The 72,089-nt window shown below is 42.2% G+C and overlaps 1 protein-coding gene and 1 long non-coding RNA gene across 2 annotated transcripts; one reads left to right on the forward strand and one right to left on the reverse strand.

Annotated features, from left to right (window-relative positions):
* Positions 1 to 6,874: 6,874 nt before the first annotated feature.
* On the reverse strand, positions 6,875 to 20,707 carry LOC124254821. The gene is made up of 2 exons (XR_006892565.1): positions 20,392 to 20,707; positions 6,875 to 9,705 (listed from the first exon to the last, which is right to left on the reverse strand). It is a non-coding gene; the product is annotated as an uncharacterized LOC124254821 (long non-coding RNA).
* Positions 20,708 to 55,035: 34,328 nt separating this feature from the next.
* On the forward strand, positions 55,036 to 56,334 carry LOC124254832. The gene is made up of 2 exons (XM_046688681.1): positions 55,036 to 55,231; positions 55,609 to 56,334. Exons 1-2 carry the CDS (start codon positions 55,127 to 55,129, stop codon positions 55,948 to 55,950), a joined length of 447 nt encoding a protein of 148 aa, XP_046544637.1. The 5' UTR covers positions 55,036 to 55,126; the 3' UTR covers positions 55,951 to 56,334.
* The last annotated feature ends 15,755 nt before the right edge of the window (positions 56,335 to 72,089 follow it).

A 72,089-nucleotide genomic window follows, 5' to 3' on the forward strand; every position in this document is an offset into this window, starting at 1 on the left:
TAGACCACCCAATATCTGTCTCCCTGACCACGATGAGACCTCCCAATACCAGTCTCCCTGACCACACTGAGACCTCCCAATATCTGTCTCCCATATAACGCTGTAACCTCCCAATACCAGTCTCCCAGACCACACTGAGACCACCCAATATCAGTCTTCCAGACCACACTGTGACGTCCCAATACCAGTCTCCCTGACCTAACTGAGACCTCCCAATACCAGTTTTTCAGACCACACTGTGACCTCCCAATACCAGTCTCCCAGACCACACTGAGACCACCCAATACCAGTCTTCCAGACCACACTGTGACGTCCCAATACCAGTCTCCCAGACCACACTGAGACCACCCAATGCCAGACCACACTGTGACCTCCCAATACCAGTCTTCCAGACCACACTGTGACGTCCCAATAGCAGTCTTCCAGACCACACTGAGACCACCCAATACCAGTCTCCCAGACCACACTGAGACCACCCAATGCCAGACCACACTGTGACCTCCCAATACCAGTCTTCCAGACCACACTGTAACCTCGCAATACCAGTCTCCAAGACCACACTGAGACCACCAAATAGCAGACCTCACTGTGACCTCCCAATACCAGTCTCCCAGACCACACTGAGACCACCAAATACCAGACCACACTGTGACCTCCCAATACCAGTCTCTCAGTCCACACTGTGACCACCCAATACTAGTATCCCAATCCAGGAGGTGACTGCCCAAACCTAATTCTGGAGCGGTCGACATGGAACAGATGCAGTATTACTGCCAGAGTCATAATGAATCACTCTTTGCCGTAACGAACGATCACTCTCAATCTTCGGGGAAAAAAACGGCTTCAAAACATTACAACATGTCGGACGTGGTTTCGCTTTGATCTTTATTCTTCTTGATCTTGTGAAACAGTTTATGATGCTTTTAACTTTCTGGGACTGTTGCTGAGTGCGAGATGGGAGAGGGAGGGGGTGACTGGAGTTTGATTCTATGCTGATCGATATGCGAGCCTCATTCACACCAGTACAGACCATGACAAGAAACGTCTCAGAACTGCTGAAGGGAGTATTGAAACCCTGTTCCCAGGCAGCCATTGACTCTGACAGTCAGGCCATTATCACCGTGTTTCGAGGTGAGGTGAGGTGAAATTGGGTTTAGCGTCGTGCTTGAGAATATTTCGCTCATATGACGACGTGCATGCGTGTGTATGTGTATGTGTGGCTGCTTGTACTAGCCCAGACTGAAGTAGGTTTTATAGTGCTAGCCCACTGAGATACCATGCCGCAGTGAAGCATGAATACCCCACTCAGACACGTTATACTGACTCCGAGCCGACCAGTCCTTGTTGTACCCATTAATGCCGAGCGACAGGCAGGGGACCAACAAGTACCATATTGTAACGTCTTTTGGTGTGACGTGGTCGGGGATCGAACCCGCGACCTTCCGCTCTCCGGGCGGACGCTCTAACCACTACACCACGGAGACGGTCTCCGTAGTCTGTGATCTGTCTCCGTAGTCTGTGATCTGACCCAATCAGGGACCCCTGCAGGATTTAACACCAGCATGCGATGGTTAGAAAAAAGAACAAAAACACTTGAATATTAATTTGTTTTTGAAAACGTAAGGCAAGGATGCCAATTTTATTTTTCGTTTGTTTCAGAATCTCCCCTTCAGCATCAAGAACCGCTACAAGCTCACTTTGTACTTTGTCCTGTTTTTCGGCTCGGCCTTCAATCTGCCCTTCATCCTCGTTAGACACCAGATACTCAAGAAGTAGCTGGACACCGGGTGTTCGGGATGTAGACGTGGTGTCTTTAGATGAGGTAAGATATCACGCATGACTGTTCAGTTCAATGTTAAGTGACACGTTGTACCATCGATAAAGAAGATATAGACGTCTGGTCACATGTTAAGTTACAGATAAAACGTTAAGTTCAGATTCATGACCGTACACCATGCGTCTTATGTTAGACTTTGTCCTCTGGTGGGTTCATCCTCGATAATCTCCAGGGTATACGTTACGATCACTCTCCACTATACCCTGGATGCATCCACGGCTTGGCCCGATAATTATATTACCTCCCTTTGCTGGCTCCGCATTCTCACAGAAGCCAATCAGCTAATTAAGCCACCGTTACATCCGAGCTTGCCAGTGTCAACAAAGATAGCGGTCGCAGCTGCAAAGGTTTGTTCGCAGTACCACTCAGATTTTTGAGAAATAAAACAGACCAATTGACAGATCAGGAAACTTTCAAAAAATATATAAAAGAACTCCTTCCACATCTTTCAGAGTACCCTCTGTATCATTTGTGTTGCCAAGTTTAAACGGTTAGATAATTTAAGAAGCGAAAGTGAGTTCCCAGCGTAGACACCTGATTGGATAACAAATTAGCCAAGGGAGGTAATAAAATAATCGGGCCAAGCCGTGGATGCATCCAGGGTATAGTGGAGAGTGATCGTAACGTATTCCCTGGAGATTATCGAAGATGTGCTGGGTTAGGAACCAGATCATCCTTTACGATGGAATCGTATCATGGCCGCCAAACCATAGACAAAGAAGAAAGTGGATATATCGTCACATTTAATTAAAGCGATGTGTTCATGTTCTGAAGGGAATTAGGAAGTGTTAGTGCTGTTGTCAACTTACACAGTCGACTATATGTGTACCCTTAGTTGTCTAGTCTCAAACTGCACTTCTGTTTCACTGGGGAATCTCGATTAAGTTCACCAATGATAATATTTTGTCCTCGAAACAGTACGCCTAGGTTCTTAAGTCAGCACATTTCCTTCGGTGGATTAGAAACGAGATGACACTCTACGCTGGGTTTTAAGCATGGCCGCCGGGAGGACATATTTGATTTGAAACAAGATAAAATATAACAATCTTCTCAGATTTAGACTGACCAGTGACCTGACGCCTGGCCACGTGGTCAAGCACCAAACGTTGTCAAGTCATCTTATCGAAAACCATACACGACTACCGTGTGTTTCTTCAAATACTTACATTTGGACATGCTGATGATTTTGACAAACTTTGAGAGACTATCCTTTTCTTTGGTAAAATTGAATTGATTCAAAATCCGAAGGATCCACAATGATATCTGCTATCATTAGGACTTGGAGAATTATAACTCATGACACGCATTTAGAGGAGGCTGTTGATAGTAATTGAAGGAATTTTCTGTTGTGAAACCATATTGCGGAAGATAGATCCACTATGTACTTCCATGTCCAACCTAGGATGTTCTGGGACGAATATCGTTGATAATATATTACTGTAAAACATGCCCTTCCTATCCAACTCCATTCCTTAAATACAACGACTTTACCCTACAATTACAGATATTATAATAATAATAACAAGTTCAACGTTTAACTCTTGTGTTATTAAACTGTATTTTTATTTCTCAGTACTATATGTATATACTGTTAATGGGTCTGTGGCCTATATACTGAAATAACTCCCACTGACCTAGGTAATATTGATCGACAGGAGGGGCGGTTGTTAGCGTAACGCTGCAGTTGCTGTGTAGTTTCGAAAACATAACATAACATAACGAAAACAGGTGACAGAATTCACACGCGTTATTCTCCGTCGCAGTTCGGGATAGGGAATGGTTGTTGTCCATGTCCGTCCGCCCGTCCGTCCGCCCGTCTGTCTGTCTGTCTGTCTGTCTGTCTGTCCACCTGACCCGACACTTCTATAAGCATGAATACACATTTCGAGGAGATAATGACGTCACAGGACACATGGTGTGTTTATGTTGTGCAGCTGAAAACTTTTCAGACCTTTGCATTCTTCCCAGGTGTTGATCATTTTTGTGATAAGATCATATAAGCGGAACAAAACGTGAAAATATATCCGTAATTTTTATATACCGACATAACTTTCTCAAGCGACGTAAAATCTCAACTCCCTCTTGGAATTGCTCCACGATGGTGACAATTTGTGTCGTTTTGTTAAATAATATATGGTGAGTGAGCGAGTGAGTTAATTTTTAACGTCACATCGGCAATATTTCAGCAATATCGTGACTAATAATACATATACGTGTACTATTGGAAACGAAGAAAAGTAGACATGAAAACAAGTGTTAATATATTCTTTTCCATGTACATTCGCTTACTCTGCGCTCTGTTGTGGGTAGAAAGCTGCAATAGTAAAAGAAGCACTTGTATCCCGTTATTTATCTCCGTCGGTATATCACCCGTAACTGACGCTGATAATGTTAATAATGTTAATTTAACTACAAATGTCTCATTATGACAGTGAGATTGATCCCTGTGTGACGCACTTATATTTGTGTAGTCATAGCTTTAGGTGCCCACTTCCACTCGTCAGGGGGTTATACAGAGTACGTGATCTCCATGCCATGTTTGCGGAAGTTGCGATGGCTGAGTGGGTTAGATCGCTAACTTTGTGTGCTGGCGATCAAGTGCTTGACACTGAGAATGTGGGTTCGCCTCCCGGATGGGATTCAACCACAGCTGTATCATCTTACTGGTTCTTTTTCAAGCAATCCAAGTCAAAGACATTCTGAAGTACCATTCTTCATGTTTCTGTTTCAGTGTATGCGTGCTGTATGAGTGTAGACATCTGATACTCTGAACTCCACACAGCCGCCCGACAACGAATGCGACACCTATAGCTGCATCTACGTTTCTGTCCGAAGTTTACGTTACTGGACGGGATTGCGTCGGGAATAAACTGTGCTGGAACCGAATCTTAGAGTTGTGTTTCTGTTTTGTCCTCACCAGGTAAAGGATACATACCACAAATCAAAATATCTTTTCGCCTCAGTTTTCCTGTGTTATCTATGTCATCTGACAATAGTGGCAGGAGCCCAAAGTGTACTATAAGTGGCACTGGTTTTGGAAAAATTAAACCGAAAAATCGAAAGATTGCACTTGGAAATCGGATTTGACCAAAACTCTGGAAAGTAAATAAGCTGAAAACAGTCATCAAAACACTGAAAAATCAGGTCAACAGCACACCCGTCTATCACTCTCTGGAATTACCACATCATTCCTATTTCGTTTTTAGCCAGCAAGAGTATATTTTACATTGACCCGGCACTAAATCAAGTACTTTTTTTCAATTCATATGTAAGAGCAATATGACGAATAAATGTAAAAATAATTTTTAAAAGTCGCATATTAATGACATTTGAATAACTTGAGAGTGATGAGAACAGAACATCAGACTTGACACACTGTTGACAGTGGACGACATATTATTACTCCCGTCAACATATCAGCCATAAAATCCTAGAGCGGGCTCCAAAATGGTAAATGTGCTAATTGTAAAGTAACGAAATTGTTACTTGTCAGCATATGCATAGGGACGCCATTTAAACGCCTATAGTCTGGACCGTCATGGTTTAAGGAACCGTCATGGTTTAAAGCTATGTGAGGGTTCTCTCCCTTGAAGTGCCATCCATGGCACGAACTCTGATTGCGATGAGCTGTGTGATCAATAGCGTATTCAATGAGAGTGAACGCACTACGACATAAGCAGCCGCGCTGTCGAAGGGAGACAACTGCACTTTACCCAGTTAAGACATGGAACAAACCATTGAAGTGCTGGCAATGATAAAAGCCTTCTGTGCCACCCGACCCTGAAAACCTGCCGTTTACCCCGTTTCAGACCATGGTCCCCTGAGCAGACTTAACTCTTTTAGTTTTCTCAGGGAATATCTTATGACTAGACTGGAATAAGACATAAAGGGAGACAACTGAGACGAGCCTAACTGAATAACGTTTGTATTGCTCGCCAACATGACACTTTTATCGCCATGGGTGGGCACGGAAGCCAGTCGTCTAAGGCACGGTAATTCACATCACAGAGTTGCGTCCCTTTGACACGCCAGAAACCTGTGATCATGGGTTCGAATCCCCGATTGTGTGTCTTAGTTTGTAATACCCGTGCTCTTGGTCTTCTCCCAAGACCCATGTCACTTGGGCTTTGCTACTATGAATCTGCACCGCCTCCGTGTTGTAGTGGTTAGTGGTTAGAGCGTCCGCCCGGAGAGCGGAAGGTCGCGGGTTCCATCCCCGGCCGCGTCATACCAAAATACGCTAAAATATGGTACTTGTCGTTAATACGTTAAAATATGGTACTTGTTGGTCCCTGCCTGACGCTCGGCATTACAGGGAACAACGAGGACTGGTCGGCTCGGAGTCAGTATAATGTGTCTGAGTGGGGTATTCATGCTTCACTGCGGCATGGTATCTCGGTGAGCTACCACTATAAAACCTACTTAAGTCTGGTCTAGTACAAGCAGCCACACATACACATGCATGCAGGTCGTCATATGAGCGAAATATTCTGAAGTCCGACGTTAAACGCTATTTCACCTCACCTCACCTCACCTCACCTCACCTCACCAATGAAGCTGACTGGCTGTGATATAAACTGGGAAGGGCTCACTCACTCATCATACAGAGTCAATGACAGGTCATGCCAAATTCAATAGATTTGAAAGTGAAAAACCAGGTCAGATAGAGATTTAAATAACTTAAATATAAGCATACCAATGAACTCACTCACTAACTCGCCCAACAGCGTTAATGGCACGTTATGCCAAATAGACAAGATTGACATCCCGACAAATCTGACCAGCCATTGAACATTGTTATGTCTGAAAGTAGTGTTGCACAAGTTAGATCAAGTCTGTGTACTCAAATACACACGGTGGTGTATTGATCACAACAGCTTGTATATACGAAACGTGATTCACATTATCGATCACATGTTAAATTGGTCCATGCTCCGTTAGCTGAGTCAGGTGTTTTTTTAGTAGAAACTTGAATTACAAATTTTCAAGCTCTAGTCAAATCAGCTGAAGACCTTTTAACCATTGACAAGAAAAAAATCTAAGGAAATATTTATTTATTACCGTATACAAGAATAATAACATAACGTATACAATAGTTTATATTTTGAGAAATACAAAACCATATCTGTAATGTATTTTACGTTGAATATATTAACCATTTCTTATGTATGATTAGAATGGGGTATATGTTAACGGCTGTATGATACATAATGGCAGTAGAGAATGATGCAGGTAGCACCGTCTACGTTGACGGGGATACACACAGGAGGGTAAGTGGTCAGACACCTTCAACACAATCACACTGACCATTTAGGGCTGACCACTTAATATTAATAGATGGTTGTTAAGACTATAATTGGGACTGAAAGTTTAAACAAATCTTCAGAACATCGGTGAGGCACATAATGTTTCAACCCACTTCGATATACCCCCAGATCATCCAGGGTGTTTTTTCTGGCAATCCCGAGTATTTTCATCCACTTATAAACAACTTCGTCCTTATACCCTCACCAGAGTATTTCTACGTTTATACATATTTTTAAAAAAGGCATCGCCCACATAAACCACCTTTCCCCTATCCCGACACCTATAGTAATCAATCGTTACTCCTGCAACTATTGTGTTTAACTGCAGCTGGGGAGATCCTGCATCCTATTTCGCTTTGTCCTTGGATAGCATGATAACATACCTTTACCCAGTCGTATCACATTGCACTAGAACAGCTTGGCACGTTGACTCAGCGTTCAGCGAGTTCGCTGGCGAACGCTGCACTCGGCAAAATTGTAAGTATATCACAGCGGTCTGTCATTGACAATCCCGTGATCAATATTATGAGCGCACGTTACAAAGTGCGCGCGCACGCTACAAACCGAGTCATCGACCAAGGCTACCCAGTCCTTTTGGTCGCAACGTACGACCAGCAAGGAAGCTGGGAAACTGTTCTAAACTGGGTTCCCCATAAGGGATTCTGTGCTCTAACATAATGCAAGAAACACACTTAGTCAAGCTGTGAATGAAAGACCATGGTGGCAGATTGGTCAGGGAAAAAAGTCGCTTAGATCATACAATTCTCATCCAACTGCTCTTCGACATCAGCACCTCGTTTGACGAAGGTTTTGTCTACAATCTATCGTCATTATTTATTAGGATACATCAACTGTCATAATGTTGATTCAGCTCAAAACACACTGGTGTGCGAGAGAATTTGTGTGGGACGTATCTGATGGGTAATGGGTGGCATATCTTAAATGGAAGACATGGAAACCAATGGAGTCGTTTAGCACCATGGAACGGTTATCTAACGAACTGGACACCAGAGGGTGATACATCAGTTACTGACCATTGAATGCCTTACGCATCATATGCCTGTATATCCGCTTAAAGAAATATAGTTACCGATAAACCGAGGCTGTTCCGACAACAGGTGAGCAATATACTCATCAGCAAAAGAAAGCACACTGTTTCGATAATGATAATGATAGTGATAGAGAGTGAGTTTGGTTTTACGCCGCTTTTAGCAATATTCCAGCAACATCACGGCTGGGGACACCAGAAGTGGGCTTCACACATTGTACCCATGTGGGGAATCGAACCCGGGTCTTCGGCGTGACGAGCCAACGCTTTACTCAATAGGGTACCCCACCGCCCCTGTTTCGATAATGGTTAAACTGATACAGACGGGAAACGATTACTCGACTGTCACATGGTATATTTGATACGGTCTTCAGTTGTGATCAGGAACATAAGTGTGCAGTCCTTTCGACGTTTTCCAGTAACGTTTTGATAAGTTTTGTATTGTTTTGGTGAAATCATTTTTCCAAGTGGATACTTTCTTTTGCCAGGCACTTTACATCTGGAGGTAACGGGAACATGTCTGGTGGAAATATCATTGAGATCAAAATATTTTTCAAAATAAGGCATTAATAGGTAATACACGTAGAGTAGCAAGGCTGCCCTTAGTCTGTCTCACAGTCCCTGAACCATATTAATTTCCCTACAGCCTAGCCCTCTCTGCAGTGCTAAAGCCCTAAATGAAGCAAGTCTATTTTTCTCCAGGTTCTGAATCTCTGGTCTCCCTGGAACTCCCTTTCAATTCATTTGGGACTATATTTGTTACAATCAAAATTGTATATATTTAGAGACTACGCGTTAGTCCAGGCTGTCCTCAAACTGGACTGACATGCAGCAATGAGTTGCACAAATCGTGATCTTTTCGATCTCACATTATTATAATACAGGGCTTATAGTATAGTACCTTAGACGTTCAACGACGCATCGCTACCAACAGCTGATGGCACTTTGGAATCACCTCGACCAGGAGGATTGATCTGTGACCCTTTACGAAAGTTTAACCTTACTGGAATAAATACGTTTCTTTTAAATATATCAACACGTGAATAAGACAAGGCAAATATACAGATGTTCTCATGGGAGATTAGATATGATTAAACATGTCCCCCCAAGGAACATTTGGCGTCGGCTGTAAAATCCTTTCCCTGGGAAAACACTAAAGATGTTGAGAGGCACATAATACACAGGGCGATGTTTATCTGGAAGACGAAGTTGATGATGCTGACGATGTTGCTGATGTTGATCTAGGAACACATGGGTTTCATGTTGATCATGTTCTCGGCGCAGGTGAGGGGAAGTTGCACGAGACGTAGTATGGCGTCACAGGCGTCCTTGATGGGGCTGATGCACGCGCCGAACGGGAGGAGAAGCACGTAGAGCCAGGCGATGAAGAAGCCGATTGGCCAGCCTAGGAATATCAGGACGAGAAACCACAGTATTGCCCAGATGATTCCAGCTCCTCCGCGACCTTGACCGTCACCTTGACCGTCACCTTGACCTTCACCGAGACCCATTTTCTGTGGATAGAAAAAATGGTTCCGAGTGAATTACATCACAAAGCACTTGTGTTATACTGGGATACATACATAACTTCTTTGAGTGTCATTTAGAAGTTGGTGAGATGAACGCGGAGAGATCTGTGCATATACAACTTCTTTATTATTAATACGAGCAACGTTTCGGTGTAGCTACTAACTTGATAGATAACGATGTTTACACCAACCGTCATATTTATAATATAGAAGTTGTATATCCATGGAACTCTCCCCGTTGTTTATACAGATACACACGCCTACATACACACGTAAACATACGTGCATACAAGCGGGAATAAAGTCGGGGGGAATTGTTCCCGGATTGAACAAGTCAAGGAAACACTGTAAATACGTTGACACCCGTACCATGACCCAACGAATAACCATTTCTCGTACGTTTGTTTCATCTATCATCATGCTATTTAGCAGGGGAATTTAGCACACATACATACAAGCATACAAGGGTACTAGAATGGCGTGACCCGTGAAGGTCCGGGTTAGGCTTGTCGTAAGAGGCGACTAAGCTCCGGTGGTCAGACTCGCTGACTTGGTTGACACATGTCATCGGTTCCCAATTGCGCAGATCGATGCCCATGCTGTTGATCACTGGATTGTCTGGTCCAGACTCGATTATTTACAGACCGCCGCCATATAGCTGGAATATTGCTGAGTTAAATTAAACTCACTCACTCACTAGAATGGCGTTGCACACTATCATACACGCGCGCACACGCACACGCCTATCTAGTTTATACCGTACAACAATACCGAATTGAAAAGACGAGTAACTGATAGATTAATTATAAGATGAAAATGAAAAATATTCTCAATGCAACAATACGCACAATTGTACTTAATGCTTAATACATAATATTTATCCTATTTGTCATTATTAAATGTGTCACACATACTCACACCGTTTGTGACAAGATGTGTGACTTGTGCAACGCTGAAGGCCTGTTTACACTGTTTGCTGGATCAGCGGTATGGAGGTAAATCGTGCACAGTAATTCTGGTCACATGTGTACGTGATCGAGCATAGCCACGGCGCGTCTCAAACGATGTCACAGTACACACTCGGTCAGTGCATGAATGTAGATTACACTGACATACATTCTCACGTGAAACATGAAACCAACGTGCTGACGCATTTCAAATGTACCTCTTCATGAGAGTGTGGGATTCGAACCCCGTTGCAAAAATCCTCACAAGGAGAACGAACTCAATACTGTATCGACTGCAGTCACTTTTAAAAACGTGTTGGGTGGTCACTCACTCACGATCACACACTCACCCGCTCGCTCGCTCACTCACTCACTCACTCAAGCACCCACCCACCAACTCAGTCACTCACTCTCTCACACTCACTCACTCAAGCACCCACCCACCAACTCACTCACTCTCACTCTCACTCTCACTCTCACTCTCACACTCACTCACTCACTCACTCACCCACCTACCCACTCACTCACTCACTCACACACTCACCCACCCATCCACCCACTCATTCATTCACTCACTCATAGCATAACAAACACAACCCTGATATGTCCTTGAACGCTTTGCAAATTAAGGTAACGTGACGCCACGTCTCCACCCACGTCGGTCGTTCTGCATCTTCAGATTCTTTTACAAATTTCAACCTATATATCTCACAATAGACAACCTTTGAACACGACAGCTCAGCAGTCGTCATTGTCGAGGTTTAGACGGGCCCATTTGCTAACAGTGGGGCATCCCAGCAGACATGCCTGAGTACCCAAGTATCCCCATCCACACTGTACGCTCACAGTGTGACCAGGCGTTGGTATGACAGGTATGTGGCGATACGTCAAGTATAGAGGCACTTACATGTAGACTTTAGGTACGGGATAGGTATATGATCTGTTTCTTGTGAGGGTAAGATTGGGTACTGATTCTGTAAATCAAGCAAGCTTCTATTGGAATGTTTAAATATTTACTTAGGTTAGGAATTCCGGAGTAAAATGGAATATATTTCTGATATGTGTGACATCATCAGTAAATCAGGTATGACACCCGCTAGTCCTGACTCTAACACAATTAAAACAGATCAAAACTATTCCTGTGAATGACGGGAGAGTATTTTGTGTCACGACTAGCCCTGACGCTGTGTTAGCATAGGGTATAGAGGATACTAAACGACCTACCGTGTAGTACCATTTTTAATAAACGACTTAATGATTTGGTATCAAACGAGTGAAAGCGAGTTTGATACTAAATCCTTCACGAGTTTAATAAAAAAGGTGTTTCACAGAAGCGAGTTTAGTATTTTGTTATTACCCTCCAACATTAATTGATAGAAACTGCCTACAGTGTGGTGATGACTCTCAGCTTTCCTTGAGTCAAGCAAGGCCTAATACCATTGTGAGTAGTAGTAGTAGTAGTAGTAGCATTGTAAACAATTATGACGTCAAACGCCTAGCGGTATTACACTAGTGTAATATTGCTGTAAAATATTACACTGCGGTATCTTCCACGGGCGAGTATAAAAGTTCAATATACTGCTACAGGACAAGCATGGACACCCCGCTAGTACAGCATTGTTAGGTATACTGCAACACGACCAGCCAAGACACCCTGGCCCCGGTTGTTCAAAAAAAGTGACAGCTCAGTATACTGCAGGACGACTAGCCAAGCTCAGTATACTGCAGGAGGCTACTAGACACCCCGCTACTACAAGTGACAGCTCAGTATACTGCAGGACGACTAGCCTAGACACCCCGCTACTACAAGTGACAGCTCAGTATACTGCAGGACGGCTAGCCTAGACACCCCGCTACTACAAGTGACAGCTCAGTATACTGCAGGACGACTAGCCTAGACACCCCGCTACAAGTGACAGCTCGGACGACTAGCCTAGACACCCCGCTACTACAAGTGACAGCTCAGTATACTACAAGTGCAGGACGGGACGGCTAGCCTAGACACCCCGCTACTACAAGTGACAGCTCAGTATACTGCAGGACGGCTAGCCTAGACACCCCGCTACTACAAGTGACAGCTCAGTATACTGCAGGACGACTAGCTAGACACCCCGCTATACAAGTGACAGCTCAGACTGCGGACTAGCCTAGACACCCCGCTACTACAAGTGACAGCTCAGTATACTGCAGGACGGCTAGCCTAGACACCCCGCTACTACAAGTGACAGCTCAGTATACTGCAGGACGGCTAGCCTAGACACCCCGCTACTACAAGTGACAGCTCAGTATACTGCAGGACGGCTAGCCTAGACACCCCGCTACTACAAGTGACAGTTCAGTATACTGCAGGACGGCTAGCCTAGACACCCCGCTACTACAAGTGACAGTTCAGTATACTGCAGGACGGCTAGCCTAGACACCCCGCTACTACAAGTGACAGTTCAGTATACTGCAGGACGGCTAGCCTAGACACCTGCTACTCTAGTGACAAGTCGCTTCTGCAATTATGGGACAGTCCCCCAGGACAACTAGTGACAGTCCCCCGCTCCCGTTTGTCGCCTCTACAATTATGGGTTGCTGGAGACCAGTACATGTGACAACACCCATTTATCTCTGTATGTAAGCCAAGGCCAGTTCAACAATGCAGTGAGTGTAATCACAGGACGACAACACACCTTCATGACGGACCTAGGTCAACCGACTGCCTCTCTGATAGCGGCCGTAACGCCAGGATAGATAGCCATTGCATTCCTGAGTATGGCAAAACTGTCATCCCACCCAGTTTTCTCCAACATGAAGAATTCACTTTACCCTTTAGATACAGGAGTTTACATTCAATCGAGTAAATAGTCATTGTAAAATTGTCAGTATAACACCTCGCTAGTCTTGACACTTCCCTGGTCTTAACACTACTCTAATCTTGACATCACGTTAGTCTTGATACCTCCCTAGTCTTAGTATTGACACCTTGCTAGTCTTGACACCTCCCTAGACTTAACACTACGCTAGTAATGACATCTTGCTTGTCTTGACACCTCCCAAGTCTTGACACCTCCCTAGTCTTAACACTACGCTAGTATTGACACCTCGCTAGTCTTGACACCTCACTCGCTAGTCTTGACACCTCGCTAGTAATGTCACGTCGCTAGTCTGGACCCCTTGCTTGTCTTAACACTAAGCTAGTCCTGACACCGCGCTAGTTTCATTATTCTAATAACAAAAACATTCCTTTCATTTCAAGTATCAGTTTCCGGCATGTTCGCTTAAGCGAATATAAAAGGAATACATTGTCTCCATTTTCGGCACAAGATATATGATATGCACGGTCGTTACGTTTAAGAGAAAACCTTCATGGTGCTTGAACTCTACAGCAAGCTGTCCTGTGTATATAGGCGATGACAATCAACCTCTGTATATAGAATCTTACCTGCTGAGGTTGTCTCTGATTATATCCAAAAAACTATCCAAAAGCTAACACAGATGGTCTTCCCAAGATACAACCGGGTATACTACCTGCGCTACCGTGCGGTAACAGGGTGGTAGATGATGTGTTGGGACAACGCTCGTGACATCAGTTTGTCACGTGAGCATGTCAGTCATACGCCCTCGCTTATATAATATTACCCACACGGTGTGCCGCGGAGCGTTGGGGTGATCTATTTATAGATCACAGCGTTGCCTCATGTGATATATATATGTGTGTGTGTATGCGGAAGTGCAGTTCAGGACAGACAACCTCGTGCTTTCAAGTCATCTGTGAGTGAGTGAGTGAGTGAATGGGTGGGCTGTGAATGAGTGAGTGAGTGAGTCTGGCGTTTGCTCCCCTTTTGCAATATGCCAGCAATGTCACGGTGGGGGGACACAGAAATGGGCTTCCCACATTGCATCATCATCATCATCATCTTTGGCAGCATCATGTTCCAGGTGGTCAAGAGATAATGACTGACTGACTGACTGACTGAGTTTGGTTTTACGCCGCTTTTGGCAATATTCCAGCAACGGACACCACAAATGGGCTTCACACAATGTACCCATGTGGGGATTCGAACCCGGGTCTACGGCGTGACGAGCCAACGCTTTAACCACTAGGCTACCCCACCGCCCCTCAAGAGATAATGATGAATTTGAATTAATCTCCCGTTGATTCAACTCTTCTGTGTCGATATATCATATTATAATACGAGTAGACACTAGCGCTATGGTCGGGACAACTCCCTTACAGTTGCAGGTCATTAGGTTCAACACTTTGGGAGAACTACCAACACGTGATCAATGGTTATACATTCCAGGAAAATTAAATACGGAAGGCGGAAACGTGTTCAGATATCCGAACAAAGAATGTACATCACTGGATGTCAAGAGTGAATCATATCGAATGATAGGATCTACGAGGTTTATATACATGTATTGCAGTTTGTGATTTGTGTGAGTAACTATGGTTTTGTGCCATTGTCATGACCACCTCGATTATATGACACTGGGCTAGTATTGACAACCCTCGATTATATGACACCGGGCTATTATTGACAACTCTCGATTATATGACACCGGGCTAGTATTGACAACTCTCGATTATATGACACCGGGCTAGTATTGACAACTCTCGATTATATGACACCGGGCTAGTATTGACAACTCTCGATTATATGACACCGGGCTAGTATTGACAACGCTCGATTATATGACACCGGGCTAGTAGAGACAACTCTCGATTATGTGACACGGTGTACAACGTACCCCACTCGCAATCAGCTGAACGGGAACAACTACATACGGTTTCGGTTTTGGGTTGCAGAATATGGACTCGTCCGTCGTTTAGGGTACCGGGTACGTTTCTGTAGTTTGTCTTTGTTTAGGGTACATGTCTGTATACAGAAGCGTACCTGGGGTACATATCTGTAGTACCTGTGCCGACAACGACCCCTTCCGCTCTAATTCTAGTTTTTGGTGGAGGTGCTGGTCCGCCTTTCTCGTCTTGAAGAACAGAGGCCGACCATATATCAAGGAAGTAAACAGTTCCTCTGATATTATTTGAGAATGACTGCCGAAGAATGTCATAGACGATCGTGTATTAGGAACAGATTTCGCTGACAGCTGTTTGTGGAAGGCCACCAGCTGAGGTCAAGGTGCCTGTGTTGTATTACCGGTCAAAGGTCATCACTATGGTGACGGCGAAGCTTACAATAGCACGTGTTTGTATGTATGGTTCTCGACAATTATCAGTCTTTAGCATAAGGGTTGTGAAACTAGCGACTGTGCTGTACGCTTCTTTGGAAAGTTTGAACTGGCAACTGAGCTGTAATTTCAGGGGCACTGGACCTAAGAACTGTGAATATTGTAAGTTCTTGTTTTGTTATGTGAATTCAGATCACCTTCGTGGTACCGTCGTTTTGTGCAACGGTACCCAGGGACAGCGTTCTAGAGGGGAGTTTGAGGGGGGTTAAGAGGAGGTTGGGAGGGGTTAGAGGCGAAGTGGGAGTACAGCCTTCTGAGGAGTTCTGTGCTGTTAAGATTCGTAGCGGGGTTGACGCCCCTCATGCCTGTAGCCGTTCCTTAGGATTTATGAGTTATCCCTAGAACAGATATATGTTCGTTTGTTCAGAAATACCTAATGATATTTAAGTCTAGCGTAACATAGACGGGCTATAACATTAAACGGACAATTATAATTATTATGAAATAATAAGCGCTCAATGTTTCTAGTAATATGCGTAGAATATGAACTCTAGCTTGACATCCCCGAAATCCCAGCTTTAGTACACAACGAACAAAGAACTATTTTCGAAATATAAAGTGCGGATGCGTGGAAGCAAAAACAAAATGAAGAACCGTTTATTTCTGTTCCATGCGTTAGTGAACGGGACATCAAATTACGCTCTCATTGAAATCATATTCGTAGTCATATAGCGAATGAAAATATGGGAAATATATGCGACATTTACCGTGTGAGTGAATATGATTTCATTCCGTTTTGTCCAGCGATGTCATGGCGACGGACACAAGAATCGACCCTGGTATCAGAATGGCTTATCGAATGCAATACCTGCTACGCTACCCCGTCCTCGGGTATTACACACTAGCTTCCCAGACTAAACTTTAAAAAAAGTAACAGCTTGATATCGATATTGATATGTGGGGGCGATACCATTTTCTCAGGAAACAAGCAATTGGAACTCAGTGTAACCATAGTTGTTTGTGGTGTCTCTTTTCGCTTTCACACGAGCAATTTCGGATCGGCTGAAAAGTAGGTCATTGTCTGAATAGGTTAATGAGACTCATGTTTCGGTTTGATTGTTGGAATATTGTTACAAAGGGGGTAAAACTAAAGGCGCTCACGATGTTGATAGGTCACGTGTGTATGAGTCAGTCATTTGTTGCAGCGTGTGAGATTGATATCTTCACATTGTACAGGTGTATGTCACAAACACCTCCTGAATCAATAATTTTCATATGATTGTGATGGAGTGGAGAGCAGTCTAACACAGAACTTATACCATTGGATTCATGGTATCCTCGGTTGTTTACCGTTCAGGTGTATTGCAGAGGGAAAGAGAAGGTGGCGTTAGATGTACACAGGGTTGATGAAGACGGTGGAGGGGATTACTTGAGTGATGAAGGGAAAGGGGATAGGCTGTAGGGACCCATGGTTGATGCAAACAGGTATGACATGTATGAAGTAGTAGAAGCTATTGACTTGAAGGGGAGGAGGGAATCAAAGGGAAGGTGAGAGCTGTAAGACGGACGCAGGATTTAAACACATATTCTGCAGATACACACAGCATGCCTGAATGGAGGGTGTTGTAAGATGGCCGCATGGTTGATGCATTAGATCAGTACACGATGCGCGTCGTGGATTGGGAGAGTAAGGGGGAAAACTGTGGATATGCATGCAGATGTAACGCCGGGAACGGGAGGGGGCGGTGACCTTCGATTGACCTGACACAGTTTATAGAGTCTGTAGCGACACCGCTGTTGACACAGCACCGGGGACAGGTACACACACAGCGGCTTGCTGCGTGGTGAGGATCAACACAGGCTTCCGTTATCCCTCCTTACAACCTGCAGCTAAACACATTACACACTAGCTGGAACGCTACACACATACATCCACACTGCACCTGAACACAGTACACACTAGCTGGAACACTACATACTGACATCCACACTGCACCTGAACACAGGCGCACTAGCTGGAACACTACACACTGACATCCACACTGCACCTCAACACAGAACACACTAGCTGGAACTGGAACACTCCACTGCACCAGACATACACACTAGCTGGAACACTACACACTGCATCCACACTAGCTGGAACACTACACACAGAACATCCACACACATCCAAGAACACAGCACACACTAGCTGGAACACTACACACTGACATCCACACTGCATCTGAACACTGCACACACTAGCTGGAACACGACACACTGAACACATCCACACTGGAACACCTGAACATCGACACACACCTGAACACACACTAGCTGGAACACACACACATCCACACTCCATCGAACACTACACCTGGACACAGAACACACTAGCTGGAACACTACACACAGACATCGACACTACACCCTGACACTGAACACAGTACACACTAGCTGGAACACTACACACAGACATCCACACTTCATCTGAACACAGTACACACTAGCTGGAACACTACACACTGACACCCACACTCCACCTGAACACAGGCGCACTAGCTGGAACACTACACGCTGACATCCACACTACATCTCAACACTGCACACACTAGCTGGAACACTACACACTGACATCCACGCTCCACCTGGACACAGAACACACTAGCTGGAACACTACACACTGACATCGACACTACATCTGAACACAGTACACACTAGCTGGAACACTACACACAGACATCGACACTACACCTGAACACAGTACACACTAGCTGGAACACTACACACAGACATCCACACTTCATCTGAACACAGTACACACTAGCTGGAACACTACACACTGACACCCACACTCCACCTGAACACAGGCGCACTAGCTGGAACACTACACGCTGACATCCACACTACATCTCAACACTGCACACACTAGCTGGAACACTACACACTGACACCCACGCTCCACCTGGACTGCACACACTAGCTGGAACACTACACACTGACATCCACACTACATCTGAACACAGTACACACTAGCTGGAACACTACACACTGACATCGACACTACATCTGAACACTGCACACACTAGCTGGAACACTACACACTGACATCGACACTACACCTGAACACAGTACACACTAGTACGAACACTACACACAGACATCCACACTACACCTGAACACAGTACACACTAGCTGGGACACTACACACAGACACCGACACTCTACCTGGACACTGCACACACTAGCTGGAACACTACACACACCCACTTCACCTGAACACAACACACACTTCTGAAACACTGACGTATCCCCGAATACAGTACAGATTGCTCGAACGCTACAAACCAGCCCCTTACACCTGAACACAACACACACTAAAAGATACACTCACATAGACAATACGTCAATGAATATTACACATTGACGTGCTCAAAAGACTTCGGGATTGCGATAGCGAGAGAAAGGTTACGTGTACCGAGAAAGGATGGAGTGCCAGTTGAGCGAGAGTACGTTCGAGGGAGAGAGGGCGGTGTCAAATATATACAAGAATAACGCATGCAAACAAAACTCTGAGTATATTACACAGCCTTTGACAAGTTAACACATTCACAAGAATGAGACTGTCGATCAAGATAGACTGGTGGCTCTACTGGACATGTTTTTACCCCGGCCGAGCACTTCATCTTCAGAAATTAAACATGTTATATGTTTAAACATGTTTAAATTCTTTACACGATTAAAAATGTTTAAACGTGGTCAGAATTCGAAAACGTTTACGACCAATTGCTTACCACCGGATATAAACTAATAATGTAATTTGTTTTGAATGTAAACATGTTTAAACATAGTTAAGGTATACACGGCGTCGCTACAATATTCACATAGAACTGTACAAATAAACCGGTTTAAGTGAATTGCCCCACCACGGCGTCCGTAGCACAGGTGGTTCAGTTTATGACTACAAATGAAGACGTGGCATGTGGTATATCGCCGAGTTGGTAATGATGATGTGTTCAAATGCGTTGTGGGTGTACATGTGTGACGATATGTATCACGTTAAAGTTTTGAAGTTTGCGTGTGTCAACATTAAACCCTAAAATCATAATAACAACACTTTTAAAGATTACATATAGTGAATTTTAAGAGCGCCATATTTATTTTTTACACCTTAAACACATTTACTTTGACAACACAACACAACATGTCCAATGTACGGGTCAAGGGGTCAAGTGTTAAGGTTTGTGTTTAGAAGGTAACACATTTAGCGTACCTAACTCAGCCAACCGACCTCCCCGATTCACTGAGAGTCGTTTTCATGTACATATTCACCACCCCTCAAAATCCGTACACCTGTCTCACAGCTCCACTCCTGTCGGATAGCCATATTTGAGAGACATAAAGTTGTCTTTCTTGTTCGCAAATACGTTTCGAAAATCTTCACGACGAGCTGCAAAGCAACGCGCGACGAAACATTCCCGTGTAGAAAAACCTGTTGCTATTTATAAGCTACATCAGTTCTATCGGTTGCAGCAACGCCCCTTTGCAAATAGCTGTTTGTACTTACCTGATCAGCACACACAGGTAAACTCTAAAGCTGCATGCACACACGTGTATTATCCGGGTGTTGCTGTCAACTCTGTGTGTCCGGCAGTAATACGAACAGGTGTCCCCGGTCAGCCAGAGTCCCTTCTTCGCGTGAGATGGTTTGGTATCAACGTAGCAGGGAGAAGGATTACTCAGCACCTCGGCACACAGTTCTCACGCACAGGACTGAGAGCTACACCGAAGGTGAAGGAGGAGTGGGGGAAGGGTGAGGTACGGGGGCTGTATTTACGCTTAGCCGCACTGAGGCTGTGTTTCACTTCAGAATAGCGCTGAAGATACAGATATGTAGTTACACCTGCCTATATCAAGTATATATGGGTCGGTCGAGATCCAGCTGATCATGGGGAAGGAGGTAAGGTCAAGTTTGGGTGTAAGCAACGCTGTTGCAGTTGCTTGTACTCGTCAGGATCAATGCCGTTTATACGAAACCAGCTCAACGAAACAGCATTGCGTGAGTGCGTGCCTGGGTTGTGGTAAAAATCAGTGTTGTTTTCTTGTGTGACGGAGATTGATGTAGGACGGAAGTAGATGGAAGTTGAGCGGAGATAGATGTAGGACATAGATAGATGGATGAAGGAGGGAAATTGATGAAAGTAAAGGACATAGATGGATGTAGGTCGGAGATAGATGGAAGTAACGGAGATCGATAGATGTAGGACGGAGATAGATTGACGTTGGGCGGAGATCGATGGATGTAGACTGGAGATAGATGGATGTAACGGAGATAAATAGATGTTGGACGGAGATAGACTGACGATGGGTTGAGATCGATGGATGTAGGTCGGAGATAAATGGAAGTTACGGAGATAAAGAGATGTAGGACGGAGATACACTGATGATGGGTGGAGATCGATGGATGTAGACTGGAGATAGATGGAAGTAAGGGAGATAAATAGATGTAGGACGGAGATAGATAGATGTAGGACGGAGATAGATAGATGTAGGACGGAGATAGATAGATGTAGGAGGGAGATAGATAGATGTAGGACGGAGACAGATAGATGTAGGTCGGAGATCGATGGATGTAGACTGGAGATAGATGGAAGTAACGGAGATAGATAGATGTAGGACGGAGATAGATAGATAGATGTGGGACGGAGACAGATAGATGTAGGTCGGAGATAGGTGGAAGTAACGGAGATAGATAGATGTAGGGCGGAGATAGATACATGTAGGACGGAGATAGACTGACGATGGGCTGAGATCGATGGATGTAGAATGGAGATAGATGGATGTAGACTGGAGATAGATGGAAGTAACGGAGATAGATAGATGTAGGACGGAGATAGATTAGACGTTGGGCAGAGATCGATGGGTTTAACGAGATAGTTTAACGTATGGCGGAGATAGATGGATGTAGGACGGAGATAGATGGAAAGGTTAGAGAATGATAGATGTTGTACGGAGATAGATTAACGTTGGGCGGAGATCGATGGATGTAGACTGGAGATAGATGGGAGTAACGGAGATAGATAGATGTAGGAGGGAGATCGATGGATGTAGACTGGAGAAAGATGGAAGTAACGGAGATTGATAGATGTAAACTGGATAATAGATGGAAGAAACGAAGATAAATAGAGGTAGGACGGAGGTAGATAGATGTAGGACGGAGATAGATAGATGTAGGACGGAGATAGATGGAAGTAACGGAGATAGATAGATGTAGGACGAAGATAGATGGAAGTAGGACGGAGATAGATGGATGTAGGACGGAGATAGATAGATGTAGGACGGAGATAGATGGAAGTAACGGAGATAGATAGATGTAGGACGGAGATAGATGGAAGTAACGGAAATAGATAGATGTAGGACGGAGATCGATGGATGTAGACTGGACATAGATGGAAGTAGACTGGAGATAGATGGAAGTAACGGAGATAGTTAGACGTAGGACTGGAGATAGATGGATGTAGGACGGAGATAGATAGATGTAGGACGGAGATAGATGGAAGTAACGGAGATAGATGAAATAATAAATAAATAACAGAATAAAATTAATCGAGACAGCAATAAATTACATTAAGCAGTAATCAATAGATGTAAACTAGAAATCAGATAAGATATAAACTAGAGATCAATAAATAAAACTAGAAATAAATAAAATAACAGAAAGATGAAATAAATGCTGAGAATAAATTGTCTTAGAACAGAAATAAAATTGGCATTACAAGCGAAAATCAATGAAGATAAAACAGAATCAATGGATATAAACTAGAATCAGTAAATAAACTAGAATAAAATAAATAACAGATAATGCTCGTCGCCAAGACAGAATAAATAAATGCAAAGAAGAATAAATAAATGTAGAGACAGATTTCGCAAATAAATAAAGTCAGAAATCAATAAATAAGAATAAATAATATACAAGACAGAAATAGTACAACAATAAAGCAGAGAATCAATAGATGTAAAATAGAATAAATAGAGATAAACTAGAATAAATTAAATATCAGAGAATAAATAAAATGTCTCGAACAAGAGAATAAATTAACTTGATGAAGCAAAATCCAATAGATAAACTAAATAAAATAAATAGCACAGAAATAAATACATAAATGCTAACAGAAATATTAACATTAGAGCAGAAATCAATAGATAAATCGATAAATAAAACTAAAGAAATAAACGGAAATAGTAAAATTAATCGCAAATGCTTAAAATCAGAATAAATAAATCTCCGGAACAGAATAAATTAACTTGTTAAACGAATCAATAGATGGAAACTAGAAACCGTCGTACTTTAGAGGTAAAATATAAAATAGCACTGAATATAATGACGATTAGGCGAAATCCGTGAGATGCAACGCTATGGAATCAGTAAATGGAAACTAGAATGCGTCGAATGCTGGAATATTAAGCCGTCTAGTCAGAGAATAAGATAAGATGCCGAGACAGAACAGATAGATATAGAGTTGGAATAGGTAAATAGCAAGAATAAAATAAAATGTAGAGACAGAATAAGAATAGATGTGAGACAGAATGTCGTGCTGATGAAGCGAAAGATAATGGATGGATGTAAAGGCTAGAATAGGATGGATGCGCAAACTGGGGAATAGATAAAATGCTGGGGAATAGATAAGATTATGGACGAGTCGATTGACGATAAGGCAGAGATCGATGGATGTACTAAGAATAGATAAGATATGAACTGGAATAAATAGATGTTGGACAGAAGTAGACGGCAATAGGTTAGAGATCGATAGATGTAGGTCAGGAGAATAAATAAAATTCCACAGGGGAGATAAAGATGTAGGACAGAAATAAGGCAGTAGTAGGTAGAGATCGATGGATGCCAGACGCTGGAAATAGATAAAATAACGGAGATTGATAGATGTAGGACGGAGATAGATGGAATGGTAGGACTGAGATAATCGTGCAATTGAAGTAGATGGATGTGGAGAATAAATAGATGTAGTACGGAACAGATAGATAGTAGGACGGGGATCGATAGATGGAAGTAACGGAGATAGATAAAATAACGAAAGATAGATAAGATAACCAGGACGGAGATAGATAGATAGCAGGACGGAGACGATGGAACAGGACGGGGAATCGATGGATATGGAACTGGAGATTGATACAATGGCACGGAATACATAGATGTAGGACGGAGATAAAGATAGATTAAGGACGGAGATGTAGGTCGGAAATTAAGTGACGGAATGGGTGAACAGGACCGGGTATAAGGCGGGAATGCTGGGCGGAGATGGATGGATGGAACTGGAGATAAATGAAAGAATCGTCGTCGGAAGGACGGAGATCGTTGACGTTGGGCAAGATTGATGGATGGAACTGGAATGCGTCGATAACAGGTCGTCGGAACTAAAATGCGGGTCGATAAATTGACGTTAAGGCGGAGATCGATGGATGAACTGGAGATCGGTGGAAATGAACTGGAGATAGATAAAATAACGGATATTGATAGATAGGACGAAGTGGAAGTAAGATAAGGACGGAAGTCGTCGTGGTTAAGGTGTCGTTGAACAGAATAGATGCTGATTAAGGCGGAAGTCGATAAAATGGAACTGGAATAGATAAGGTTGGAGATTGATAGATATAGGACAAAGATAGCCAGGACAGAGATAGATAAATGAAGTCGATATAGGACAGGTCGTCGTTGCCGGACGGAATAAATTGGAAGTAAACGTCGTCGATAGGACGGAGATAAAGATGGAAGGAACAGACGGAGATCGTCGTCGGAGATAGGTCAGAGATGGAATATAGGACGGAGATAGACGTAGGACGGAACAGATGGATGTAGACTGGAGATAGATGGAAATGGCGGAATACAGGACGGAATGGATAGATGTAGGACTGGGGGATAGGTGGAAGGGTTAAGAGATAGATAGATGTAGGGCGGAGATAGATTGACGTTGGGCGGAGATTGATGGATGTGGTGATACCGTCGATGGAACGGAGGAATTGATAGATGTAGGAAGGAGATAAGATTGACGTTGGGCGGAGATCGATGGATATGGAACTGGAGATCGATGGATGTAGACTGGAGAATAGATGGATGGAACTGGAATAGATGGAAGTAACGGAGATAGATAGATGTAGGACGGAGATTGGGGATCGATGGATGGTTGGGAGATAGATAAGATGTAGGACGGAGATAGATGAAGTGGCGATTGGGCGGAGATCGATGGATGGAACGGAGATAGATAGATGGTGGGGACGATAGAAGTAGACTAGACGATGGTAGATGTGGATATAGATAGATGAAAGAACGGAGATAGATAGATGTAGGACGGAGCTCGATCGATAGGACGGAGATCGATGGAAGTAACGGAGATAGATCGATGATAGGACGGAATAGATCGAATGACGATGGGCGGAGATCGATGTATGACTGGAGATAGATAAGAAATGTCGGAGATAGATCGAACGGAGATAGGATGGATATAAGGACGGAGATAGATTGACGTTGGGCGAGGAGATCGATGGATGTAAGGTCGGAGATCGTCGATAACGGAAGTAAGATACTGCGATAATAGATGGATTCACGTTAAGGCGGATCGATGGATCGCCAGATAGATGTAGGACTGGAGATCGTCGATGTAACGGATAGATGATAAGAGGACCGAGGATAGATAGATGGATCGGGATAGATGGAAGGGTTGGAGATTGATAGATGTTGAACGGAGATAGATTAACGTTGGGCGGAGATCGATGAAAGTAGACTGGAGATAGATGGGAATAACGGAGATTGATAGATGTAGGACGGAGATAGCTAGATGTAGGACGGAGATAGATGAAAGTAACGGAGATAGATAGATGTAGGACTGAGATAGATAGATGTAGGACGGAGATAGATGGAAGTAACGGAGATACATAGATGTAGGACGGAGATAGATGGAAGTAACGGAGATAGATAGATGTAGGACGGAGATAGATAGATGTAGGTCGGAGATAGATAGAGAAGTAGCAGAATGGAATAGATAGGACGACGGAGATAGATAGGCGGAGATGATAGGACGGAACACGCATAGATGTAGGTCGGAGATAAGTCGATGTAACGGGAGATAACAGAATAGATAGATGTAGGACGGAACTAAAGATGCGTCGATGGCAGATAACAGGAGATAGATGTAGGACGGGATAGATAGGTATGATGGACGGGAATAGATGGATGGAGGTGAGGTGAAATTGGGTTTAACGTCGTGCCCGAGAATATTTCAGCTCATATGACGGCGATGCATGCGTGGTGTATGTGTATGTGCGGCTGCTTGTACTGGATGTAACTGAAGCTGGTTTTATGAGTGCTGGCCCACTGGGATACCATGCCGCAGTGAAGCGTGGAATACTCAGACACGTTATGCTGACTCTGGGCCGACCAGTCCTTGTTGGGAAGGGTTGGAGATAGATAGATGTAGGACGGAGATAGATTAACGTTGGGCGGAGATCGATGGCTGTAGACTGGAGATAGTTGGAAGGGTTGGAGATTGATAGATGTAGGACGGAGATAGATTGACGTTGGGCGGAGATCAATGGATGTACACTTGAGATAGATGGAAGTAACGGATATAGATAGATGTAGGACGGAGACAGATGAACTTTTGCCGAAGATCGATGGATGTAGACTGGAGATAGATGGAAGTAACGGAGATGGATAAATGTAGGACGGAGATAGATGGAAGGCTTAGAGATTGATAGATGTTGTACGGAGATAGATTAACGTTGGGCGGAGATCGATGGATGTAGACTGGAGATAGATGGAAGTAACGGAGATAGATAGATGTAGGACGGAAGGAGATAGATTAGGGCGACGTTGGGCTGAGATCGATGGATGTAGACTGGATATCGATGGATGTAGACTGGAGATAGATGGAAGTTGACTGGAGATAGATGGAAGTAACGGATATTGATAGATGTAGGACGGAGATATATAGATGTAGGACGGAGATAGATAGATGTAGGACGGAGACAGATAGATGTATGTCGGAGATAGATGGATGTAGACTGGAGATAGATGGAAGTAACGGAGATAGATAGATGTAGGACGGAGATAGATTGACGTTTGGCAGAGATCGATGAATGTAGACTGGAGATACATGGAAGTAAGGGAGATAGATAGATGGAAGTAACGGAGATAGATTTACGTTGGGCGGAGATCGACGGATGTAGACTGGAGATCGATGGATGTAGACTGGAGATAGATGGAAGTAGACTGGAGATAGATGGAAGTAACGGATATTGATAGATGTAGGACGGAGATAGATAGATGTAAGACGGATATAGATGGAAGGGTTGGAGATTGATAGATGTTTAACGGAGATAGATTAAAGTTGGGCGGAGATCGATGGAAGTAGACTGGAGATAGATGGAAGTAACGGAGATTGGTAGATGAAGAACGGAGATAGATAGATGTAGGACGGAGATAGATGAAAGTAACGGAGATAGATAGATGTAGGACGGAGATAGATAGATGTAGGACGGAGATAGATGGTAGTAACTGAGATAGATAGATGTAGGACGGAGATAGATGGATGTAGGACGGAGATAGATAGATGTAGGTAGGAGATAGATCGAAGTAACGGAGATAGATAGATGTAGTACGGAGATAGATAGATGTAGGACGGAGACAGATAGATGTAGGTCGGAAATAGATGGAAGTAACGGAGATAGATAGATGTAGGACGGAGATAGATAGATGTAGGACGGAGATAGATAGATGGAAGTAACGGAGATAGATAGATGTAGGACGGAGATAGATTAACGTTGGGCGGAGATCAATGGATGTAGACTGGGGATAGATGGAAGGGTTGGTGATTCATAGATGTAGGATGGAGATAGATTGACGTTGGGCGGAGATCAATGGATGTAGACTGGACATAGATGGAAGTAACGGAGATAGATAGATGTAGGACGGAGATAGATTGACGTTGGGCTGAGATCGATGGATGTAGACTGGATATCGATGGATGTAGACTGGAGATAGATGGAAGTTGACTGGAGATAGATGGAAGTAACGGATATTGATAGATGTAGGACGGAGAAGGAGATATATAGATGTAGGACGGAGATAGATAGATGTAGGACGGAGACAGATAGATGTAAGTCGGAGATAGATGGATGTAGACTGGAGATAGATGGAAGTAACGGAGATAGATAGATGTAGGACGGAGATAGATTGACGTTTGGCAGAGATCGATGAATGTAGACTGGAGATACATGGAAGTAAGGGAGATAGATAGATGGAAGTAACGGAGATAGATTTACGTTGGGCGGAGAATCGACGGATGGAACTGGAGAGATCGATGGATGGAGACTGGAGATAGATGGAAGTAGACTGGAATAGTGCGGAAATTGGATATTGATAGATGTGGGACGGAATAGATAGATGTAAAGACGGATATAGATGGAAGGGTTGGAGATTGATAGATGTTTAACGGGAATAAGATTAAAGTTGGGCGGAGATCGATGGAAATGGACTGGAGATAGATGCGATATGAGAGATTGATAGATGAAGAACGGAGATAGATAGATGTAGGACGGAGATAGATGAGAAGTAACGGATATGGAATAGATGTAGGACGGAGATAGATAGATGTAGGACGAGGAGATAGAATGGTAGTAACTGCAGGATACATAGATGTGGGACGGAGACAGATGGATGTAGGACGGAGATAGAAGATAGATGTAGGTCGGAGATAGATCGAAATAAATGGAGATAGATAGATGTAGTACGGAGATAGATGAGATGTAGGACGGGGAGACAGATAGATGTAGGTCGGAGATAGATGGAAGTAACGGAGATAGATAGATGTAGGACGGAGATAGATAGATGTAGGACGGAGATAGATAGATGGAAGTAACGGAGATAGATAGATGTAGGACGGAGATAGATTAACGTTGGGCGGAGATCAATGGATGTAGACTGGGGATAGATGGAAGGGTTGGTGATTCATAGATGTAGGATGGAGATAGATTGACGTTGGGCGGAGATCAATGGATGTAGACTGGACATAGATGGAAGTAACGGAGATAGATAGATGTAGGACGGAGACAGATTAACGTTTGCCGAAGATCGATGGATGTAAACTGGAGATAGTTTGAAGTAACGGAGATAGATAGATGTAAGGACGGGGATAGATTAACGTTGGGCGAGATAAGATAGATGTAGGACGAGATAGATGGAAGGGTTGGAAGATTGATAGATGTTGTACGGAGATAGATTAACGATGAGCGGATATCGATGGATATAGACTGGAGATAGGTGGAAGGGTTGGAGATTGATAGATGTAGGAGGGAGATCGATGTATGTAGACTGGAGATAGATGGACGTAAGGGAGATAAATATATGTAGGACGGAGATAGATAGATGTAGGACGGAGATAGATAGGTGTACGACGGAGATAGATAGATGTAGGAGGGAGATAGATAGATGTAGGACGGAGACAGATAGATGTAGGTCGGAGATCGATGTATGTAGTCTGGAGATAGATGGAAGTAACGAGAGATAGATAGATGTAGGACGGAGATAGATAGATGTAGGACGGAGATAGATAGATGTAGGACGGAGATCGATGGATGTAGACTGGAGATTGATGCAAGTAACGGAGATACATAGATGTAGGACGGAGATAGATAGATGTAGGACGGAGACAGATAGATGTAGGTCGGAGATAGATGGAAGTAACTGGGATAGATAGATGTAGGGCGGAGGATAGATGCGTAATAGAACGGAATCGTGGATTAGGCGGAATGGATGGATCGTTGGAGCTAGAATAGATGGAATAACGGGGAATAGATAGATGTAGGACGAGAATGTCATTGACGTTGGGCACAAGGTGATGGATGTAGGCTGGAGATAGATGGAATAACGGAGATAAGTAGACTGGAAGTAGCAGATAGATTGACGTTGGGCGGAGATCGATGGATGTAGACTGGAGATCGATGGAAGTAGACTGGAGATAGATGGAAGTAACGGATATTGATAGATGTAGGACGGAGATAGATAGATGTAGGACGGAGATAGATGGAAGGGTTGGAGATTGATAGATGTTGAACGGAGATAGATTAACGTTGGGCGGAGATCGATGGAAGTAGACTGGAGATAGATGGAAGGGTTGGAGATTGATAGATGTAGGACGTAGATAGCTAGATGTAGGACGGAGATAGATGAAAGTAACGGAGATAGATAGATGTAGGACGGAGATAGATAGATGGAGGACGGAGATAGATGGAAATAACAGAATAGATAGATGTAGGACGGGGATAGATGTCGGAAATAACGGAACAGATAGATGTAGGACGGAGATAGATAGATATAGGTCGGAGATAGAGGAAGTAACTGGAATAGAATATATGGAGGACGGGAAGGATGGGCAATAGGACGGGGAACAGATAGATGTAGGTCGGGAATAGATGGAAGTAACAGAGATAGATAGATGGACGATAACAGAATTGATTCACGTTGGGCGGAGATCGATGGATGTTGAGCTAGGAGATCAATGGAAATGGACTGGAGATGCGATCGGAAGTAACGGATATTGATAAATGTAGGACCGAGATAGATAGACAGGTAGGAGGGAGATAGATGGAAGGTTGGGAATTGATAGATGTTGAACGGAATAGATTAACGTTGGGCGGAGATCGATGAAAAATGGAACTGGAGATAGACAGGGAATAACGGAGATTGATAGATGTAGGACGGTAGATAGAGATAGATGTAGGACGGAGATAGATCGATAAGATAACGGATGATAGATGTAGGACCGAGATAGATAGATGTAGGACGGAGATAGATGGAAGGTTGGAGATACATAGATGTTGAACGGGAGATAGATTATCGTTAGGCAGGAGATCGATGAGAAATGGAACTGGAATAGATAGGGAATAACGGAGATGAAAGATGCCAGGACGGACAGAATAGCTAGATGTGGGACGGAAGTAGATAGAAATAACGGAGAGAATAGATAGATGTAGGACTGAGAATCGATAGATGGAGGACGGAGATAGATGGAAATAACGGAGATCACATAGATGTAGGACGGAGATCAGATCAAAAGTAACTAGAGATAGATAGATGTATGGACAGTACGGAGATAGATAGATGTAGGACGGAGACAGATAGATGTAGGTCGGAGATAGATGGAAGTAACAGAGATAGATAGATGTAGGACGGAGATAGATAGATGTAGGACGGAGATAGATATATGGAAGGGTTGGAGGTGAGGTGAAATTGGGTTTAACGTCGTACTTGCGAATATTTCGCTCATATGACGACGTGCATGCGTGTGTATGTGTATGTGCGGCTGCTTGTACTAGCCCAGACTGAAGCTGGTTTTATAGTGCTAGCCCACTGAGATACCATGCCGCAGTGAAGCATGAATACCCCACTCAGACACATTATACTGACTCTGAGCCGACCAGTCCTTGTTGGGAAGGGTTGGAGATAGATAGATGTAGGACGGAGATAGATTAACGTTGGGCGGAGATCGATGGCTGTAGACTGGAGATAGTTGGAAGGGTTGGAGATTGATAGATGTAGGACGGAGATAGATTGACGTTGGGCGGAGATCAATGGATGTACACTTGAGATAGATGGAAGTAACGGATATAGATAGATGTAGGACGGAGACAGATGATCTTTTGCCGAAGATCGATGGATGTGGAACTGGAGAATAGATGGGTAACAGGAGATGGATAAATGTAGGACGGAGATAGATGGAAGGGCAGAGGGTGATGGATGTACGGGAGATAGATTAACGTTGGGCGGATCGATGGATGTAAACTGGAGATAGATGGAAATAACTGGAATAGATAGATATAGGACAGAGAATAGATTGACGTTGGGCAGAGATCGATGGATGTAGACTGGATATCGATGGATGTGGAACTGGAATAGATGGAAGTTGACTGGGAATAGATCGATAACGGATATTGATAAGATGTAGGACGGGGAGAGATATAAGATGACGGACGAGATAATAGATAGATGTAGGACGGGGACAGATAGATGTATATCGGAGATAGATGGATGGAACTGGAATAGATAAAATAACAGAATAGGAGAATGGATGTAGGACTGGAGATAGAATTGACGTTTGGCAGGAGATCGATGAATGGAACTGGAGGAATACATGGTAAGGGAGATAAGATAGATGGAGATAGGATGGAATGGAATTTACGTTGAGGCGAGAGATCGACGGATGCTGGAACTGGAGATCGATGGATGTAGACTGGAATAGATGGAAATGGAAGCTGGAGATATATGGAAATAACGGATATTGATAGATATAGGACAGAATAGATAGATGTAAGACGAATATAGATGGAAGGTTAGATTGATAGATGTTTAACGGAATGGGAAATTAAAGTTAGGCAGAGATCGATAAGTAAACTAAGAGATCGTCGATAACGGAAATTGATAGATGAAGACAGAGAATAGATAGATATAGGACAGAAGGTCGATGAAAACAGAATCGATAGGACGCAGAGACGAGAATGGATGGTAATAACTAGAAGATAGATAGATGGAATACGGAGATAGATGGATGCCAGGACAGGAGATAGATAGATGAAGGTGGGGAGATAGATCTGGGAAACCAGAGGAGATAGATGATGAACGGAGAAGAGATGTTGGACGGAAGACAGATAGATGTGAGTCGGGAATAGATGGATAACGAATATAGATAGAAGGACGGGAATAGATAGATGTAGGACGGAATAGATAGATGGAAGTAACAGAATACATTGAACTGAAGTAACAGATAGATTGACGTTAGGCGGAGATCGATGGATGTGGAACTGGAGATCGATGGAAATTGGGACTGAAGATAGATGGAAGTAGCGGATATTGATAGATGTAGGACGGAGATAGATAGATGAGGACGGAGAATAGATCGAAAGGAGATTGATAGATGTTGAACGGAGATAAAATTAACGTTGGGCGGAGATCGATGGAAATGGAGTCGTCGGAATAGATGGAAGTAACGGATGATGGAATGCTGAGACGTAAATAGGACGGAGATAGATATGAAGTAACGGAGGTCGATAGATAGGACGGAACGTAGAATAGATAGATGGACAGAGAATAGATGGAATAACAGGAGATAGATAGATGTAGGACGGAATAGATGGAAATAACAGAGACGTCGATGTAGGACGGAGATAGATAGATATAGGACGGAAGTAGGAGATAGATCGGAAGTAACTGAGATAGGATAGATAGATGTAGGACGGAGATATAGACATTAGGACAGGAGAACAGATAGATGTAGGTCAGAGATAGATGGAATAACGGAATAGGAGAATAGATCAAGACGGAATAGATAAGATAGATAGGACAGAGAATCGTCGTTAAAAGGTTGCGGAATAAATAGATGTAGGGCGGTAGATTAACGTTAAGGCGGAGATGGATGGATATAGAGCTGGAGATAGATGGAAGGGTTAAGAATTGATAGATGTAGGACAAGATAAAATTGACGTTGGGCGGAGATCAATGGATGTACAGACTGGAATAGATGGAAGTAACTGGAATAGAATGATGAGAGGACGGAACAGATGAACTTTGCCGCAGATCGATGGATATAAACTGGAATAGATAAGATAAGAGATAGATTGATGTAGGACGGAGAATAAATTGACGTTAGGGCAGAGATCGATGGATGTAAAGCTGTGTGATAGATAAAGGTAATGGAGATAGATTGATGTCGGGGATACGTCGATTGGCGTTGGGCGGGAGATCGATGGATGGAACACTATCGATAAGATGGATGGAACTGAGAATCGATAAATGGAACTGGAATAAATGGAAGTAACGGATATTGATAGATGTAGGACAGAATAGATAGATTTAGGAAGGAATAGATAGATGTAGGACAGAACAGATAAATGTAGGTCGAGAATCGATGGATAATGCACAGAATCGAATAGATATAGGACAGAATAGACAGACGATAGGCAGAGATCAGATAGATGTAGAATAGAATCGATGGATGGGAAACTGAGATATAGATGGAAATAACGGAGAATAGATAGATAACAGGACAGAATGGAATTAACGATTAGGCAAAGATCGAGAAGATAGGATGATAAATGGAGAATAGATATGGAAATGCTGGAAGTGATTCGATTGAGCAGAAGATCGATGGATGAACTGAAATCGTCAATGCTGAAATGGAACTGGAGATGGATAAATGAAGATGGAATAAATCGGAAGATAGTTAAATGTAGGTCGAGAATCGATCGAAGGTTAGAAGGTAATGGATATTGAACAGAATATGTGCTGTTAGGCGGGAGATCAGAAAATGGAACTGGAATAGGCAACGGTGCTGGAAAGATGGATATAGACATGGAAATCGATGCGTCGCCGGACAGAAGATCGATAAAGCGCTGGAATAGATATGATGGACCAAGATAGTCTAATGCCAGACAGAATAAAATGAAGGTTAGAAATACATAGATATTTGAACAGAGAATAAATTATCGTTGGGCGGAGAATCGGTAAAGAAGTGGAACTGAAGAATAGATAGAATAACGGACGGAATTGATAGATGTCAGGACAGAGAATAACTCGATATAGGACGGAGAATCGATAGAAATAACAGGAGATCGATCGATGTGAGGACTGAAGATAGATAGATGTAGGACAGAATAGACCGATAACAGAATACCGATATACGGACGGAGAATAAATCAAGAACTGCGAATAGATAGATAATAGGTTGGAGAATAGATAGATGTAGGACGGAGAACAGATAGAATATAAGTCGGAGATAGATCGATAACAGAAGATTGATAGATATGGACAGGGGAATAGAATAAGATGTGAGAGACAGAAGATAGATAAATGGAAAGTTTGGAGAGTGGTAGAAAGTGGGTTTTAACGTCGGTGCCGAGAATATTTCGCTCATATGACGACGATACATGCGTGTAATGTATGTGCGGCTGCTTGTACTAGGAACTGAAGCTGGTTTTATAGTGCTAGCCACTGAGATATGACGTGGATACCGCGGTGAAGCATGAATACTTACTCAGACATTATACGACTCTGAGGCCGACCAGTCGATTGTTGGGGAAGGGTTGGAGATAGATAGATGTAGGACGGAGATAGATTAACGTTGGGCGGAGATCGATGGCTGTAGACTGGAGATAGTTGGAAGGGTTGGAGATTGATAGATGTAGGACGGAGATAGATTGACGTTGGGCGGAGATCAATGGATGTACACTTGAGATAGATGGAAGTAACGGATATAGATAGATGTAGGACGGAGACAGATGAACTTTTGCCGAAGATCGATGGATGTAGACTGTAGATAGATGGAAGTAACGGAGATGGATAAATGTAGGACGGAGATAGATGGAAAGGGGGAATTGATAGATGTTGGTAATGGAATGTAACGTTGGGCGGAGATCGATGGATGCCGGACTGGGAATGGAATGGATGGATGTGGAACTGGGGAATAGATGGAAGTTGACTGGAATAGATGGAAGTACTGGATATTGATAGATGTAGGACGGGGGAATATAGATGTAGGACGGAGATAGATAGATGTAGGACGGGGACAGATAGATGTATGTCGGAGATAGATGGATGTGGACTGGAATAGATGAATGTATGGGGAGATAGATAGATGTAGGACGGAATAGATTGACGTTTGGCAGAGATCGATGAATAGACTGGAGATACATGGAAGTGGAAATAAGGAATAGATAGATGGATAATGGAGATGGATTTACGTTGGGCGGAGATCGATGGATGTGGAACTGGAGATCGATGGATGGAACTGGAGATAGATGGATGATGGAACTGGAGGAATAGATGGAAATAACGGATATTGATGATATAGGACGGATGATAGATGCGTATGGACAGGATAGTGGATGGAAGGGTTGGAAATTGATAGATGTAACAGGGGAATAGATTAAAGTTGGGCGGAGATCGATGGATGGAGACTGGAATCGATGGATCGGAAATTGATAGATGAAGAACGGAGATAGATAGATGTAGGACGGAGATAGATGAAAGTAACGGAGATAGATAGATGTAGGACGGAGATAGATGGTAGTAACTGAGATACATAGATGTAGGACGGAGATAGATGGATGTAGGACGGAGATAGATAGATGTAGGTAGGAGATAGATCGAAGTAACGGAGATAGATAGATGTAGTACGGAGATAGAGAGATGTAGGACGGAGACAGATAGATGTAGGTCGGAGATAGATGGAAGTAACGGAGATAGATAGATGTAGGACGGAGATAGATAGATGTAGGACGGAGATAGATAGATGAAAGTAACAGAGATAGATAGATATAGGACGGAGATAGATTAACGTTGGGCGGAGATCGATGGATGTAGACTGGGGATAGATGGAAGGGTTGGTGATTGATAGATGTAGGATGGAGATAGATTGACGTTGGGCGGAGATCAATGGATGTAGACTGGAGATAGATGGAAGTAACGGAGATAGATAGATGTAGGACGGAGACAGATTAACGTTTGCCGAAGATCGATGGATGTAAACTGGAGATAGATGGAAGTAACGGAGATAGATAGATGTAGGACGGAGATAGATTAACGTTGGGCGGAGATAGATTTATGTAGACTGGAGATAGATGGAAGAGTTGGAGATTGATAGATGTTGTACGGAGATAGATTAACGATGGGCGGATATCGATGGATATAGACTGGAGATAGGTGGAAGGGTTGGAGATTGATAGATGTAGGAGGGAGATCGATGTATGTAGACTGGAGATAGATGGAAGTAACGGAGATTGATAGATTTGGGACGGAGATAGCTGGATGTAGACTGGAGATAGATGGAAATAACGGAGAGAAATATATGTAGGACGGAGATAGATAGATGTAGGACGGAGATAGATTAACGTTGGGCGGAGATCGATGGATGTAGACTGGAGATAGATGGAAGTAACGGAGATAGATAGATGTAGGACGGAGACAGATTAACGTTTGCCGAAGATCGATGGATGTAGACTGGAGATAGATGGAAGTAACGGAGATAGATAGATGTGGGACGGAGATAGAGATTAACGTTGGGCGGAGATCAATGGATGTAGACTGGAGATAGATGGAAGGGTTGGAGATTCATAGATGTTGTACGGAGATAGATTAACGTTGGGCGGAGATCGATGGATGTAGACTGGAGATAGATGGACGTAACGGAGATAGATAGATGTAGGACGGAGATTGATTGACGTTGGGCGGAGATCGATGGATGTAGACTTGAGATAGATGGAAGTAACGGAGATAGATAGATGTAGGACGGAGATTGATTGACGTTGGGCGGAGATCGATGGATGTAGACTGGAGATAGATGGAAGTAACGGAGACAAATATATGTAGGACGGAGATAGATTAACGTTGGGCGGAGATCGATGGATGTAGACTGGAGATAGATGGAAGTGACGGAGATAGATAGATGTAGGACGAAGATAGATGGAAGTAAGACGGAGATAGATGGATGTAGGACGGAGATAGATAGATGTAGGACGGAGACAGATGGAAGTTACGGAGATAGATAGATGTAGGACGGAGATAGATGGAAGTAACGGAGATAGATAGATGTAGGACGGAGATCGATGGATGTAGGACGGAGATTGATAGATGTAGGACGGAGATAGATAGATGTAGGACGGAGATAGATGGAAGTAACTGAGATAGATAGATGTAGGACGGAGATAGATGGATGTAGGACGGAGATCGATGAATGTTGGACGGAGATAGATTAACGTTGGGTGGAGATCGATGGATGTAGACTGGAGATAGATGGAAGTAACGGAGATTGATAGATGTAGGACGGAGATAGATAGATGTAGGACGGAGATAGATGGAAGTAACGGAGATAGATAAATGTAGGACGGAGATAGATTAAGGTTGGGCGGAGATCGATGGATGTAGACTGGAGATAGATGGAAGGGTTGGAGATTGATAGATGTTGTACGGAGATAGATTAACGTTGGGCGGAGATCGATGGATGTAGACTGGGAGATAGATGGAAGTAACGGAGATTGATAGATGTAGGACGGAAATAGGTAGATGTAGGACGGAGATAGATAGATCTAGGACGGAGATAGATTGAAGTAGGACGAGATAGATGGATGTAGGACGGAGATAGATAGAGTGTAGGACGGAGATAGATAGATATCGACTGGAGATAGAGTGAAGGGTTTGGAGATTGATAGATGTTGTACGGAGATAGATTAACGTTGGGCTGAAATCGATTGATGTAGACTGGAGATAGATGGAAGTAACGGAGATTGATAGATGTAGGACGGAAATAGATAGATGAAGGACGGAGATAGATAGATGTAGGACGGAGATAGATAGATGTAGGACGGAGATAGATAGATGGCGACTGGAGATAGATGGAAGTAACGGGGATAGATAGATGTAGGACGGCGATCGATGGATGTAGACTGGAGATAGATGGAAGTAACGGAGATTGTTAGATGTAGGACGGAGATAGATTGATGTTGGGCGGAGATCGATGGATGTAGACTGTAGATAGATGGAAGTAACGGAGTTGATAGATGTAGGACGGAGATTGATAGATGTAGGACGGAGATAGATGGAAGTAACGAATATTGATAGATGTAGGAAGGAGATAGTTTAACGTTGGGCGAAGATCGATGGATGTAGACTGGAGATAGATGGAAGTAACGGAGATAGATAGATGTAGGACGGAGATAGATTAACGTAGGGCGGAGATCGATGGATGTAGACTGGAGATAGATGGAAGTAACGGAGATAGATAGATGTAGGACGGAGATTGATTGACGTTGGGCGGAGATCGATGGATGTAGACTGGAGATAGATGGAAGTATCGGAGATAGATAGATGTAGGACGGAGATTGATTGACGTTGGGCGGAGATCGATGGATGTAGACTGGAGATAGATGGAAGTTGAACTGAAAGAGATGGAAGTAGGTATGTGACCGTCCTTGGCAGCTTGAAACCTGAGAGTTTCAAGGGCATCTGTCCTGCGCCACAACGAAACACACATGTACGTGGTCCCACCTGAGGCAAGGAGGTTTGCTCCAAATTCCCTCTGGTCACCCAGCGGAAAATGGGTACCCAATAGGATAAATCATATTACTATTATCCTCACAGGCAGCTAGGGTTGTCCGGGGTAATGATGTCCCCTTCAGGTTACCATATGTTTCTGTCCAATCGCCCCGCTATCGATCAAACATCATCATCACCATCATCATCATCTGTTCTGTTCCGCACCTGCTTGTTAACGTCGCTCTCAGTGTAATAAGTGAGTCAGTGAGCTATATGACGGCGGTCTGTAAATAATCAAGTCTGGACCAGAGAATCCAGTGATCAATAGCACGAGCATCGATCTACGCAATTAGGATACGATGACTCGTGTCAACCAAGTCAGCGAATCTGACCACCCGATCCCGTTAGTCGGCTCTTGCGACAAGCATGGGTTAATGTAGATCAATTCTAACCCGGATCTTTACGGGTTCAATGTAATAAAATGGTTGTTCGTCTATATATTGTTATTCTTCTTTCTGCTCCAACATCTAAATGTCTCTCAAAGAAATTACTTTCTGCATGTAAACGGTTTCTTGGTATGAGAATCTCCTGACCAAATAATATTGTCCTTGGAAGAACTGGTAGATATCGTATTCGTGTATATTCGTGATTCATTGTTTACTGGTTACATCTCCTCTCCATGCCCCGTTCATGCTACCCGTCAAAACCCTATAAAATGTTACCTAATCTAGTGAGTGAGTGAGTGAGTTTCGTTTTACGCCGCACTCAGCTATATTCCAGCTATATGGCGGCGGTCTGTAAATAATCGAGTCTGGACCAGACAATGAAGTGGTCAACAGCACGAGCATCGATCTGCACAACTGGGAACCGATGATATGCGTCAACCAAGTCAGCGAGCCTGACCACCCGATCCCATTAGTCGCCTCTTACGAGAAGCATGGGTTACTGAAGATCAATATTCCAACCCGGACCTTCACGGGTAAACCTAATCTAGACTTAACCAAGGTTTGCATATGAAAATAATTCCACGAAGACTTGGGATTGGCTACGCCTGAATATAGCAGGGAGATTGAAGCAAACAGCATTTCCTTAACTGAAGAAGCAACGATTGTTTTTTATACAAGATTGGTTGGTTTGATGTTTAACGCCGCACTCAGCATTTTACCAGCTATATGGCCGCGGTCTGTAAATAATTGAGTATGGACCAGACAATCCAGTGATCAACACCATCAGCATCAATCTACGCAATTGGGATACAATGACATGTGTCAAACAAGTCAGCGAGCCTGACAACCCGATCCCGTTAGTCGCCTCTTACGACAAGCATGTTACTAAAGACCAATTCTAACCCGGATCTTCACGGGTCTTTTATATACAAGAGTGTAATGTGAAACATGTAAATTGTTAGTGTACTTTTACTTGTTCCGTGTTTAAAGAAACCTTCATATGTGAACCACGTATAGGCTATATCAAGAATAAGCAAGTAGGAATAGCCTTATGTCAGGTTCGTTCAGCTTATTGTGATTTAATGTGCTGTCACGGAAACGTTCACAGCACGCCTACCGTTTGAAAATACCGTAAAATAAATATTATTGAAGACGAATATCATGTTATAGTGACATTAGAAGCAAAATACTCCCGATTATTTTACGAAACAACCTTCGAACTTCACAATTAACTTTTTACCGTATACTAATAGAAAATATTGCTTGGTTAATTTATCATGAAATTACGTAGAAAACACTGTACACACCTGGACAAGGGCCTGTGACCTGAATAAACACTAACTTGAAAACAGTATCGGATGTTTACGCTCAATATTTCAATATGTTGGCTTGCATTTATTTGCCTACATATTATTTTATGTGCGCTTCACACACTTTTAAACGGGAATGAGTGAGTGTGTTTAGTTTTACGCAAAACTCTTAGTAGCAATATTCCAGCTATATGGTGGCGGTCTGTAAAGAATCGAGTCTGGAACAGACAATCCAGTGATCAATAGCATTAGCATCGATCTGCGCAATTGGAAACCGATGACATGTGTCAACTAAGTCAGCGAGCCTGACCACCCGATCCCATTAGTCGCCTCTTACGACCAGCATGGGTTACTGAAGATCAATATTCTAACCCGAACCTTCAAGGGTATTGTTAAACAAGAACACTTCAGGAACAACCGAACAGCAATAGATTACACAATCTCAGTAACGTACATATTGTTGTAACTTATTGGGTTGAGTCCCATTAAGGACTCGAACCTACACTGCCATAGTGAGGCACCTAATCGCCAGCACATAAAGTCAGCGATCTAACCCACACAGCCACCATATGTAAGACTTGCTTCATTTAGGGATGTTGCATTATAAACATTGCAAACTGTAGTGAAGTGAGTGAGTGAGTGAGTGAGTGAGTATGCACCTGTTCACAACGTCAGAAATCCGATCCACTCAGACCCATGGCTTCCACAAAAATGGAAGTCGGACAATGGATAGTTGAGCCCGCGCATTTTCCCTGCCTGACTGACCCTACGGTTATCAAACTAAGATGGAGAACATCAGTAAAACACAACACAGTAAATTCGTTTGACCGGGTTATTTCATCTCGCGACCTGCTGAGATACTTTGTCATTTGTCAAGACGATAAAGACATATAGACTCTATGCAACCCCGTTTAAAGCAAAACGCTTGTAATGACTAATCCCTAATATAGCACACCTACCGTAAAATGTTCAACATGGGCGGTTAAGCGCTCGCTCGTCACGTCGAAGACCACAATGTCTACATGGCTACAATATGTGCAGCCCATTTCTGGTGTCCCCCGCCGTGATTTTGCTGGAATATTGCTAAAAACGGTGTAAAACCATACTCACTCTCTCCACATTAAAATATAAGGTGACAACTTTCGCTGTGGATAGGTTTTTATGCACGGTTATCTTTTATTTGTGCGCTTTACACCTTTACACTTTATATGTGTCCCATTTCGCAAATAAATGGGCGTGTGTCTGTTTTTAAGAGGTAAAACCATTCATAATTGGGAAAAAGACTAATGCGGTAGTCATATTCCGTCGCAATGGTTTGCGGGTAACCAATATGCCATGCAGTGTAATCGACCTTTGTACCGTCCAGCCACTCCCATCCACCTGTAGCAGGGGCGTAGTACCCACCAGTCCAGGAATGCACACCAGGATCTGCGTGGTAGAATATGCATTTTATATTTTCTACAAAATTATGATACATTTGCAAACCTGCAGTGGAGAAGATTTAGGAACACAGCTTAAAGCTGCGAGCAGTTACCCCAATAGAGAACAAGTAATATCCTTGCTTAGTGCTATACAAGTGCAGAATGATTACTGGATGAATACATACAAAATCTTGGCAGGAGCCTACTAGTTTACTAAATTCTACTGATCTATCCATTCTTTGCGCAGATGGAGGATGTAATAAGTTCACACCCTCATAATTCACGATTTCGGTCCAATCATTCAAAGGAACGAGTACACACATGCACGCAAGCACGCACGCACAAGTACTCACACAGACGCACATGCACACACACACACATGTTACTTTCCATTTGTCTCCCCATGCCTTCAGCTATGTCGTTGTTGCCAGCATAATAAATCCAGTTTTCAACTTACTTGTGTTATCTTGAATGAAGTGATGTTCCTCTCGAGTGTTGATGGACACAAGATCTGCTCCCCGCCTCTAACAATCCAAACCTTGCCTCGTCCCATGTGGCGCCCCAGTGGGCCACGTAGTAGCATCTGGTGGGCGACCTCACAAAGGTAGGGGGCATCCTACAGATATAGCAGCGGTTGTAGTGGTCTTCCTTTATCATGTCCCCTATCCAAACCCCTTACCTACCTGGGTGCCGTTGTACAAAACGATCTTAGCTCTAAGGCGGTCGTAACTCACATTCTTTAATATAGACTTGAGGCAGTCTTAGCACTAAGGTTGTTTTGTACAACGGCACCAAGGGCCCCGTTCCTCAAAGCGATTGTAGCGCTACGATAGTCGTAAGTCTATGTTAAAGTATGGGAGTTACGATCATCGTAGCGCTACGATCGTTTTGAGGAACGGCACCCTGGACTGTAGTTCACAATAACCACGTCTGTGTTGTCGAGCCTGAATTATTTACACGCAGTAGACATTTTGCTGGGATATTGCCGTGTGTGGTGAAACAACTTAAAATCCTCAACCATATCCGAGAATATTTCTCACATATAATTCCGTGACACTGAAAGAGCCATACAACATGTGCATTTCTTTATATCGGAATTGCTTACAGCCTTCCTATTAAGGTAGCTTGAGGTAAAGCGTTCTGTTGTCTGAATTCGACAGAAAACTCTGTCGTCTTTGGATAGTGCATGGTATTACATGTGTCTGACACTATGAAAACGATATATGTCTGCAGTAGTCACTGCATACTTTTGGATGCGACTTCATACGAGAAGTTCTAGCCCACTGTTATTAACATTTCCCTTGAGATATATTGCTCCCTCACCTCCACATTCAGAGATGGACACCGTCCCGTTACAGGCCTTTTGATTACAGAAGTTGCTGTCGCAGCACCGGTAACACTTGTGTACATCACGGGAAGATCTGGCCAGAGACGCATCTGCGGAATCCATGGTCCCGACTGACCTTTTTCCGAACAGTGTTTCTGCATTTTGCAGAATACTACAAGTCTGACCCCAAAAAAGAAGAAAAAAGAGAGACAAGTCAGATATCATTCTCACCAACAATGTATTTGTCGGATGTACATTTACTGTTATTACATATTTTTTTATATTGTTCTAACAATGTTCTTGATATTTGCAGTTTTCTTTGATTGCAAATTGAGCAACGGTCAATGAGTTTAATTATTGCTAAAGAAATCATCTTGTCAGTATTTGAGATATCTAAAAATGACAATGTTTGTTTATTCCAACATTTTGAATACATGCAGACAAAAGCAATTTAAACAAGAAATGATTGGTCGAAAAAATATGTTGAAAAAAGCGTAAGCAGCCAACTGCCAATCGAAGGGCAAGGCTGTGTTGGCGTGATATTAGTCAGCATCGACAGTTTATAAAAGTGTTCAGTTGCATAGCGCACGAAATTCACAGTGAGCACTGAAGAAGCATCTCTGTCCATAGCTAATAAGTTTTACAGAAACACATGCTGGGACATTCAACAGACCAATCTGGTTGGAAGGTAAGATTGGAGTGCAGTTGTTTGTGAATGGCAATAGTCGGAATAGCACAAGAGTTTTAATCGGATCCGTCGGAAAAAGCACAAGAGTTTTAATCGGATCCGTCGCTATAGAGGAAGTCGGTGAAGCTTCTTCAGGGTGGGAATGATGTGCTTGGGTATATGGGTTAGACGGAACAAGGCAAACTGCTTTGTTCTGAGCGGTTGCAGTCTGCTTACTATTTGAAAGTGGTTTGGGAGAACCAGAAAACATCATTTAATAAAGTATCAAAAAGTTTTAAAAAATATTGTTAAAAAATTTAGCATAATGGAAGCATAAATTTGGGATTATCCTTTCTTAGTAAACCACTTGATTTGACAACTTGCTAAATGGCATTGTGTATTCTTATTTTTACCTTGGTACTCTCACAGCCAAGGTGATAACCTCTTTTCCCTGCGTGGTTAGTGAAATCTCTGGTGAAACACATCTGCCAGAAGACACGAGGAGCGGTAATATTACATAGTTTGAGTATACACGTTAATCAAGAACATTACACTTGTTGACACGATTAGCTAAACCACGTGATATAAGCTGCAATTGTTTCATGATTATGAAAATTGTACTAGGGCTGGGACGGGTCCAAATTGTCTACCTGGATACCCCACCCACTATTATCCTACCCTACCCGGATACCCGTTATGTTTATTCCTGTCATCAAATTTGTAAGAAATGGCAATGTATTCTTCAGCTCGATGGCTAAAATTTCGAGTCTTTCAATATCTTAACCAAGTATCATATTCAAAAGATATGACTGTAAATTATGTCTAAATCTTCAAAGACAATACAACTTTTTAATCATGGAAGAATATCATATTACATTGTTTAATCTATTAGTCACATGATCATAACGGGTCCGGGTATTGAGACGGGTACCCGGGTCTAACCCATTACCCACCCGTCCCGGGTATCCGGGTTACCCGTCCCAGCCCTAAATTGTACCCAATGCAGAAACGTACAAATAGGAAAGCAGCTGTTCATTGGATAATGAGTGAGTGAGTTTAGTTTTACGCCGCTTTTAGCAATATTCAAGCAACATCACGGCTGGGAACACTAAAAATGGGCTTCACAAGTTTATTGAACAAGGATTTCTATCATAATACAAATACCAAAATTGAACTAATAAGATAAGACTAACGAGACTGGGCGGCTTGGTTGGTACAACCTTTCCTTGTTGTGTAGATCGATGCTAACGATTTGCAGACTCGCTCATATACATACCAAATACCACCTTGAGAGTGAGTGAATGATTCGGTTGAGTTTTACCCCGCTTTTAGCAATATTTCAGTAATATCACGACTTGATACACCAGAAATGGGTTTCACACATTGTACCTATCTGGGGAATCGAATCTGGGGAATCACATTTGTAAATATTTTCATATTTTCTTCACAATGTATTTTTTTTAACATTTCTAAAAGTCGGCTATGCTGCTGCTGCTCATGATGATGAACGATTTCAAATATTACAAGCGGTAGTGAGATGAGTGAGGGAGGGAAGGAGGGAGGTTGGTTTTACGCCGCCTGTAGCAATACTCCAGCAATAATCAGTTACGCTGGAAATGGACTTTATAAACAGTACCCATAATACATATACAATTGAACCCGAGTGTTCGGCTTCAGGAGCTTGTCTGTTAAAGTCCACTGTACGCTGATGTCAGCATGCAAATTAGCTTCGTGTTGCGGAAACCGCTACTGTATTTCAAACACAAACAATAAAAGAAAGTCAGTAAATGTCAGCTGAATGACATGTTGAATCAATAAGAATGTTCTGTTGAGATCCGTCGACCATCGTAGAAAGTGTCAAAATCCTGAATATTCCCTTGCACACCTATGTGGCACCAACTGCATCCCATTGTATGTGTTAAGGATGTTTATCATCAGCCAGTAACTTCCGTAATCCGATAGGAGACTGTTGTTGTCCCGTGCTGTTCTGTTACCTAGGGCTGATTAAAATGATCCATAATCGGACATAAAAATCATGATTATGGATATGAAAATTGTGTTGTCGATAATATCGTACATTACCCTTAGCGATAGAAAAAATTGTAATTTTCGATCACAACATACAATAGAAACGTTGGAGAGTACTTGTATGGTATAGTGTGTACCTACCTGTGTTGTTGCCATATGCTGCTCACAGGATATCAGACAAACACAACAACCAACACCTGGTATTAACGGTATAATGTGAACCTACTTGTGCTGTTGCCATATGGTGCACACAGGATACCAGACAGTCACAACAACCAACACCTGGTATTAACGGTATAGTGTGTACCTACCTGTGTTGTTGCCATATGCTGCACACAGGATACCAGACAATCACAACAACCAATACTTGGTATTAACGGTATAGTGTGTACCTAGTTGTGTTGTTGCCATAAGGTGCACACAGGATACCAGACAGTCACAACAACCAACACCTGGTATTAACGGTATAGTGTGTACCTACCTGTGTTGTTGCCATATGCTGCACACGGGATGCCAGACAATCACAACAACCAATACTTGGTATTAACGGTATAGTGTGTACCTAGTTGTGTTGTTGCCATAAGGTGCACACAGGATACCAGACAGTCACAACAACCAACACCTGGTATTAACGGTATAGTGTGTACCTACTTGTGTTGTTGCCATATGCTGCACACAGGATATCAGACAGTCACACAGCAACCAACACTTGGTATTAACAGTATAGTGTGTACCTACTTGTGTTGTTGCCATATGCTGCACACAGGATATCAGACAGTCACAACAACAAACACCTGGTATTAACGGTATAGTGTGAACCTACTTGTGTTGTTGCCATACCCTGCACACAGGATACCAGACATTCACAACAACAAACACCTGGTATTAACGGTATAGTGTGAACCTACTTGTGCTGTTGCCATATGGTGCACACAGGATACCAGACAGTCACAACAACAAACACCTGGTATTAACGGTATAGTGTGTACCTACCTGTGTTGTTGCCATATGCTGCACACAGGATACCAGACAATCACAACAACCAATACTTGGTATTAACGGTATAGTGTGTACCTAGTTGTGTTGTTGCCATAAGGTGCACACAGGATACCAGACAGTCACAACAACCAACACCTGGTATTAACGGTATAGTGTGTACCTACCTGTGTTGTTGCCATATGCTGCACACAGGATACCAGACAATCACAACAACCAATACTTGGTATTAACGGTATAGTGTGTACCTAGTTGTGTTGTTGCCATAAGGTGCACACAGGATACCAGACAGTCACAACAACCAACACCTGGTATTAACGGTATAGTGTGTACCTACTTGTGTTGTTGCCATATGCTGCACACAGGATATCAGACAGTCACACAGCAACCAACACTTGGTATTAACAGTATAGTGTGTACCTACTTGTGTTGTTGCCATATGCTGCACACAGGATATCAGACAGTCACAACAACAAACACCTGGTATTAACGGTATAGTGTGAACCTACTTGTGTTGTTGCCATATGCTGCACGCAGGATACCATAGAGTCACAACAACCAACACCTGGTATTAACAGTATAGTGTGTACCTACTTGTGTTGTTGCCATATGCTGCACACAGGATATCAGACAGTCACAACAACAAACACCTGGTATTAACGGTATAGTGTGAACCTACTTGTGTTGTTGCCATATGCTGCACACAGGATATCAGACAGTCACAACAACCAATACCTGGTATTAACGGTATAGTGTGAACCTACTTGTGCTGTTGCCATATGGTGCACACAGGATATCAGACATTCACAACAACAAACACCTGGCATTAACGGTATAGTGTGAACCTACTTGTGTTGTTGCCATATGCTGCACACAGGATACCAGACAGTCACAACAACAAACACCTGGTATTAACGGTATAGTGTGTACCTACCTGTGTTGTTGCCATACCCTGCACATAGGATACCAGACATTCACAACAACCAACACCTGGTATTAACGGTATAGTGTGTACCTACTTGTGTTGTTGCCATATGCTGCACACAGGATACCAGACAATCACAACAGCCAATACTTGGTATTAACGGTATAGTGTGTACCTACCTGTGTTGTTGCCATACCCTGCACACAGGATACCAGACATTCACAACAACAAACACCTGGCATTAACGGTATGAGTGTGAACCTACTTGTGTCCAGACAGTCACAACAACAAACACCTGGTATTAACGGTATAGTGTGTACCTACCTGTGTTGTTGCCATACCCTGCACACAGGATACCAGACATTCACAACAACCAACACCTGGTATTAACGGTATAGTGTGTACCTACTTGTGTTGTTGCCATATGCTGCACACAGGATACCAGACAATCACAACAGCCAATACTTGGTATTAACGGTATAGTGTGTACCTACTTGTGTTGTTGCCATACCCTGCACACAGAATACCAGACAGTCACACAACCAACACCTGGTATTGACGGTATAGTGTGTACCTACTTGTATTGTTGCCATATGCTGCACACAGGATACCAGACAGCCACACAACAACCAACACCTGGCATCAACCGTATAATGTCTACCTACCTGTGTTGTTGCCAAGTGCTGCCGTGTGAACAGACAGCAACACGAAAACCAACAGTTGCAGTATTACCTGTCAAAAGAAAAATAAAACGCAATGAAACAAGAGTTCAAGTTAGAATACCGCACTGTCAGACCCAGCAACGTAAAAGTATTTTCACTGGAACTGGTAAAGCGATACCAACCATTCTTCCAAGACAAACACGTTCGTCATGAAATCCTTTCAGATTCTGCACTATCAAACTGCGACCTTGGTTAGATAAGCAAGCACATGATCTTGCGATCATCACAAGGACACGAATGGAGAGCAATTCCCAGGGACTACTTGTTGATTTTGTATTTCCCCCGCGACTACCCGGATGATATCACAGATTGTTTACAGTGTTGCCATCTGTGCTCCGCAAGCGCAATTGGTAGTAGACACATATCCTTATATTGATCAACAAAGACGAAATAGTCTTGGAATTAACAGAAAAATGTAGTCATCTTTTTCACTTATTAATATTTCTATCTTCATTATTATGAAAACAAATGTAAACATTTTGAAGTTTAACTTCATCTGCCAGTCGTAAAAAATGTTATGATTAAAGGAAAACGAAGTCAATGTGCTTCTTTACATTTTTTTCAAATAGTCCTAGCCAAGTGAATTTATCATTATTCATGCACTCTGGAACTTCATAAAAAGTACACGATCTCTTATTGGGGATTTATGAAAGGACTGTATCTAATAATAATCATATACGCCTCTCTGTGGTGAGCCTAGATAGGGGAACTTTTATAATCCCTGAACTAAGCAAACATCACCCATTTAGGACCGAACCCCCAAACATGGTTTTTCACTGTGTTACAGAAAGCCAAAAAGAAGACTATCTTTCAACTCCGCGGCCCAGTCAGTTTTCCCCCGGTAGTCAATCCAAGCATACAAGACAACGAAACAAAAGGTACTTCTCCAAATTGTCGATTACCTTAAGGCAAAATTAAAACCAAACTTTGCACATAGTTAGGTCTTGTGGTGAACTGGTACCTTTTTGGTTGGTTTGGATTTCTGAATAAAATATGTTTCTGCGTTTCCATCACAACAACTTTGACATCGACTGAAACTGTTTTAGTGCTTTTTGTACGAGCAAAATGTTAAAACCGTTCAATGTTTCTTCACCAAACTTTGCACATATAAAAAATAGGCCAGGTGGCGCACTAATGCCTTTTGATAGTTGTGGATTTCTGACTAAAGTATTGTGTTTTGCATTTCCATGGCAACACCTATTACTTTAACTGAAATAGGTAGTAGTGGTCCTTTCCGGAGCAGAACTTTAGAACCCTTCAATACTCTCCTTCAACTTTATGGTTATTCAAGAACCTAATGACATAAATCAACAGTACTTCTATTTCCAGTATCAACATTACTGAGGTACATCAAACCGTGGAAGCTATCTGGCAGTCTGTTGTTGATTCAAACGTGTATGTATGTATGTATGTATGTATGTATGTATGTATGTATGTATGTATGTATGTATGTATGTATGTATGTATGTATGTATGTATGTATGTATGTATGTGTGTGTGTGTGTGTGTGTGTGTGTGTGTGTGTGTGTGTGTGTGTGTGTGTGCGTGCGTGCGTGCGTGCGTGCGTGCGTGCGTGCGTGCGTGCGTGCGTGCGTGCGTGTTTGTGTTTGTATATATATATATATATATATATATATATTTACCATCTAATGGAGGGTGTTATCGGTGCAATAAAGCAATCTAATAAACGCCATGCGAATCCTAAAACGTTTAACATTTTTGATGACGTCGTCACGGTTTACATTGCGTGGACAAGTTTGTAAACAAACATGGCTGCCAACATTCTCAAAATTGGTAATTCTGTAAGACTTGATGACAGAGGTTCTGGGGTCGTTACTTGCAGTAATTGACTTTGGAAAACATGAAACGGAGTACTTCGTTCAAATTGAAGGTACGGATTATGAGGCACGAGTGAAAGGCGATCGTCTAAGAAAGGTACCAACCAAGGATTTCGATATATCGATCACAATCTACAGACGACGAATCGATTCCGTCAGGTATCAAAAACTGATTTTGATGAGGTGATTACCCGCAATGAAAATAGAAACACTACCAAGAAAACCCTGCCCGATTTTGCTGTTTCATTGCCATGTGGTCTGAGAGAAGACATGTTGTTTTTGACATATGGAAAGCTGAGCAAATGGGGTCTAACAAAATGGTATGTAGATATTTTCATTGTTTATATAATTTATTTGTGTGTTTGAGATATGGTAATGCATAAAATATTACTATTATAAATTTTCCATGTTTTATTGCAATGTTTTGATAAATGTCCTCAGTTTTCATGCACTGGTTAAATTTCTTCATTGAGTAAATTTAAAGTGTATATTATAAGGTTAGGGTGTAGGTTCATTTAGTTATTTTCTCTAATGTTAAAGTTAATTTCCATATAATTTCTGAGCTGTTAAAGTAAATGTATTTCATCTTTTTTTTCCATTTATTGACTGTAATTTTCTTAGACATGTAATACTTTAGGTACTTATTACTATTTTTTGTTTTATTTACAGTCAATCATTTCATTCGGAGGATTTATAATGAGAATTGAGAATGATGAAATTGAATATGTATGTCATGAACTTGAATCTGTGAAACTATCAATTTGAGGGACATGAACATGAACTGACATGAGAAATGGAATAAAGGAGCACTCTGACGATAAATGAATCTTCATTTTGTTTATCACAACTACAAATGAAGACGTGGCATGTGGTATATCGCCGAGTTGGTAATGATGATGTGTTCAAATGCTTTGTGGGTGTGTGACAATATGTATAACGTTAAAGTTGTGAAGTTTGCGTGTGTCGACACAACACAACATGTCAAATGTACGGGGCAAGGAAAGTGTTAAGGTTTGTGTTTAGAAGGTAATACATTTAGTGTACCTCAGCCCACCAACCTCCCCAATTCAATGAGAGTCGTTTTCATGTACATATTCACACCTCCTCGAATCAATAGACCTGTCTCACAGCTCCACTCCTGTCGGATAGCCCTATTTGAAAGACGTAAAGTTGTCCTTCTTGTTCGCAAATACGTTTCGGAAACTTTCATGACGAGCTGCAAAGGAGCGATCTACAAAACATTCCCGTGTAGAAAAAGCTGTTGCTATTTATAAGCTACATCAGTTCCATCAGTTTCAGCAACGTCCCTTTGCAAATAGCTGGATGTACTTCCCTGATAAGCACACACAGGTAAACTCTAAAGCTGCATGCAAACACGTGTATTATCCAGGTGTTGCTGTCAACTCTGTGTGTCCGGCAGTAATACGAACAGGTGTCCCCAGTCAGCGAGCGTCCCTCTTCGCGTGAGATGCTTTGGTATCAACATAGAAGGGAGGAATATTCAGCTCTCGGCACACAGTTCTCACACACAGGACTCGGAGCTACACCGAGGGTGAAGGAGAGAGGGGGGTGGGGTGTGTGTGGGGTGGTGGTGGTACGGGGGCTGTTTTTACGCTTGGCCGCACTGAGGCTGTGTTTCACTTCAGAATAGCGCTGAAGATACAGAAATGTAGTTACACCTGCCTATATCAAATATATACGGGTCGGTCGAGATCCAGCTGATCATGGGGTAGGAGGTAAGGTGAAGTTTGGGTGCAAGGAACGGTGTTCCAGTTGCTTGTACTCGTCAGGATTAATGCCGTTTAGATGAAACAAGCTCAACGAAACATAAGTATAAAGATAAGTATACAAATCAGGCATTTCATTACAAAAATCAGCATAACACTCCATACCCACCTTTTTCATTCTTTGTCAAATTTATTCATGATATGAGTAAGGTAAAGAATGATCCCAGTTTCATGTATGTCACAAACGTGTCTTCCAGGTCTTCTTGCTTCTTGCAAGTATTGCTTCTTGTTTTTAAATGCATCCATGGACTGGTTCCAGGGTATCTTTCACAACTTGTAAAACGCTATGTGCCAACCCGATCTCTTCGCTCCAGTGACCAATCTCTTCTGCAAATTCAATGTACAAAGTCTTTTGGTGACCGAGTATTCTCTTCAAATGGTGCAAAACTCTGGAAAAATCTACCACAAGAACTTCGATCACTGACTGAACTCGCATCTTTTAAAAGCCAGTTAAAGACTCTTTTTACCAAAGCTTACCTTTAGCTCCAGCGTGGACTTAGAGCGCCTTTGGGCGATTACATCGGATTCTGGCGCTATAGAAGTATTTGTATGTATGTATGTATGTATGTATGTATGTATGTATGTATGTATGTATGTATGTATGTATGTATGTATGTATGTATGTATGTATGTATGTATGTATGTATGTATGTATGTATGTATGTATGTATGTATGTATGTATGTATGTATGTATGTATGTATGTATGTATGTATGTATGTGATTTAAACATATTTTTATTCATGAAGATGAATTGGGATTGGTGAACAAGCATTACTGCTTATATTAACACCGCTCCCATGCAACATATAATACAACATGAAAATGGAGGATTTGACGTCATCGATACTGACCATTGCATAAACATAATATTTGTAAAATGTATAAATATATACAGATTACATGAAATACAACTATTCTCTAAGTAGTCATAAGTTTGAGAGTTACAGTTGTGTGTGTCTCACAAGCCATTGTAGAAATATAAATCAATCATGAGAAGGTTGTTGAGGAATTTATTTATTTTCCTGAGAAAATTTAAAGCGTTGTGTCTTGGTTATATAATCGTGGACGGATTCAACTATTTTCTGGTTAACACAGGGAGTAAATTCTTTGTTTCCCTTAAGAATGGTATCCAGGTTATAACCGGTAGTGTAAAAATACATATTAAGTCTTAGCCGAGTATAGTTACGGCAAGTGAGGAAATAGTGTAGGGCGTTTTCACTCTGAAGTCCACAAGAACAACAAGGGCTGTCTATTTAATGTCTGTTATACTTATCGGCGTTTAGGTCGCTACATCCGAGCCTGAGGCGGCAGTGAACGATTTGGCAAAAACGAGTGCCATAATTAAGGTCAAAGTAAATCTTATTTTCAGTTTTTGTAATTAGGTTTTTTAAATTCTGTGAGATTACATGACGCTGTGGAATTTGGTAGGGCATTCCATAAATTTATTGTGGCAGGTAAAAAGGATTTAGCATAAGAGGCAGTGCGACTGTAAATTCCTTCTATTTCAGAGTTATTCCTCAAGCTGTAGTTTGTAGTTCCGGAGACGGAGTTTGGGATCAGGTCACAAAGATATTTTGGCAATTGGTTGTTGTACATCTTATAGAAAAAAGTTAACTTCTGGCAATTCCCTCTATCTTGCATGGACTGAGATTTGGTTTCATTATAAAGTTTGTTATGACTTTTGCCACGAACGGCACCACATATAGTTCTCAGAGCATCAAGATGTAAATTTTCTAATGTACGCGATTGCTCAGAAGTACAGTTATCCCAAATATGCGAACAATAGTCAAATATTGGCAAGATATAGGATTTATACATAATATCCAACGTTTTACGTGATAATCGGTATTTAAGACTCCTCAGACAACTGATCATAGGGCGAACTTTACGTACAATATCATTAGTGTGATCATTCCACGTACAATCGCTTTGGAGTGTTAATCCTAAATGTTTATGACTTTTGACTTCTTTTATGATTGTTCCGTCCATGAATAGGTTTTGTTTTGGAGACGGTTTCGTTTTACGTGAGAACTGAGTAGTTTCGGTACTATTTGGATGAAATGTATCCTGCCACTTACGGGCCCATTGTGAAATTCTATCTAGATCTTTGTTAAGACAGGTAGCAGCAACTGATGGATCGTCTATGATAACATATAATGAGGTGTCATCCGCAAAGAGACGAATGTTACTGTCAACATCACATACAATATCATTGATGTATATCAGAAAAAGAAGTGGTCCAAGGACAGAGCCCTGAGGTACTCCAGCTAGTACAGTTTTCTTGTCAGATTTATACATGTATGTATGTATGTATGTATGTATGTATGTATGTATGTATGTATGTATGTATGTATGTATGTATGTATGTATGTATGTATGTATGTATGTATGTATGTATGTATGTATGTATGTATGTATGTATGTATGTATGTATGTATGTATGTATGTATGTATATGTAACTGACAGTACAAAGGTGTCGACGAGAAAGACTGACGTCTCGCAACAATCATACGCTAGCAGACAGGATGAAAGCAATGCAACCAAGTGCCCTTACCATTCAACGGGACATTTCTTGAATCAGTGTTATGCATTCAGAAACAGTACGTATGAACGGCGTAAGGAATTTCTCAAGACCAAAGGTTATTGCTTCAGATGTTGTTAAACCAGTTCTCACCTAGCTAAAGAATGTAAGGAAAATGTTTCATGTACTTTATGTAACAGCAAGAGACACCCAACATTTTTACACATGGACAAACAGCAGTTGACTTCAACCAGGCAGGCACAGAACTCAACAGATCATGGCGGGGAGGAAAGAAATTCCCGCAGAGGCTATATCATCCAATGTACACAGGTATGTGGAAACAAACGCGGAGGAAAATCATGTGCAAAGATCATACCTGTCAAGGTTTACTCCAAATCAAGACCAGAACTTTCAGTTAATCTATATGCTATGTTTGATGATGTTAGCAACGTATCCCTTGGTAATTCAGAACTCTTTGACAGTCTTTGCTTAGGTGGAAGGAGGTTTCCATACACCATTACATCATGTTCAGGTATTTTTGACTCAAGTGGAAGACGAGCTAGTGATCTTGTGATAGAATCTCTGGATGGCAGCTGTCAGCTTGACATTCCCCATCTCATAGAGTGTAACCAGGTGTCCAATCTGCAGGATGAAATTCCGTACACCTGAAGTGGCTAAGTACCATAACCATCTCAGTGACATTTCAGATTGTATTGTTCCTCTGGACTCCTCTGAAGATCTTGTTACTGATTGGAAGAGATGTTATCGAAACACACCTCGTGTTAGACCAACGGATTGGAACCAAGGGAGCCCCATACGCTCAGAGATTACCGCTTGGATGGGTAATTATTGGAGAGACATGCCTGGGGAAGATTCATAGCCCTGAAGTTGTAAATGTCAACAAGATCAAAGTATGGAATAACGGACGAACCTCTTTGTTAACACCTTGCCCCGACAACTTCCTTGCCAGAGAGACTGACCCAGTATTCAAACTTACTCAAGATGATGACAAACCTGGATTGTCAGTGGAAGAAAGACAATCCATTTAAGTTATGGACAGAGAGATGTATATGGGACCAGAAGGTAATTGGACGGACCACTTCCCTTTAAACTGAACAGACCTGCTCTTCCAGATAATAGAAGTCTAGCATTGAAAAGAGCTGTTTCTCTTGCAAGAAGACTTCATCAGGATCCTGTAAAGATGGAACACTTTGTGCAGTTCATGACTAACATATTTGACAAGAAGCATGCCGAAATTGCACCTTGCCTAGAACCTGATGAAGAACACTGGTATCTGCCGATATTTGGTGTTTACCATCCAAAGAAACCCGGAGCAAATCCGAGCAGTGTTTGATTCTTCAGCTACTCTACAAGGAATATCTCTCAACAATGTCCTCCTTTAGGGACCAAATTTAACCAACAGTCTTCTTGGTGTTCTATTTCGTTTCAGGAAAGAAAAGGTTGCTTTCATGGCGGACATCGAAAGTATGTTCCATTGCTTTCTTGTGAAAGAAAATCACCGTAATTATCTCCGATTCTTCGGTTTGAAGAAAATGATCCCACAAAGAACCTGACAGAATATAGTATGCGAGTACATGTTTTTGGAAATAGTCCATCCCCAGCAGTTGCGACTTACGGTCTTCGGAAGGCAGCCAGAGAGGGAGAAGAAACTCTTTTGGACAAGACACAAAACTATTTGTAGAGAGAGACTTTTATGTGGATGATGGATTGAAATCATGTTCATCAACTGAAGAGGCAGTTAGCCTACTCAAACGGACACAGAAATCACTTAGAAAATGGTAACTTGAGACTTCACAAGATTGTTTCAAACAGCACTGAATTGATGCAATCATTTCCTCATACAGACTTGTCAAAGGATCTCAAAGCTTTAAATCTGTTAGAAGAATTCTCTCCTTTGCAGAGAAGCCTTGGTATGCTTTGGAACCTGGGAAATGATCTCTTCACTTTCAAAGTCTCACAAGAGTAGAAGACTTATACGAGACGTGGTATTTTATCAACTGTTAATAGCATATTTGATCCAATGGGATTCATTGCTCCTGTCTCAGTGCATGGAAAACTACTACTTCGTAAGGCAATGGTTGGAAAGTCAAGCTGGGATGAACCTCTAGATCAACAACTTGAACAGGAATGGGACCAATGGAAAAGTTCTCTCAGGCAACTACAGAACCTTAAGATTCCAAGAATGTTTGTTCCCACCTTCTATGACCTCTCCAGTAGAAAGGAAGTACTGGTTTATTGTGACGCTTCAGAGCAAGCAATAGCAGCAGTTTCGTACCTTCATGTCACAGATAACACTGGACAGTCACATACAGGTTTCATACACGGGAAAGCTAAAGTTGCGCAAACTCATTGACATACGATACCCCGATTGGAACTTTGTGGAGCTGTATTGGCAGTGGATATTACAGAATCTGTAACATCTCATCTTGAATTGGCCCTGAACTCGATACAGTTCTTTACAGACAGCAAGATTTTATTAGGATACATTAGAAACCTCTACAAGAAGGTTTTCTGTTTACATCTCCAACCGAGTGCAGAAGATTAGACGACTATCAAGTTCAGAACAGTGGTCATATGTTCCTACAAGTAAGAACCCTGCAGATTCAGCTACTAGACCTCTGGACACTGCACGGATATGTCACAGCCCATGGCTAAAAGGTCTCATCACCTACTCTGGGAGTGAAGAAATTTGCCAAAAGCAGTCAGAGGAACTTGTTCAGAAGATTTTGGTAAGGATTTGGAATTGAGTGAAGATTTATCTACTTTCTAAACCACAACAGTGCAGAAAGTTGGAATTGGGTACAAGAGGTTTGAGCGCTTTTCAGAATGGAAGAAGCTTGTTCAAGCTAATGCCTTTTTGAAGCGATTTGCCAGAAGTTACAAGAAGGATGGAAATCTTGACAACAGTGTAGGGATTCAGAAAGATTCAGAAAATTTCATTCTTCAACAAGTTCAACAAGAACAGTTCTTTCTAGCATCAAGTTGTCAAAAGACAGCCGGTTACTCGGTCTTAATCCTTTCGTAGATGAATCTGGACTTCTACGTGTTGGCAGACGAATACGACATGCAGACATTGCCTCATGTGGGAAGACTCCCGTCATTCTACATGGAAGTCACTATATCGCTACACTCCTGGTACGACACTTTCATACATTAGTGCATCATCAGGGACGCCATTTTACAGAGGGAGCCGTGAGGAGTGCTGGATATTGGATTGTCGGAGGTAGGCGACTGATTTCATCTTTGATCTACAAGTGTGTGAAGTGTAGAAAATTGAGAGGAGAACAGGAAACTCAAAAAAAATGGCAGATTTGCCTTCAGACTGTCTGAAATCATCACCGCCGTTTACATTTGTAGGAGTTGACACATTCGGACCTTGGAATATCTCCTCAAGAAGAACACGGGGTGGTTTAGCACAAAGTATACGATGGGCGCTGTTATTTACTTGTCTTGTATGCAGAGCGGTTTACATCGAATTGATCGAAGAGTTGAGTTCTTCATCTTTTGTAAATGCAGTCCGCCGTTTCATCTCGATTCGTGGAAAGGTTTAAGAATTCCGATCAGACAGAGGGACAAATTTTGTGGGCGCAGTTGAAAATGAAGAAATGAGGAAATTTCTATTGGACAACCAGTCTGAGGGGAAATTTAATCTGCCTCACGCCTCACACATGGGAGGAGTGTGGGAGAGGATGATCGGAGTAGTTCGCAGAATCTTAGACAGTATGTTGTTAACCAATCAGCAAGGAGCCTAACACATGAAGTTTTATGTACTTTCATGGCAGAAGTGTCTGCAATAGTGAATGGTAGACCTATCACACCAATATCAAGTGACCCGGAGTCCCCATTTATACTGACCCCACAAACTCTGTTGACACAGAAATCTACTCAGGAAATGGACTGTGATTTTGCTATTTCAGATAATCTTGGAAACCTGTATAAATCACAATGGAGACGGGTACAAGCCATGGCAGAGACATTCTGGAACAGATGGCGTCGTGAATATCTTCACACTTTGCAATATAGGAGGATATGGAAGGAAGGTCGACCTGACCTGAATATCGGAGACTTTGTTTTGGTTTGTGAGAAAAATGTACATAGAAATGAATGGCCAGTTGCTGTTATTACTGATCCTATTCAAAGCAGTGATTGACACGTCAGAAAAGCTGTTGTGAAGTTGTTTCGGAAAAATAAGATAACCTATCTTACCCGTCCTATCACAGATTTGGTCCTTTTGATGTCAGCCTAGATCCTTCCGGGTACTCAGGTTGTGATGTATGATCTCCGGAGAGATCGCTGTTGCCTGTTGCGTTAATATGATCGCTGTGAAATGTATAATTTTCCAGCAATTTCTCGTTTCATGTTTTGGGAATCTTTTTGCGGGTATGTTTGTATTTTATTGTTAGGCCAATATTTTTGTAATATCTGAGTTATCAGATATTAGGCGGGGAGTGTGCTGTATTTCACAGGGAACTTTTTCACTTGCACCGTTTGTCACTGGTACTTTTTTTGTGGAAGAACCTTTCTCGAGCCTCTTGTTTTTGAACTTTCGATATGGAAAGCCGCTTGGCCAGGACTCTCTCCCTTTTTGGGCTACAAATCCACAAAGTGTATGTATTTTTCATATTTGCTGCTCTTTGCATATTGTAATATGTGTTCAATTTCATTATTTAGGCAATTTGTGTGTAAATAATTTTCTGTATTTAATATTTTGGATGTGGCGTTCAATTTCGGGCAGGGAAAACACTGAACTGTTTTCAAATGCTTTTTATTGCTAATTTTGCATAGTATTTTGGAATGTTTTATAGTATATTGAATTGAGGAAACATATTTTGCAGCTTTGTTAGTTTAGGATGTAAGTTTCTTTTGGCTAGAAATGCTATGCTGTCAAAATGCAGTATTTGAAGCATTCGTAAAATATCCTTACCTGTTGACTGGTTAACCTATTAATATGGTCATTGCAGAGTTACCTCTTGTGCGTCTACTGAAGTTATATTATTCTCATTTACATGTAACAGTGTAACAAATTCAGGTTTTGGCTGTTTATGCATTTATTCAGTAATTATTGTGACTTATGCACATTTTTTGGAAATGTACTCTATTAGGATAAATTTGGAGTGGATGTGAACTTTAGGAACTTTGTACTTATTATTGTGTTTTGTACATTTCAGTCTTACCCTATATCTTCCATATCTACAAATGAAGATTACCAATAAACGATAAACTGGATCCTTGAATCTTGACTGTCGTTTTTGGAAGTGGGTGAATGCTAAGACAGCATAACGGAGATTGATGTAGGACGGAAGTAGATGGAAGTAGGGCGGAGAAAAATGTAGGACATAGATAGATTGATGAAGGACAAAAATTGATGAAAGTAAAGGTCATAGATGGATGTAGGTCGGAGATAGATGGAAGTAACGGGGATAGATAAATGTAGGACGGAGATAGATGGAAGTAACGGAGATAGATAGATGTAGGACGGAGATAGGTTGACGTTTGGCAGAGATCGATGGATGTAGACTGGAGATAGAGGGAAGTTGAACTGAAACAGATGGAAGTAGGTACGTGACCGTGTTTGGCAGCTTGACAAGGGCTTGTTTCAAGGGCCACAACGAAACACACATGTACGTGGTCCCACCTGAGGCAAGTAGGTTTGCTCAAAAGTCGCTCTGCTCACCCAGCAGAAAGTGGGTACCCAATAGGATAAATCATATTACTATTATCCTCACAGGCAGCTAGGGTTGTCCGGGGTAATGATGTCCCCTTCAGGTTGCCATATTTTTCTGTCCAATCACCCGTCTATCGATCAAACATTAAATGGCTTGATGGACCCGTGTGCGAAACACGCATTAGGTATGTGTATGTGTTATGAAAGAGCATATTACATATCCAAATCATCATCATCATCACCATCATCATCTGTTCTGTTCCCCACCTGCTTGATAACGTCTCTCTCAATGTAATAAGTGAGTGAGTGAGATATACGGTGGCGTTCTGTAAATAATCGAGTCTGGACCAGACATTCAAGTGATCAACAGCATGAGCATTGATCTACGCAACAAGGAACCGATGACACGCATCAACCAAGTCAGCGAGCCTGACCATCCGATCCCGTTAGTCGCCTCTTACGACAAGCATGAGTTGCTGAAGATGATGTAACGCTGAGTTGGAGGTGTGTTAACACCCGGCTTCCCGTCTAACGTTACAATAAAACCAGGTTCTACAAAGAGTGTAATTACGCTGTCCGAACCACTAACGTTAAGCTATTTTCAAACGCCAATTAAAGTGAAAAAAACACAACGAGAAGAATAGTTACAGTGTTTAATGGATACTCAAAACAACAAGTACACGTACAAGAAAAAAAAAGAAGAAACTTTTCACCACACGCTCTGAAATACACTACATACTGTGTACAAGCCTAAAGTACCATGTGAGCACAAACAAATATCTACAAATATTTTTAACCACTTGCCAGTGCATGATTCACACAGTCCACACCGACCAATCAAAGCCTTGGTCTGTCACGCACATCTCTCGTGATTACAGTCCGTTTCAAATAATTCGCACGTTCATTCTGACGACTACACGTCGGGTCTACAAGACATTTCACACATCATAGCTCGTGAGTGGTTACAATAACTTCCAGTCGTACAGGATACTTTGGCATTCTTGCAAACGCAGTCTTTGTGTTGTAGGCAGCGAAACACGTATATATCGTCTACAATTGTAGGTAGGCCTTCCAAAGGTTGTAGATTTCCTCTACCTAGATTGGCAGCAAGACATTGACGGTATCTGGTACAATATTGCTTTCTACAGTATTTTCTAGGAGTAGACAGACAGAAACGTGGACGAAAGTATACCACAAGCTTTTTCCCCATTGATTTAGCATCACCATAGGGTCCCCCCCACACACACACCCACACACCCACACACACACACCCATCCCCCACACACACCTACCCTACTGTTCACCGTCGGAACGTACTCACCTAAGAAGAAGGTCCTGATGTGGTATGTGTTTTTCGCATATAACAATCCAGTTACTATGATAACGGCGTGTTTTGATTATTGTTGAAACCTGTTTATTCAAGTTTTTTCACTCTAGGCAACAATTACCATTTAGGGTAATGAATGTTTTCATTTGAGTCGAATAAGCAAATATATTGATTTGCAAGGATCAGATATAATGTACCCAATAGAAGTTTGATATTTTCCTTTTTTAAAGAATCTTCCAAATTTAGTTGAATTTAAAACATTTAAAATATTGTAGAAATTATGTTTGAGTACTAAACGCCAGTACAGATGATATTTGTAAGCTATATCGCCAACTTTCGATATTTTCAATTGCAAGTCTAATATCTTAATATAAAATCAACAGAGCTTTAAGATCCGATGGTGCTTAGCTTGTACAACTGAACTGCTACATTTACATTTTGGGAGTCGACTTCATGTTTGTCGTATGAGGTAACTCGAGAGCATCAGATGATAAAATCGTTTTGATATCGACCACTTGTTTCTGAGATGTTTAAAATAATCTTTGTTTTCATGTTTATATTTGTTCCAAAGGGTACATCGTTACAAACGAATTCACATTTTTGAGAGTTTGTGAGACAGAATTCGAAAGTACACCCCAAAAAAATCACATTTTCAGAGTTTTGACACACAGAGTTCACAATTACGTACCAATTATAGAGTCTAGGTTTATGGCTGTTAAGTTGTGAATGTAGATCGTCTTTTGTGTCATGATTTTGAAGGCTATTATTTTTAATTGCAGTGAACTTTGAACATTGAAAACTTCTCTCAAAACAAACAAATTTGGAGTATGTTAGATATTCCCAAATAAATGGATAAATTTTTTGGCAGTTAATTATTATAGATTTAATAATCTATCAATGTATAATGTTCCAAACCAAACAGGGTATTTTGTTTTTTTAACTGTTATCTCAATATGCTTATTCATCAAAACTTCAAGTTCGTTCCATAATGTTGGTGTTTCCCTACATCCCCAATAAACATGACAAATACTCTCATTCAGCTCATTACAACAACAGCAAACAGAATTGTCGACAAGTTGTTTCATTTAGATAGTTCATTTTTAGTATAGATAATACCATGTAAAACATTGCATTGGAAATTTTATGCAGAGCATTTAATAGAGTAATGGTCTCCAGTTCTTGAATAAGGTCCTATTCTTATTAGCTGTAGGTATACAAGTGAGAACTCCTCTCTTCATGGTAAGAGACATCTTATTTCTCCTTGAAACATTTTTGAAAAATCTTAAAATCCAAAACTTTAAGTTCTTTCCAGAAAAATTTATAGAAACAAATCGGAAATCCATCTATTCCGGGGCTTTTGTTACTTTTCATTCTTTTCCTGCCAATGATTTTCCATTCGTGTCTATTTCCTTTTCCAGTTTGTCTCTCAGTTGGAGTCTCAGGGTTGGAATCGCATTATCTAAATGGGCATCATTCTCATAGTTCTATCAGAAGAATATATATTTTTTATAAAACCTTTTAAGATCATTTAAGATTGCATCACTGCCAGTAGTTTCTTCATCTTCATCTGTAATAATCTTATTATTTGATTTGCTGACATAATTCCTATTTTCTAAATGACAGAAATATTTTGTTGGTTTGTCCCCTTCTTCATACCATAAAATTTTGTTTCTGAGCTGAATTCCTCTTATCTCTTCTCCCGTAAATTGTTGTAGTTCTGATTTAAATTTGGAAAGTTCAGATAGTAAGCCTTCATCTGCGTTTTGAAAATCTTCTCTAACAGTACCTTGACAGTCTCTTATTTTAGTTTCCAATTCATTAGTTTTATTCTATGTCTTCATTTTCAGATGGGATGAAAAATATATTGATTTACCTCGGACATTCATCAGAAATGTTTCTAAGAATAAGCTGTCATCTATACCGTAAGTTTGATATCTGAGTCATTCACATTCTCAACGTCAGATTCAGTATCTGGGTATTCTTCAGTTGTCTCTCTAAAGATTGATCTGACTAAATCAGCATATTCAGGATGTAAGAGTAAAGAAGTATTGAATTTCCAATAAACCCTCCCTCCTTTTTGATTAATAGTGTTTGAGAAACTAAAACTAATAGCTGAGTGATAGCTGAGTGAGGTATAATGTCAGAGTCCAGTGAAAGTTTAACCAAGTCCTGCGAAATCGAAATAAGTCCAGCCATGCTTGCTGTCTAGGGGTTTTCCACCAGGTTATTTTCTTAAATCAGGATTTAGCTTCCTCCTGATATCAATAAGATCTAAGGATTCAATTTTGTCTAAAACAATATCCCTGGCCTATCGTGGTCTGCAGTGACTACAGTATGCAGCATCAGCAACATCGTGTATGGCTCACATATCCTGAAGCTGGGGTCTTCTCCTTCTCATCAGGGCCAGATCCTACAAACATGCCGTCAAAGAATTCTTAATAATGATGAAATCATGGCAGTTTCTGAATATTTAGCTAAATATACAACTTTCATAATCCCAATAATATTAAATGACTAATCTTTCATCAGATCGGATGGGGTGGGATGGGGAAAGTTGCATAAACTCCGTTACATCACTGTGTGGAGGAAAATAATACAGATGGCCGTTTCACTGAAATATTTCCCTTTGGTAACGTAAACAGTCGGAAGAAGTGTTAATCTGTAAGGCATGCTTCAACACTGACAACGCGGTTCAGTGAGTCTGATGCGGTGGGGTAACCTAGTGGTTAAACCGTCTGCTCGTTACGATAAAAGCCCGGGCTCGGGATACAATGTGTGAAGTCCATTAATATCGATGGCTGGTGCCCCGTGACACCGTGATATTGCTAAAATATTGCTACAAGCGGCGTAAAACCTCACTCACTCACTCACTCACTCACTCAGTCCTCAGTGAGTCTAATAAGTCAGTATCTCAGCGACATCACAGGTCATCTACGAAACACAGGCCAACGCAATACACTGTAGGTAATAATGATGAATAAACAAAATCTGACCATGATTGAAACGGCGTGGATGAACGGCGGTATTAACATTCTCTAGTGGTCGCATCTGCCTTACCTTCAAACCAGTGTATATATGAACATTGGATGATACATGTCATGGCATTGAGTAGATTGGTGCTCTTGATGTCAATCACTGGATTGGTGCGAATACACTCGATTATGATCCCTGCCAGCTGGACTATTGCTGAGTGCTGTGTAAAGCAGCACACTAAACATGCACGCCAAGTAATGTACAACTGGTAGTGGAGCCATCCTAACATAACAGCTTCCTTTAGACAGGCGTATCAGGTATTCTGAGATGCTTCGGTGAAATATCAACCTTTAGGCGTCCACAGTACTTATCAGGCGATAATGAACACTTTTTGCATTACGTCACAATGTATTGGCGTCAGTGCACCATTCTAGTCTGCCTCTCGTAATCGAACGTATCCTTGGTAACCGACGTCACGTTGCATGTCAGTTGTCATCGCCTCGTACAGCCTCCTACAGTAAACTACTTGAAACACCCCGTTTCTTAGTTTGCAGTTGATTCACTCGGCTAACATCACTGGTGGAAACATTACGGTTATATTTCTCGACGTATTTTATGTCTCATTTCGACTCCCAATTAAACAAACGTTCGCAGTGTTCTCATTCTCACATCCGTGGAATGTTGCGTGACCAGTCAGCGTAATCTGGATGTACTGATTTAAACTTATGTTGGTAGGACAATGGGGCGTTCATATTGCCCGATAGGGCTTACGTTAATCACAGATGTAATTAAAACCATTATAGAAGATGTTTAACCCGAGCAAAAACCGTTATCAAACTGTTTATCATTTGTTTAACTTGTAAAGTGCGCCTTAACGTAGTTTGCAGACTCAGCGAGTAGTACAGAGGATAGCGGGTACGATATCACTCTCCCCTACAGCCATATTTTTGCGAACTACTGCCCATGTCCAAATTAAACAAATATAGGTGAATGTTGGTGGTCCACCATTCGACGTTTGTAAAAAATGTAAGTGAAAATGTATTAGAGATAGGATATTGTTCACATGAAAACATAAGGTATACCGGAGGTACATGCAAACTGTGACCGCCTCCGTGGTGTAGTGGTTAGAGCGTCCGCCCGGAGAGCGGAAGGTCGCGGGTTCGATCCCCGACCGCGTCATACCAAAAGACGTTAAGATATGGTACTTGTTGGTCCCAGCCTGGCGCTCGGCATTAATGGGTACAACAAGGACTGGTCGGCTAAGAGTCAGTATAATGTGTGTGAGTGGGGTATTCATGCTTAACTGCGGCATGGTATCTCAGTAGGCTAGCACTATAAAACCAGCTTAAGTCTGGGCTAGTACAAGCAGCCGCACATACACATACACACGCATGCACGTCGTCATATGAGCGAAATATTCTCAAGCACGATGTTAAACCCAATTTCACCTCACCTCACATGCAAACTGTCATGAAAATCGGTGGAATAGTTTAGCAAATATGACGTTTTCATTAAGGCGAGGGTCGTTCAAGCGAAAGGTTAATGATCCCATGTATAGGCGACCACGCTTATTAGCGAGGGTGGACATAACCGACCGTCAGGCAGTTGTTCCGTGTCAAGCTCGCCAGCTGCGTGTCCGGCTCGGGCAAACACCTCGGTCCCCAATCAGCGATGATCAATCCCCCTGCCTGTTCTTTGAGGTAATAAACGCCCGGCTGTCTCCCTCGCCTTGACCGAGCCAGGTGTATGGTAAGTGGTTCACTGTGTGTTTGTATCACGAATCCAAATTGACATCGAGCGCCAATCTCCTCTGATGTCTTTGGTTTTGGTAAGGAATGCTTCACGGGCTTGTTGTCTGCCCTGTTCTATGAGCTTTTCTTTCTCCTCTCCGCTGATGTCAGTCGTCTTAAATCTCTTGTTTCATCCTGTGGTATTTTGCGAGTTCGGACAACCCAAGCCTAAACTCTTCCTCGGTTCTCTTACTGTCGGATAGGGCTGTGGAGATATGATCCTCGATAGTATTTAACTTCACCTCGGCTAAAAACCTAATCTCGACGTGCTTTAATGGCTTACTTTGGAGCCGACGTGAAATGAATGTAAGCACTATCACAGCTAACTCCGATACCCCAGCTGCTATTTCTAACGCAAGGACGACAGGTCCAGCTATGATAGTTGACAATAAACCGACCCTAGCTGTTCCGAGTCCCTTGCTGGCTGCTATGAGCGCCGTGTCTATACCCTCGACAGTATTCACTGCTCTGTGGTACTCTGTGGAGTGCAATCCCCTTTTCAAGTTGGTGTTTGATGTCGCGTATTTGTCGCAAATGAAATCCATCCATGGTTTCTAGTGTTGTAACCACTTCGTCCATGCCTGGATACAATCCCATCTTTATATAAAGTTAGAAAATAACATTTAATTGGTTTTCAGTTAATCTTTCATTGGTGTACTTAATGCTGATAAAGTTTAGATTTTCGCACAAGTAAGTAGTCGAGAGTTTAATGGACTCCGTTTCATTACCACGAACCCCCGTAAAGGCTTGTTAATGGTATCGACCCCGGTCCTTTGAAAATACAGCAACTGGTGTGTGTGTTGATCGGTCCAGTTTAATGTCAACACATTCAAAATCACTAGATCTTCCGAGGGAACGTTTACGAGATAAACTATGTATTATCTATTATGGTGTGTAATTTTATGGCAACATTTGAATAAAAATAACATAGTTGGTAATTGTGTATGTCAAACAGCAAAGACGCATTGGTTAGTTGGAGGTAACATGTTGCCCGTGTGATACGGTATACTTGTATACTTGTATGGTATTATCAAATTATGATGTGAAAGACGTCGTTTATCCCTTTGTTTATTATTTTTATATTATTGGTGGTAGTGGCTTTGGGTTGGTACGATTTCTGGTCTTGTAAGTCTCGTAATCTTTCCTCGATGTGACGTATGCTGATCTCTTTTTCGAGTTTTGTTTTCAATTAAGTGACGCGTTCCTCCCTACTTTGGCGATGTTGTTCATGAGCTCTCCACGTATAGTGTTCAGGGCCTTGTTTAGAGTTTTAATTTCCCTGATAGGGAAATTCTAAACCAACTAAGGGTTTTTCCTAGTACGTTGACAACATTTTATTCGATCCAGTCCGATGCCTCTTGTGCGTGTTGCGGCACGTCTTTCAACTCATCTCGATTTAACATGCTTGCCGTGGCACAAAGCTCAGTGCTTGCTGTTTACAGATCTTTGGTGGCCTTTGGTGAAAGCATGGGTTGTGCGCCGCCGCCATAATGTCGCAGGTTTAATTCGTTGAATATGAAGTTAACGCCATGTTTTTTCCGACCAGAGTCGACAGAGCAAGACATTTTCTCGTGCAGGCGTTCATGAGATCGAACTCCGGATTGCTTTTCACAGCCATCTTTAAGAGCTCATTGCTTGTGACGTGGCCCATGAACGAGATGTCTGCATCTTTTTCAGCAGCAGCATCATCAAGCAAAAAAATATGGTATATTAAGGTATTTGAGATATTATTATTGTAATTCGACTAGGTTGCGTGTCGGGTATACTTTCGATCAAGCCGAACGCAAATCCATAATGTCAACAGAAAAGCCGTAGCCAAAGTGTACGGAAACCGGTTTTGCATCCCGCTCGACTTTGAGTTGCTCGAGGGGCACATGCCATTTTATCAACCTGCGCTGGGCGACCGGCTAGAATACAAACTCACGTTCAATGATTACGACAAAGTTATCACCATCATCATCATCGTCATCACAAAAACAAGTATAAAGCGCAGGTTCCAGTCCAACAGTACTGCTGATGTGGCGCGCTCCAAACAACGCAAGAATGAAAAGTTAGACACTGTATGTTTTCTTAAAAAGGTATGTCTTCAGTTTAGATCAGGTTGTTAATTGTCCTTAACTCAAGTAGAAGTTGATTCCAGAGAATGGTTCCTGCCACCTGAAATGATCGATTCCCAAACCTGGTATGGGACCGAAAGTGTGGGACAAGAAGAAGACCGGTTGGGCTGATATCTGGTGATCAGGTCAGATAGATACTTTGGAGCTAGGTTATTGTGACACTTGAAAACAAGAAGGTTGAGTTTGTATTGGATTCTGTCTGATATGGGAAGCCAGAGTAATCTCTGCAGAACAGGAGTTATGTGAGAGTATTTCTGTGATCTGGAGACATGTCTAGGAGCAAAATTCTGTTCGCGTTGGAGCTTTCCTGTTGAGGATTGAGGCAGGCCATAGAGTAGACAGTTGCAGTGGTCCATCAAAGATGAAATATACGAATGGGCCAATGAGGAGGTTGTCCTCTCATCAAGGTAGCGCCGGATTTGCGAGATGTTCCGTGAGTGGCAGAATGACTTGCTGCATACTGACTTAATATGAGCATCCAGAGGTAGGTGAGAGTAATAAATAACACCAAGGTTTCTTACCTCAGGACTTGGGATATGACCGTCAATGTGGAGGTCTGGTAGAGGAACATGTTCAGCAACCCGCTTTGAGGTAATAATGAGAACTTCTGTTTTCTCTCCATTTAGCTTCAGCCAGTGTGTTTTCATCCAATGTTTCATTGCCTGTACACAGCTCTCAGTTGGCACAAACGCTCTAGTGGATGACAGGTGACAAGTTGGCTTGAAGGACAGATACAACTGTGTGACATCAGCGTAAATGTGGAAGGAAAGACTGTAATACCTGGCTATGTCTCCTAAAGGGCAGGTGTCAACTGTGAATAGCAAGGGGCCTAAGACAGATCCCTGCAGAACTCCATAGACAAGCTGCTTGGGGTCAGATGAAGGTCACCGATTAAGACACATTGGTATCTTTCTGATATGAACGAATCCACTCTAGCGCAGTCCCATTAATACCCATTCTTTCCTTCAGGGAGCTGATGGGGATGTCATGGTCGACCATGTGAAACGCTTCCGACAAATCTAAAAGAATTAGAATTGCAGCACCATTTCTATCAACTCCTTGAAGAAGGTCATTCAGCATTCTCACCAAGGCTGTTTCCGTACTATGGTGTGTATGGTATGCAGAGTGCAAAGGCTCCAACATTCGTGGACAGTGATGTGTTCTTTCAGTCTGTGTGCTACCAGACGTTCCAAAAGCTTGGAGACAAAAGGAAAATTTGACACTGGCCGATAATGTTTCAAGATTTCTGGGTCAAGATTCGGTTTCTTCAGTAGTGGAGTGATAACTGCCTACATAAGAGACACAGGAACATATGCCTCATACAGAGATGAGTTGATGATGTGGGTCAGGATCAGTACAACAGCATGCATACAGTTCTTTAGGAGCCATGTCGATTCATCAAACATGGGTTCCGGCTAGGCAGTAGGCAGCATCAACACCGTTTATTTGGAGATAGCAAACTACGTGCCACTCAAAGGCGACTGATACCTAGACTTGCCACCGTACTTCAAGAGACAAACAGGCTATCATCAACATGAAAAATAAAGGTGACGTTTGTTTGAAGGTATCGATTGGATCTGCTTTGTTTCCGGTCACAGTTAATTCGAACAGACCTTCCAGCTATCCAGCAGACGATGGGCTTAAGTGGGACGAAAAACAAAACGATTTGGCCTTCAACGTGTTCGGAAATGAAGGCAATAAAACCATCGTAAAGTTCCAAAAGACGTGTGCAGGCTCAATTTACTTCTGATAGAAAAAGACGATAAATTTCACTACAGGTAGATAAAAAGTCGACGGAAAGAATCACTTTTGTGAATTTTATGCCTGCATTGTTACACGTGTGCCGCACAGAGAGGACTGCTTAGGCGCCGGGCAGACAGCGATTAGAATTGACATGCCCAAGGAAGACAACAACATTTTAACCACAAGAAACAAATGCCCGTACCCTACGTGATTTATGCCAATTTCGAGGCCATCATAAAAAAATATCAAACACGACACGCCTACCACGGCCGAACAAAGTTTCACTTACAAAACGCAAAAAAAACCGAGGCTTGCGCGTTCGGTTACGTGGTGGTCAGATACGACGCGAAAACAAATCCTCCCATGATTTGCCGAGGTCCAGATGCAGCCGAAATGTTTACTCACTTACTTGCAACACGAAGAAAAAATCATCAAGGAAAATTTATATAGATTCATGCCCCCGGACATCTGGCGAGCTCATAAGAGCGATTCTCATTGCCATGTGTGTGAACAACCACTTAACGACGATTCAGTGAGAGATCACTGTCATGTCAACGGCCGTTACAGAAAATCAATCCCCAAATCATACCCATCCCCGTGGTGTTGCACAAACTTGGATAAGATTCTCACCTCATCATGCAATCCATGTCGAAAATCGACGGCAACATAAAATGTATCACAAACAACATGGAATAATGCATCTCGTTCTCGCTAGACAGTCTGAAATTCATAGACAGTTTCCAGTTCCTGCTGTCGTCACTAGATAATCTAGTTAAAAACGAACGACCACTGAAGCCTTCTATATGATCAATCGATACTCTGACGAGGCGACTCGGCCTCTGTTGCTGAGAAAAGGCATTTATCCGTACGAGTACATGGACGACTGGTCCAGATTCCACGAAACCTCCCATGCACCGCTTTTACAGTCACTAGACTGACTCGGGTATCAGTAAGGATGATTACTCACAGGGCCATCTCGAAACACGCCAAAGATGTCGCTAAAGCTTGGCTTAGAGAACAAGCTCTCTGTTAAGTCTACCTGCCAGCGCCCCGGTACATCATGAGAAGAAAATTTGATATTTCGATAGCGAATCAAATGCATCAAGCCGACCTCTTGTTTCTACTCCATGATAGGGTGAGGTGTAAACTGTACAAGTATGCCCTGATAGTCGTGGATGTTGCCAGTCACTACAAAGAAGCCGAATCGTTGACAATGAAAGACTCGACTGAAGTCACTAAAGCACTTGAATGCATATACAAACACAGTCGCTTAACCTGGCCTGCCATGCTGCTAGTCGATACCGAGTTTATGTGTCGCAGCTGATGGCCATGCACAAGGACCAGGTCAGACGAGGTACACAGGGAGCGCATCTCAGTCAAGCCATAGTCGAGAGATTCAACCGCACCTTAGCCAAGCGACTGTTCAGTCACCAGTATGCACAGGAGACGATCACTCCCGAGAAACGATCTACAGAATGGGTTGTATGTTTGCCTCGAGTGGTGTCGGCCATCAGCAACGAAGTCACTAGTCTCATAGGCAAGAGACCCGTTG

The sequence above is a fragment of the Haliotis rubra genome, unplaced genomic scaffold (genome assembly GCF_003918875.1).
Source record: "Haliotis rubra isolate DU_JTF1 unplaced genomic scaffold, ASM391887v1 Scf584, whole genome shotgun sequence".
NCBI lineage: Eukaryota > Metazoa > Mollusca > Gastropoda > Lepetellida > Haliotidae > Haliotis > Haliotis rubra.

What these genes read in the sequence shown, in the direction of transcription:
- LOC124254832 (XM_046688681.1), top strand. Translation starts at nt 55,127, where the DNA reads ATGGACAAACAGCAGTTGACTTCAACCAGGCAGGCACAGAACTCAACA. An exon ending in ATATCATCCAATGTACACAG is followed by an intron (nt 55,232 to 55,608) that starts GTATGTGGAAAC and finishes GTGACATTTCAG; the next exon opens with ATTGTATTGTTCCTCTGGAC.